The sequence below is a fragment of the Homalodisca vitripennis genome, unplaced genomic scaffold, assembly GCF_021130785.1.
Source record: "Homalodisca vitripennis isolate AUS2020 unplaced genomic scaffold, UT_GWSS_2.1 ScUCBcl_843;HRSCAF=3674, whole genome shotgun sequence".
In the NCBI taxonomy this organism is placed as follows: Eukaryota; Metazoa; Arthropoda; class Insecta; order Hemiptera; family Cicadellidae; genus Homalodisca; species Homalodisca vitripennis.
The window spans coordinates 32,865-104,953 of NW_025776958.1; the positions used below are offsets into that span (position 1 = coordinate 32,865).

The 72,089-nt window shown below is 35.6% G+C and overlaps 7 protein-coding genes across 7 annotated transcripts; 3 read left to right on the forward strand and 4 right to left on the reverse strand.

Annotated features, from left to right (window-relative positions):
* Positions 1-7,020: 7,020 nt before the first annotated feature.
* LOC124371032 lies at positions 7,021-9,426 on the reverse strand. Its single transcript, XM_046829341.1, has 2 exons — positions 8,939-9,426; positions 7,021-7,362 (listed from the first exon to the last, which is right to left on the reverse strand). The coding sequence occupies exons 1-2, from the start codon at positions 9,108-9,110 to the stop codon at positions 7,202-7,204; spliced, it is 333 nt and encodes a 110-aa protein (XP_046685297.1). The 5' UTR covers positions 9,111-9,426; the 3' UTR covers positions 7,021-7,201.
* A 1,328-nt stretch (positions 9,427-10,754) lies between these two features.
* On the forward strand, positions 10,755-12,714 carry LOC124371031. The gene has a single exon (XM_046829340.1). The coding sequence runs from the start codon at positions 11,646-11,648 to the stop codon at positions 12,375-12,377; it is 732 nt and encodes a 243-aa protein (XP_046685296.1). The 5' UTR covers positions 10,755-11,645; the 3' UTR covers positions 12,378-12,714.
* A 2,409-nt stretch (positions 12,715-15,123) lies between these two features.
* On the forward strand, positions 15,124-17,470 carry LOC124371033 (protein ALP1-like). Its single transcript, XM_046829342.1, has 2 exons — positions 15,124-15,416; positions 16,412-17,470. Exons 1-2 carry the CDS (start codon positions 15,124-15,126, stop codon positions 17,295-17,297), a joined length of 1,179 nt encoding a protein of 392 aa, XP_046685298.1. The 3' UTR covers positions 17,298-17,470.
* LOC124371034 lies at positions 15,410-18,290 on the reverse strand. Its single transcript, XM_046829343.1, has 2 exons — positions 17,813-18,290; positions 15,410-16,269 (listed from the first exon to the last, which is right to left on the reverse strand). The coding sequence occupies exons 1-2, from the start codon at positions 18,024-18,026 to the stop codon at positions 15,572-15,574; spliced, it is 912 nt and encodes a 303-aa protein (XP_046685299.1). The 5' UTR covers positions 18,027-18,290; the 3' UTR covers positions 15,410-15,571.
* A 9,224-nt stretch (positions 18,291-27,514) lies between these two features.
* Positions 27,515-30,575, reverse strand: LOC124371035. The gene is made up of 2 exons (XM_046829344.1): positions 30,151-30,575; positions 27,515-29,721 (listed from the first exon to the last, which is right to left on the reverse strand). The coding sequence occupies exons 1-2, from the start codon at positions 30,315-30,317 to the stop codon at positions 29,034-29,036; spliced, it is 855 nt and encodes a 284-aa protein (XP_046685300.1). The 5' UTR covers positions 30,318-30,575; the 3' UTR covers positions 27,515-29,033.
* Positions 30,576-54,262: 23,687 nt separating this feature from the next.
* Positions 54,263-56,567, forward strand: LOC124371029 (E3 SUMO-protein ligase ZBED1-like). Its single transcript, XM_046829337.1, has one exon. The coding sequence runs from the start codon at positions 54,633-54,635 to the stop codon at positions 56,565-56,567; it is 1,935 nt and encodes a 644-aa protein (XP_046685293.1). The 5' UTR covers positions 54,263-54,632.
* Positions 56,568-56,609: 42 nt separating this feature from the next.
* Positions 56,610-63,042, reverse strand: LOC124371030 (transcription factor Adf-1-like). Its single transcript, XM_046829338.1, has 3 exons — positions 62,677-63,042; positions 58,633-59,121; positions 56,610-56,614 (listed from the first exon to the last, which is right to left on the reverse strand). Exons 1-3 carry the CDS (start codon positions 62,810-62,812, stop codon positions 56,610-56,612), a joined length of 630 nt encoding a protein of 209 aa, XP_046685294.1. The 5' UTR covers positions 62,813-63,042.
* Between the last annotated feature and the right edge of the window lie 9,047 nt (positions 63,043-72,089).

Consider the following 72,089-nt stretch of genomic DNA (forward strand, 5'->3'; position numbering starts at 1 on the left):
TGATGACTCAGACGCTGACCCGGACTTTGAGCCGTACCCGTCAACATCGGGACAAGGTAGGCCTAGGCCTAATGGTAATTTCCACCTCCCTCCAACCCCCAACTTGTATGAATCGTCATCGGAAGATGAGGCCCCACAACATAGCCAGAATGCTAGAGGTGGTCCAAGACCAAGAATGAGAGTTGGTCGTGCTCCTGTTCGAGGAAGAGGTGGGGGCAGATGTCGACCCGACCCAGAACCAGAAAGTAGTAGTTGGGATGAGCTAGCAGAAGAAATTGATCGTGGGTTCGACCATCAATTTACTTTTGAGGAACAACCTGGCCCTAAACATTGCCCTCCGGTAAATTCCAGGCCTATAGATTATATCAATCTGTTTTTTACCGCTACATTTATTGCAACACTGGTAACAGAGACAAACCGCTATGCAACTCAATTTATGTTGGCTAATGTCTTATCTCCTCAAAGTCGCATGAAGGATTGGGTCAGGGTTACTGTAGATGAAATGAAAGGGTTTTTGGCTGTCATTATAAACATGGGCATAGTGAGAAAGCCTAACATTAGAAGTTACTGGGCTAAAAATGCGGCTCACTCTACACCTTGGTTTCGAAAAATGTTTAGCCGAAACCGATTTGAGTTAATTTTGAAATTCTTTCATGTTGTTGATGGGAACACATTGGCCAGAATTGGTGAACAAAACTATGACCCCTGCGGTAGATTCCAACCCGTCATTGAACATGCCAACCGACTTTTCAAGTTTCACTATACCCCCTATCAAAAAGTGTCCATAGACGAGTCATTAGTTGGCACGAAAAAACGAACAGGTCTTACTCAATATCTGCCCAAGAAAAAACATAATCGCTGGGGAGTAAAACTGTGGGTACTGTGTGACTCAGTTACACACTATTGTTTGTCTTTTTTTTTTGTTATAAAGGGGCACAATACGCAACTGATAGTGAACGGAGAGAAATTGAACGCAGTGGCTTGAGCCATTACGTAGTAATGAAACTACTGCAAATGGGAAACCTTCTAAACAAAGGATACCATATTTTTTGGACAATTTTTTTACCACTATTTCACTGGCCAGAGAATTATATTCAAAAATGACCTGGTTGACTGGTACAATTCGGAAAAATAGAAAGGGAGTAAGAAAACCTTTGCTTGGAAAGTATGGTGTTGGTCAAAAAAGGTATCTCAGGAAAGGACCCATATTGCAGATGGCATGGCGTGAGAAAATAAGCAATAAATCACAGTTTATTTTAGTTTCTTCTAAAAGCTTGGCAAAAACAGTTCAATTTACACGCATGAGACGGGGGAGAGTTATAATACAAAGAAAGCCAGACATAGTTCATGAATACAACATGGGTATGGGTGGTATAGACGGTACCGACCAGATGTTATACACATACTTGGATGAAAGACGTAATATGAAAACATGGAAAAAAGTAATCTTCAACATTTTTGGTCGTATGGTAGTCAACGCCTACATCTTATATAAATTGAACACGACAGAAAATGTACTAAGTCGGTTTGAATTTACAGTTTCAATTGTCGACGACTTAGCGCTCCCGTGTGATGATGACCAGGACCAATGTAGAAGCTGAAATGGAGAGAGCTGATGGTCCAAGGAGACGGGGTTTACAAAAATTTCCAAATGGTAAGGAAAAAAGTTGTACTGTATGTAGCGGCCGCAACAATCCTGAAGGGAAACGCCGGAGAACACGGAACATGTGTCTGAACTGTGAAGCCGGTGTTCACCCTGAATGTTTCATGAAACATAACTGCCCATAAAAACCTGAAGGATAAAACTGTAAATATGTAAATAAGTGTTTTTTCGTGTGTTAATTTTTGTGTATGTTTTTGTATCTCATTTTATGATTCAGTGCTTATTTCCACTTCATTGGCCAGACATTTGGCTTCACCAAAACATATACAGGGTGTATATTATGTCTGGAAACACCCAAATATATCCTTTAATAATTTAAATATAAATTTGAAACCTCTTACAATCGTGATAGAGATTGGGCATCTACTTTTTGGAACAATGTTTTGTTATGTCACACCAACGGGGGACGTCCTGCCAAGGGTATCGTGAATATTCTTAATGGAATCCTATACCTTGTGATACATAATTTTAAAGGTAATAGCTTACTGAATTGAATGCCACAAACCGCATCTCAAAGGAATTATTCTATCAGAAAATAGAGCATTTTTAGTATTGAAAATTTACTGATGTTCAAAATGTAATTTTAACATGGTTCTTGCCACAAAATGTGTTACACTAATTTTTTAGCATTTTTTAAATGTTCATTTTAAATTTGTTCAATTTAAATGTTCAGAAACATAATTTGAATTTAATTATATTGTTTAGCAGGCTAATCTTCATTTGAAACATTTAAGTAATCCTCAACAAATTCTTTAAGCTTACCTTGAACTAGACTACGATCGCGACCACGGGCTAGACCACGCCCACGGGCTCGACCGCGCCCACGAGCTGACTGCGACCACGGACAGCACCGTGGACAGGTCTTCGTCCTCTTCCAAGAACTTCTTGAGGATTCTCACTAATTGGATCTGAAGACAAAATAATTAAATTCAACTGTTGAAATGTTTTCAACGATTTAATTAATTAAAATTTGTAGACGGAAACATAATTTCGTATGGTCGAATTACCTAAGTTTGGTCATCTTTTATAGAGAATATTGGATATCCTTCATATCCTCCAGCCGGGCATTCCTGGATACTGATGTCATTAGCTCCACAAATCATTCTTGTACTATTTAAGACATAGTTCGACTGAAAATCTTTTAGTATTCATGTGAAAATTCTTATTTATCTTTTTGATGCCAGCAAGTAAGTTAAACATTCTTAATGTCGCGTATCAGTTTTGCTCGCTAGCAAAAAAATGTTATGTAGAAGTTGATATATATATATATATATATATGAAAAGTGCATGGGCTAATTTAAGGAGCATAGCTAATCTCTTTCACTTTACGCGATTATGCATTGAACTGAGGTGTTACCTTCTGGAGCGCGTCTGCGTCGTCTAGGTCCCGCAATCGGTTCCACGGGATCCTCAAGTAAAGGAGGTATTCCGATTGGCGAAGGAGGTGGTGGGTGAGCCACACCATCATCTGGATCATCATCATCATTGGAGTTGACAACGGCGTCCATTACAACATGGCTTGCTCGCTGCAGAAACTGGAGAACTGTATATTCCCCAGTAATGTAAAATTCCGTTCCTTCCGCAATTTTTGGATTTTGTGTAAGGTACGCTGGAGGCGTTGCTCGAGGTTGCCCCCAAGGAAGCTAGAATACAAAGTAGGGTTCATGCGCATCTCCCCCCTCCCCGAAGTTACAAACATATATATTATGGATAAAGACACTTTATTTATATACAGTATAATTAAATTAAAACCAAGACTTAAAACATGGCCGAAACACTTACTAGTAAACACGTTTGCAGTAATCGTTTTAGTTAATTTTAATACATCCTTTCTGTTGTTTATTTTCTTCTTTATTCTATAAGTCATTCTTGTTAAATTTAATGTACGCTTTGTATCACTACGAATGCGTTGCACTGGCTGAAAACAAAAACTTTATAAAGTAATCTATTTGTTAACTTATTATACATTTATCAACTGAAATAGTAAATATTACGTACTCTGATTGAAACACTAATTGAAATACTTCAAAATTATTAAAAACATAATTGTGTAACATTTAAAAAAAGCAATATTAATATCCTACTAGTATTTACGTATTTATGTTTTACAACTTGCTATTAAATAATAAATAACGTGTAACAATTACCTGATATTTACTGAAGTTTAGCCAGTTTTTTACTGTTCTGTCGCCCGTCATCTGAATCAGTACATATGTACCTTTTCAAAGTTTTTTGTCTTATTCTCAGATTTCATTCTTATGAATGTTTTTGTACGGACGTAACACGAAATAGCGAATTCGTCGATATCCGGGTACTTTAACGAAAGCATTTTCTTTAAGTTTGCCATCACATTGTCACCCTTATTTAGGCTATCACCATGGTAAGTATTAAAGTCTTTTTCCATGTTACAAACTATTTGAAGCCAATTATCTGATGGTTCCATTAGTGACCCCCTGAATATTGTAGAGAGCCAATATTGCTTGTCTGTAATGTTTTGACTTGAAAGATGACTATAAATATACGATGTGATCAATTTTATTCTTTTTCACCCTAAACGCTATGTACCCTGCAAGCATTTTCAGTAAATCAGGATTTCTTGACAAGCATCGCTGCTCAATACATCTGTGTCTAAATTAAATTTGGAATTTAGTGTTTCTATTAACTCATCCTCTTGTACTTTATCACCTTCAATTTGATCTTGTGATATGTTCTCTGCAGATGAGACATTTGTGTTTTCACCCTGTAGGTTGTCAATCAAATCAGCACTTAACGTCGCTGAGTCTTCTTCCAAAACAGTTCCCGTGCTTTGTTAATGGAACAGGACAACGGCTTAAAAGTAATGATTTTATTCTATTACTAACTGCTGTTGGAAGTGGGTGATCATAGAATTTTCCGAGGCCTCTAATAAGAAAAAGTAGGACTCACAGTCTTGATTACATCTTGATGGCATAAGATACGTGTAACCTTCTTTATTCATTTCATTATATAAGCCCCTTAAACTGCTAATAGAAATAAGAAAACCTTTCTGAAATGGTAACAACCCAGCCTCCTTGTTTTTGTCTTATCTCTCTTAGCACTTTTCCTCTTGGGTGTATTTTTGTTATTATCAACCGATTGGGTGGTTAATTCCATATTTTTTCCTGTGTTCAGTGCTTTATTAGTTCCGGTATTGTTTGTTTCAGCACAATTTGGTTGGGATTTTGTTTTAACAACTCTCATTGACTTACACAATTGATGTAGGTTTTCAAGAGCTTGATCTTGTTCTGTTAGGTTTATGCTATAACCGCATTTTAATTTATTCGTGGGGTCGTACGGCTGCCTAGAGTTCAATACGTCAAATCTATCATTGACCGTTTTGATGAAAGAGACAACGGGGTCATTCCCATGCAAATTGTACTCTATAGCTTTAGCTACAGTGTTAGAAAGTAACTCATCTGCCTTTCTAACATTTTGTCTTTCTGATCCTTTTAGCAAAAGATGGTTTAGTGAAACTTTATATGCAAATTTCAGATCTCCGTCTTTTTGCAGTTCCATCAGTTTAAAAAATATCTGTGGCAAAACCAATTTCCCATCAGAAAGCAAATATCCATCATCTAGCAAATGGTTACTTAGAAGTTTTAAAAGGTGAGGAACATCAAAGAAACACCATATAGTTCTGTTTGGGGCAAAGGGGTTCTTTATGTTAGAACAATTTGTACTTATTTTTAACTGACTTCCAAGTTTTTGGTTTGTAGACCCCATGTCACAAACAAAAGCTCGGACTTGGAAACCTATAGCCTCAACGGTACCAACAATTTAAAAAAAAGTTCCTCATCAACTGGCCTATCAAAATCATAGTATATAGGCTGTTTCCATTTTCCAACTAACGCTCGACAGACAACAACTTGTACTCCTGAATGAGGGCCTAACATTTTATCTTGTACCGAATCGTAACATATTTCTGGCTCAACCTTCATTTCATCAAATGAAAGCACTACGTCCTTTTCAAAGTCCGTACATACTTTAATTTTTGATTTTAAAATGCCTCAGCTTAAATCTATCAGGCCTGGTTTAACAGTTATTTGGCTAAGTCTTTTAATAGTACTTTCACTTGGCAAAGGAATTTTAACTATATCCTTACCCAACGTATTCGAAAAGCTGTCTTAGATATATATCTGAGAGTGACTGCTTTGGATATATCTTCAGATTTTTAGTTAGTGCATTTCCCCTTCAAAATTACTTGCTTCTGTGAGTCAGAGAAGAAAGTTTCATATTGGTTTATTTTAAATTTTAGTGAGTTAATTTCTTCCACAGCAAACGCTAGTTTAGACTTGAGAGTGGTGGTTTCTTCTGTGAATTGTTTAATTTCTTTTTTACCTTCATCTACTTCTGGAATGTTTTGTAACGGCTCAGTGATATTCACTTCTAAAAGACTCTCTAAAGACAATTCACAAGATTCTGAATTTACACTAGTTGTGTGTAAAATTTCGTTCACAGATTTTTTAATTTCACGCTTGCTAGCTCGTATATTTCTATCAGTTTCAGAAAGCAATTTGAATTGTGGCACGGCATTACTTTTTAAAGTTCTTTTAGACTTCAAACCAAGTAACTCTGCTCGTAAGTCTCGTTCAAAATTTTCTTTACAAAAATGAGCAGAACATACCCTAGCACTATCAATATTAAACTTATGCGCTCTCTTACATGCTTGGAGCCACTGTTGTCGCAGTACTTTATCCTTTGGGAAACGGAAAAAAGAAAGCCCATGATCTTGACTGGTTCGTGCACCCAGCAACGCATGTATTCACTTTGTTACGCACAGAACACTAACAACAACTACAACCTAACCACAACTCAGTATTGGCGAAGCAGACGTCAGGTAGAGAGAGTGCGGGCGGCTAGCCAGCTGAGCACCTGTGACGTCACCGGCGTGGCTGTCTACTGCGCACACAGCGCCAGAACCCTACCTTGCATTCTAGCTTCCTTGGTTTGGTAGCTGCTGCCACTGGTGACTTGAGTGGGCAAAAAAATGCAGGGGGAGGGTTTATAGCGTTCTACTGCCAAGGCTTGCTGCATAACTTCCGTAAATTTCATCCGAACCCACAATTTTTTGTCAACAGGAAGGTTTTTTAACATAGGCAAAAAGGATAGTAGAAAGTGCTTATCAGCTTCTTCTTCTTCATCCGTTGGCTTGCTTGCATTTGTCAAATGTTTAAGTACGGCCATTTCAAAGGGAGTCTGTCGATATTTTTTGTTGATACGGTTAGGCGCTGCTTGGTTGGGCGCTACTTGGTTAGGTGTTGCTGGTTCTGAAGCAACTACCTCAGTCAAATCTTCGTTGTTTTCTTCAGTAGCCGCATTTTCGTTTTCCAATGTCGGGTTGCTCATCAGGAACATTGGTGGTTGTCCTGCAAGAAAATAGCTCTTCACCATTGAGTTCAGGATAAAAGTTAAACTCTCAAATTTTTTACCTACAACAAGTTAAACCTGTTAAAAAAAACAAGTTGAAAAAGGTTAGGTTAGGTTAGGTTAACAGATTTGCTAATATTTTCTTATTAATTCTTACCTCCTGTCAGTGTTGTTCGCAGTGAGGAACAGCAGTTGATCGAAGTACACATACTTTTTCTTCTTCTTTTGGCTACTGCCACTAGGTAATTTCAAGTTTTTCATCTCCCTCGCAAAACAATCTCGTAGTGATCTCCATTTTTTTTGCAATTCCTTTACTGTAATAAAGACAGTTTATGCAATTATATACTTTATCAAGGATACATGTTAGTAATGTAAATTACATTAACCAACCAGAAAAGTCCAAAAAGTTAGATTTGTTTCGTTTCAGGTGGGGGGGGGGGTTGGGTTTTATGTTCAAGTCCCCAATAATAAACTTGAACAACTAACACAGTGTCTTATTACTGTGAGATAAAATATATATCTACAGATTTTGTTATTTTGTTTCAGGTTTATTGCTACAGGAAACACGTTCAGATCTCTCACGTTTGAATACCGAATTGGTAGATCGACTATAAGTAAACTCATCAGAGAAACTTGCACGGTTTTATGGGCTACTATGAAAGAAAAGTTTATGAAACTGCCAAATACCGAAGAATGGGAAGAAATTGCCAATGGCTTCAATACTCGTGCAAATTTTCCAAACTGCATGGGAGCCTTGGACGGAAAAACATATCCGAATAGTGAATCCTCAAGGAAGTGGCTCGGAGTATTTCAACTACAAACAATTTTTTTCTGTTGTGTGTTGCTTGCTTTGGTTGATTCAAACTATTGTTTTACTGCAATTGATATTGGTAGTTACGGAAAAAATAGTGATTCTAATATTTTTAGACAGTCTGCCTTGCACAATCTGCTAGTTAAGGGAAAACTTAGTATACCAAATGATCAAAGATTGCCTGATTCTGAAGATGACACCCCAATGCCTTTCGTCATTGTAGCAGATGAAGCTTTCTCAATGACTCAACATGTTCTTAGGCCATATGCTAAAAGAAATCTAACCACACAAAAAAATATTGTTTAACTATCGGCTTTCACGAGCTCGTCGATTTGTTGAATGCACTTTCGGTTTACTTGCTAACAAATGGCGAGTTTTTCATGGTGCTATTTGTTTGGACTCAGAATTTGTTGTAGAGGTTGTTTCAAGCCGCATGTGTTTTACACAACTTTGTACGTGTAAGAGACGGTTTTCAGTTTGAAGACACCCTGTCTTGTCCTTTAGAAGACATACCCGTGTTGGGCACTGGCGGCGCCCCTTTGACTGCAAAAGCAATCCGCGATAGATTCGCCAATTATTTCACATCCCCCGCTGGAAGCGTTCCTTGGCAATTTGACATGATTTAAATAACTTACTCTTAAGTATGCCATTAATAATATAGGAAAGTTTTGTAAATGAGCTTGATAAAAGTGTACATTACTGCTTTATAAACTGAAACTCCCTTAGATATGAACACATCATATTTATATTATTTTTTATTTATAATATTCAATGCTGTTCAGTTTCATGTAATGTGTGCATAACATTGATAGTTTTTAGTAATTGTTGTGCTAAAATTATAGTAATTTCTGTAAAACCTTACAGTCCTACATTTTATTTTGTACGCTACAGGGAGCGATTACGATTTTTCACGGAAGACTGGAGTAAATTTTTTTAAGCAGTTAAATATTCTCTCTACTTGCACAATTACTGGAAAATGTGGTTAGGTTAGTTTTTCAGTCATTGCTTATTTTTTGTAAATGGTCTTGTTTTTATGAAAATAAATTCATTATTATTTCAAGTACTAAAATTTTACTCACCTTCTTTATTTTTTTCCTCATTAGTCATCTGCTCCCAGTTCGAAAGCACTATCCTGGCCACCTCAATCCATAGCTTAGATTTTAAATCACGGTTACTGTAGTCCTTTAATTTAAGATCCCAAAGTGGAGGACGGATGCTCACCTCGTTAATAAATAGTTCGGTGTCAAACATTTTAACTAATAGAATTATTACAACAAAGAAGACACTTGTCAAAGAGGTCACAAATAGAGTGAGGTGACTGAAATGGTATAGGAAGTAAGAAGAGTGGGGAGGGACAAGTTGCGACAGGAACGGCGAGTGTGGCCACCTTCATTTGATAACATAAGCTGCGTTTTCGTCGCAGCGACCGAAAAACGCTACATGTTGCGTTCGAATCGCTGCCGTCGTCGCAGGACGGCCAGTGTGGCCGGCTCCCATTTAACTCCATTCTAAACAGAGATTCTCCTATCGTTGCGATTCTGACGCAGCGACAAAAACGGTGAGTGTGGCCGTAGCCTAATAGGTATGTCCTCGACAAGCTGTGGAAGGAGGTGGGACAGGAAAATAACTGTTCAGGTACGTATCAAAATAATTGTTTTATTAAGCATAACCTACGGTCACAATTATAACAGTAACAGTTTTAATTTCTTTTCATTTGTTATTTCAGTGCACTATGCAGTTACTGTTTTTTAAAATAACTGCTACAAGTAGTAATGTTAAAGACATAATTATACCTAATAGTTTGGAAAATGGATAGGATTTTCTTTAAAATAAATTGTAAAAGTTTCCCGAATAAGAAGAGCCTCAGACGACTGACGACCTCTTTGCCGTGGTCTTCTTGGAATTTGAATGTTCTTTGGTTGATCAGTTTCGACTTCTGTTAGATGTCTCTCAAAGCCCTCTCTGTCAATTATGGTGTTTTGTAGAATGCAAACCGCTTTAACCAAACAATCAGCAGTGTAATGACTTGTTTTCAATACATTTTGACAGTAATCGCCATTTTGAGTTGAGAATGCCGAACGTGCATTCAATACTTTTACGAGCCCTGGAATGTCTTTTATTAAAAAGGCATTTTTCTATGTTTAGATTTTCTGAGCTGTAAGGTGTGAGTACATGCGCTGATAAGGGGAATGCCTCATCGGCTAGAAAAACAAAAGGCATGTTTACATCAGTTCCAGGTAAACAATTATTAGCCGGGATATTGATTTGTTTGCTCTTCAACAAGTGGTAAAAATCAGATGAATTGAATGTAGCTCCATCACTCTGCTTTCCAAATCCTCCGACATCGATGACAAGGAATCTGTATTTGGCATCACAGATTGCTAGTAAAAACTATTGAATAGTACTTTTTGTAGTTAAAAAAATAATGTACCTGAGTGTGGTGGGCACATTATACGCACATGTTTGCCATCTATACAGCCTATACAATTAGGGAAGTTCCATAATTCCTTAAACTCAGCGCTTGCCTGGACGAATTTTTCTTCTGTTGGAGTAGGCATGTGTATAGGCTGCAATACATTCCACAAAACACAAGCTGTTTCTTTTACAATCTTGCTAACTGTTGACGCCCCAACTCTAAAGGCAAAGGATATGCTTTTGAATGAAGCTCCTGTTGCTAGGTACCTGAAAAATGAAACCAAATTAATATTGAAAAATCTATAGATATTGAAAAAAATTTTTAGGCTTAATAATTTAACAGCGACAGGTTTTAATTTTAAAAATAGTAATATACAGAAAAATTCCTTTTTATAGAAACATTTTGGTATTTAATTTGTTGTTTTTTGTACAATTGCAGATAATTCGGTGCTGCTTACCAGAATACAAGCAACGTCTGGTTTTTGGGTTGCGTCAATTACCATAGGAATTTCACGAAAATGTTTTGTATTTTTTCGTTTCAGATCATTTTATGATGGATTCCATCAAAAACCCAATTGTTGTCACGTACTTTCGTACGTACATCGAACGGACCTTTCGTTCAGTCTACAGGCCGAATGGGTTAACCGATTAGGACGCAATTTTCGAGTTTTACATCGGAGGAACCAGCTGATGGGATTTCAATCGAAAAAATTTCAGATTTGGCCCTATTATGGGTTCGAGAAGCCCTCTTCCGGTTTTTTGGGGAAAAATTATTATACGGACATAGTAACCCGTATAAAACCCAAATTTTGGATAAGTATCCTACGTGTATATATACACGTCCTTTGGTAGTCGAACTATGGAGTTTTTGTACAACATAGGGCCGTAGGCGTATTTTGTGATTTTAGGGGGCTTTACCTTTCTTTTAGGGTAGGCCAAATAGGTTGACTGATTGGGACCCTATTTTTAGTTTTTACATCGGAGTAATAATATATTAAGGTAGCAACCCGTATAAAACCCAAATTTCGGATATGTGTACTGCGTGTATATCTACACGTCTTTGGGTAGTCGAACTATGGAAGTTTCTGTAAAGTCATTTCTGTAAAGGTTAAATTCAACAATGTATTAAACGCCAATATGTTTGTAATTTTAAAATAAACTAAGTATACGATCTGAGATTCGCGTAATAGGCTGAACGAAGAAAACAGGACCATGTGGTTGGATTAGAGTCAATCATTTCAAATTATCAATCATGCACACCTAATCATAGATTCCGCATACACAATGTAATAAATTTTTTATATTTCAGTGAAAGATGCACAACAGAAGTGGAAGTCCCTGAGAGACTACTACAGAAAAGAAATTCGAAAAATGCAAGAGGAGCGATCGGGATCCAGTGCTGACACCATTTACAAGTCGAATTGGCCCTATTTTATGTTATTGGATTTTTTGAGATCTCAGTTCAAGACGAGACCTACTTCAGGTAACTTAAAAGAGAAAATCAAACCTAACAAGTGCTTGGACTCAGCAGCTACGGAAGGCGTTCCTATGGCAAGCGACGAAAACTTTGATTTTGAAAATAGTCAAATTGAGGAGTCCTATGCATCTAATCAGCCTCCAAACGATACAGAGGCTACTGAGATGAGAACTGATAGAGACATGAATGATGACTTAGTACATCCCAACACCTTCAAGAAAAGTGCTATAAAAAAGGACAGTTTAACTAAGTTAGTCCAAATTGAAGAAAAAAAATGGGCTATACTAGAAGAAAAACGTGGAAGTAGGCATACAATCATCGAAAAACCTGATGAAGATTTGCAATTTTTTGAAAGCCTTCTCCCCCACATAAAACATATCAATGGTGTGGATAAATTACGTTTTAGAAATGAAGTTCAAAACTTAGTAATAAAATACGCGTATCCAACTAACACAAATCAGCATTCTGTATCATCTGAGAGCACCAATCTACATTCTCGATCATCTACAAGCCGATCTGTGTATCACTCTGAAACATCTACGCCCTTACCACAGCAAGATGAGGGTAGTAATTCTATCTTGGATTTGGATTCTTGGAATTCTGCTAATAGTTATTCTCCATATTAACAGCATAACTATTTTCCTACATCACAAAGTGAAATAACAAGCTATTTGTAATGTGTTTAAAGTAATAATAAATAATGTTATTTAAATTCAAATGATCAATTACTTCCTTTGGTTTAACATTTTTGAAACTAAGTCAAAGTCAAACAATCATAACCACAAGTTAAACATGGTTCTTACCTTAATGTTATCACTAACTTCTCTGCAGGTTCTATTGGCTGTTGAATGAAATTTGTGTATTTCGAGGCCATATGGGGACTTATGAGATTCAAAATATATTCAAAAGTACTATAATCCATTCGAGTGTATTGAAAAAAACGATCAGGGTATTTCTTCAGTTGCGGAAATAAGTTATGGTATTCACCCAATCTATGTCGTTCCTTATTTACCGGGTGTACAGCGTAGTTTCTAGTTGTACTTGATAGTTGTAACACTTTTAATGCACTGTTTTCAAACAAAAACTCGTCTTCACTGTCCGACATCATTCTTGTGACTGCAACGCCGCTTGACGTCGGAACTCGACGCCCCACTATACGATTGTGAAGCGTCGCTTGCATCTTTGGTCTAAAAACGCGGTCCTTGACTCGCCGCTTGACTCTTGACTCGACGCTCCACTATGTTTTCGGCCTAAGTCAAACAATAGAGGTACCTATGTTATTTACGTATGTGATGTTGGTGTTGAGTGACGCCACTATATGACGTTCCAACCGCAAGATGTATGAAAAATAAGTAGTCAATTGAATTGTGTTTCTTACTTATGCCTATGATAATATGTAAATAGAAAATTTACATATTACAACTATGTTGGTTATAAAATTATTAATTGCATAGTATGTTATTTACTTAATTTTGGAGAAGCAGTGAGGAATTTACTAATCGGAAGTACGTTATTTAATTACTTTCAAGAGCACATATACGGAGTATCCCCGAACTTCCCACCAATATTTTCAGGTATTATTCCTGGACCAAAGACAAACTAAAAATATAATATTCAAACTTTCACAAACTAAAGATGTTTGTAAAATGTATAAATCTAATTTTTTACCTCCTTTTGACCGAAACTGTTAGGTATTAGTATCAAATAATCAAGAATAAAAGGTCAATAACAAAAGTCATGTATAACAAAATATCTAATATCACATTGCCAGTTTCAGGCCAACTTACTCTCTCTCACATTCGACCACGTTCATGAATTCAAGGTAGTCTTCAAGATGCCATTTGCGCACTTTCTTTGAACTCGCAGATCCTGTGGGACGTTTTTTGGCTCTTTTGCGCCTCATATATGTATCCCGGATATTTTTCCATCGGTTTTTACACTCTTCAGCTGAAAAAAAAATGTTTCATTAAATTTTACGAATTTTTTCAGGTATTTAGCAGTTGGAGAAAGCTTCGCTTCTTTGTCATTTGCATTCCGAATATCAGCAAGTTATATAAGTCGTATTATCAAAGAAGTATTAGAAGTATGCAGTGCAAGACTTCCAGCTGAATTCATGCCAACTCCTACTACTCAAGACCTCCTCTTACTGTCGAAGGCCTTTGAAGAATTATGGAATTTTCCCAATTGTATATTGGCAGTAGATGGAAAACATGTACGGATTTCTTGTCCAGCAAGTAGTGGATCCCAATTTTTTAATTACAAAGAGTACTTTTCAATAGTTTTGCTAGCTTTTGTAGATGCTAATTATAAGTTTGTTATGGTTGACATTGGTTCCTACGGACGCGAAGGAGACAGTGGTATTTTAGAAAAATCTAACTTAGGGGGGCTAATCAGAAATGAACAGTTCTATCCTCCACCAAGGACTGTAGGTACAAAAGAGCTTCCTTATGTTATAGTAGGTGATGAAGCCTTTAAACTTTCAATGCATTTAATGAAACCTTTCACAAGACCAGAAGCTCGTACTAATAAAAGAAAAGCTGTTTTCAACTACAGACTGTCTCGTGCAAGAAGAGTATCGGAAAATTCCTTTGCATTACTGTCTCAAGTTTTTCGTGTTTTTTTATACCCCAATAGCAGTCAACCCAGGGGTCACAGACAAGTTAATATTGACTGCCTGTTGCCTGCACAATATGCTACGCGATGCGTACCTTGAATAAAATGGCCAGTGTTATTTTGAGCTCTCCAACTCGGAACCATTACCATCACAAAATATGATTCCTTTGCGTGCTGGAGGTGGCTTTGGTAACCTTGAAGGTTTTGACATAAGAGACCGTTTTTGTGACTACTTTAATAGCAAAAGTGGATCCGTACATTGGCAAATGACACACGTCAACAAGACAGACGAACAATTAAAGAGGAAAAGAAAACCCTATTAAAGGGATGTAACTTTTGTGTTCATAAACATAAGTCAAATGTACTTTATACTTACTGTAAATAAATAAGCAAATATAATACTTTACCTGGTAATTTCATTTTCATGCCAATTTCACTCCACACGTTATCTCTGACGTTTGCATCCTTGTACAGGTGGTGTTTTGCGTTAAAAAGACAAGGGTGTTCACGCACTAGTTCGATGAGTCTTGAGTCTTCCATAATTGATGAACAATGCACACCAAAACAGTAAAAAACAGCTTCAGTCGTCGCGGCTGTTACGACTAGACTGCTCGTGTGAGCAGTCCAGCCGTACGGCTCGAGCCGCCGCATTAGGCCCGGCCTCCACTTGCGATTTGTTGTCGCGCGATTGTTTTGTCGCAGTCGCAAAACTTAATTGAGGTGCATCCACTTGCGACAGAATCGTTGTAGATTTTGATCATGGATGACATCGAAGCAAGTGTTGTGATCGCGCTTTTACTTCGTGCTAGACGTAAACGGCGAAAACATAATTACTGGGTTCACCCAATAACAAGTCAGCGATTACTAAAAGGGCAGTTTCACAAGTTATTTGAAGATTTGAGTGAACATCCTATAAAATTCTTTCAGTATTACCGAATGACGAAAAATAGTTTTGATGAACTTTTGAGAATAATTGGTCCATCAATTACATATAAAAACACAAAATGGAGATTGTCTATACCACCAGAAGAACGTCTATCAGTGACTTTGAGGTGAGTAATAATTACAGAAAATCAAATTATCTTATTTGTTTATCTATTAAAAACTCTTTATTAAATCAAAACATTTTAAAAAACACAAGTACAAATTAATAAAAATCAAATGTTATAGGAATAACTAAGGGTTAGTAGTTTACCCATTAAAAGAGTTACGATAAATCAAAAAGATCACTTCCACTTGCAGAGGGTGATGACAAAACACTTCCTGCAAAATCGTTGTAAAAATTCTGCATTGGCCCAGTATTTTGTGGATACACAGGTTGGTTAGAATTATGTCCGTAAGCAGAATGGCTATGCTGTGGCTGTTGTGTATGTTGGGAAGAGCTGATGTAACCAGGGCGTGGATTAATGTTTCGAGCTTGCCTCATGACGTTTAAAATTTCTATCTTAGCATAATGCTTTTGCTCTTCATTTAATTTTCCTAACATTGGAACCAACATTAAAGCGAAGTGTTTATCTTCATTACCCTCGTCACTTTGTCTTGCTTTCAAAATGTTCAATAAAGATGTCTCATATGAGTTTGCATTTTGTTTCTTACTATTTTTACGCCTTTCACGCTCGGTCTGTGCATTAATGCCAAGTGAGCATCTTGCAGTAGAATTACCTTCTTGAATGTCATCAGATGTATCATGTGGTTGCTCTGGTTCATATCCATCCGTTTCATTGAGGGAGATATTACTAATAGTTTCTCTTCCTTTTACAAAGGGAACCAAAAACAGCAACGCATCAAAATGGATATACTTTCTTCTTTTTGTTGCTCCTTGGCCTGATGTGGTTTTTCGTTGTGCTGCAATTTCCCTCAAAAAGCAGTCCTTTAAATTCTTCCACTTTTTTTGAACGTCTGTACCTGGAATACAAATTTAGTATTAACCCCCCTAGAATAATTAAAAATTATATTTTATTGATTTCAAATGTAAAACCTATGCCATAACTTCATCATAACACTTTTGATATAGTACCTCCTTATTTTCAGAATTTATTATTTTCAGGTACCTTGCCACTGGGAACAGCTTCATTTCGTTACACTTTGAATATTTATTGGGTGCCAGCACAATTGGTCACATCATTAAAGATACTTGCTCAAAATTGTGGACATGTTTACAACCAATACACATGCCTACCAAATCAGAGGAAGATTGGAAGGAGATAGCAAAACAATTTTACTTGCGAACGAACTTCCCAAATTGCATTGGTGCCATTGACGGCAAACATATAAGAATTCAGAAGCCAAATCACTCTGGATCTCTTTTTTACAATTATAAAAATTACTTTTCGATTGTGTTACTTGCTGTAGTAGACGCAGACTATTGTTTTACAGCAATCGATGTAGGATCTTACGGTAGTAACAGTGATTCAAATATTCTGAAAAACTCCGCACTAGGTGCAAAGTTGATTGATGGCAAACTGAACATCCCTCAAGCTCAAACTCTTCCTAATGACGAAAATGGAAAACCTATGCCATTTGTTATAGTTGGAGATGAAGCATTTGCTACATCAAGAAATATAGTGAGGCCTTATCCCAGGAAGAATTTATCCATGAAACAAAGAGTATACAACTACAGAATGTGCCGTGCTCGAAGAATGGTGGAATGCACGTTTGGTATTTTAGCCAACAAATGGCGAATTTTCCATCGGCCATTGAATGTCCAAACGAACTTAGCGGATGACATTATTAAATCATCCTGCGTTCTCAACAACTTTGTAAGAAGAAAAGATGGTATTCGAGTTGAAGATGAATGCTATGAGTGTCCGCTGGTATGTATACAACAAGTCGGTGTACGGGGTACCTCTTCAGGTATCGAAGCAAGAGACTACTTGGCAGATTACTTCATTTCACCTCAAGGCTCATTACCTTGGCAATACGACCATGTTTAAATCAATAAGAAGAAGTTGGCATAATAATACATGGAAGTGATTTACAGAAGAAACCTCTGTTTAAAAAATTGTTTAATACATGTTAAGAGTAACTAAAGTTTAATAATTTCATTATTAATCATTTATACAACCATATCTTGTTAGCCAAAACTACATTTTGGTTTAAATAAATTGCTAATAAAACTATGAACGATGTTTTATTTACAGAAACCTATTAGGTAGACCCTATTAAAATGAAATATTGAAAAAATGTTTCTTGTGAAATAATAATAAAAAAATAAACAAAACTGTTGGGAATAAATTAAAAAAGCATACAATATTTTAATAGACGATAATATAATAGATTTATAAGATAATACAATATCAAAGACGAAAATAAATTGATAATCGGGAACATATAGAACTGCAATGAATCCGATAAGATATAAATTATAAGTTAGTGTAGGCTACATTTTTTAGATATCCTGTAGGTGGTATTTTTAGCCAATTAATGCTATCATATTTAAATCACTCACCTTTATGTTTCTTTTCTTTTGATGTAAGGTCATTCCAGTTTTCTATCACTTTACCACACACTTCAGTCCACAGTTTTTCTTTTATATTTCGGTCACTGTACTCTTTTAATTGTTTATTATAAAGAGCCGGTCTCTTTTCTACTTCACTAATTAGCAAATCAGTATCAATGACTGATAATACTAATTTACTAGTAGAGGTTTCACTGTCAGACATATTTATTTAGTTAACAAACAGCCACCGCTCGACAGTACTCAGTCAAAAATGCGACTAAATAATCGCCAGTGGATGCATGTCGATGCCTGTCCGTGTGACTCATTTTATTTCCGCGACAGTCGCGTCGCGGTCAAAATAGGTCCAGTTGCGTTTTTTAAATCGCAGTCGCATTTCTGTCGCATGTGGATGCGCCTGCATTTAAAACAATAGGTTCTATTTTTGCGACTAAACAATCGCGCGACAACAAATCGCAAGTGGAGGCCGGGCCTTACAGTCGCTTCTGTCGCGCGGCGCTAGTCGCGTCATAGGAATGGGTTTCGTTTACTTACATGCGATGCGGTATGAGTCATAGTCGCGCGGCTCGAGCCGTGCGGCTGGAGCCGCGACAGTCGTCGCTTAGGAATGCCACCTTAAGGCACCTCCTAGCCGCGGCGCGGCACCCCCTTCGGGCGGCCCTGGTTTCTATACCTAACACATTGTAAAATTAGTACTAAATTGCCTACTGTGTTGGCACCTTTAGCAAAAAACATGTAACGTGAAACTACCATTACCTCTATTAGTAGAACATTCATTAATTGAAGAACACGTATTTAAACCCGAATAAACCTTTCATTAACTATGTTTAAGTGACAAAGCTCTTGTGAAGCAGTTGTCATGTAATGTTAAGAGACCAATTTGATTACCTCATGAGTGAGTTCTAGATTTAATAAATTGTAATATATGTGCTAAATTGCCTACTGTGTTGGCACTTTTAGCAAAAACATGTAACGTAGAATTACTAATAACTATTAGTAGAACATTCTTAAATGGAACAATATGTATTTTAACCCGAATAAACCTTTCATTAACTATGTTTAAGTGACAAAGCTCTTGTGAAGCAGTTGTCATGAAATATTGTCCGATCATTTTGATTACCACACGCGTGGTTTCTATATCTAATACACTGTATAATTATTACAATATTATTAGTAGATCATTGTGTAATAGATGGTCATATATTACAGCTCAAACAAACTGGTTATTAACTATGTTTAAGTGACAAAGCTCTTGTGAAGCAGTTGTCATGAAATGTGAGATAATTTTGATTACTTCATGCGTGGTTTCTATATCTAACACATTGTAAAATTTGTACTAAATTGCCTACTGTGTTGGCACCTTTAGCAAAAACATGTAACGTAGAATTACTACAAATTACCTGTATTAGTAGAACACTCATTCTATCATTGAATAGGTTTTTGTTGAAAGGGTGTAAGTCAACAAATTAAAACTTTCGGGAAATAAAAAAAACCTTATGTATTTTTTATTTGGTAAAAATAAATTCCAAAAAAACATTTTCTTGAAGTTAACCTATTGTTCAATATACTTCACAAATTTTACATAAATTGGAATTACTCATTTAATACAATTAAATCCTAAAGTTTGTAAAAAATTTCCTTTTAACAAAAATATAAAAGTAAATGTGGAAATATGGTTAAAAAACTTTAAAAATAAATGTTTTGAGATTAAAATATATAATATTTTTAATGAACCATACATCAAGTATTTAATACAATTTGATCAAGATACAAATGTTCCAATGTAAAAAAATGGTACAATGAGAAAACATGAAAGCAGCTAGTTTTCATTGTCGCTGTACTCAGGTTCAAAATCACTGTCAGCAAGTTCAGCATCTGTTGTAGGCCAGTTTTTTATTACCTCATGGTAATCTTTGTACTGATCAGGGATGTACTCACTCATCTTCACAATATCCAGGATTTTAGCTTTTTTTATGGGTACTTTTCCTGATGGATATGCTGGAACAGTTGGTGGTTGAACAACTGCCTGAGACTTAGACATAAAAAAGTGGAAGGAGAAATCAAACTGTTTGTAGAAGAAAATGCTTTGATGTACCCTTTTCTTTGGGTTTTATAAACAAACTGAAATAAGGTACTTATTTGGAAGTACGCCTTGTCTTTTTTTTGGGACATTTTTCCCCTTTGTCTCATGTGAAATACAAGATTTTTTTTAGTGGACTTTGGCCCAATTTTTGAAGTACAAAATAGAAGATAAAATTTCACAAACTTTAAACTTATCAAATCTTGAAATACTGGATTTTATGTGTCTGAAACCTCGTTTAGGATGTATATGCGATCAGATGCCTTAAGACACTTTGATATTGTACCAAATTCTCGATCGCACGACATAAAACTATGACCTCGTACGGGAAAGTACTGTGTCACTTTCTTGAATTTTCCAGAATCGGTTAGAAAAAGGCAAAGTCTAGATAAGGTCTGATTTTTGTTTTGGCCACTGCAATTATCACAAAAAAGCCTCAATTCTGTATAATTTCCTTCTGTTACCGTATTCAAATACTTATAGGGGACATTGGGGTAATGCGCCACCCTAAGACATTTTAATTTTTTATAATTTTAACTCGAGTTGAAACTACGATCTCATTACTGGAAAAGCTAACATACATTTATAGGTACGCCAATCAATATACAACGCTACTGAAAAGTTTTATAAGTTTAGAATAAAGGTAAAACCCAGTTTATGCAAAGTGGCGGAATTGCCCCATATAGTGGGGTAATTTCGCCATGGCCATCGGGTAATTCCGTCAGACTTGAAAAATAATTGAGGATATGTGTAAAATAACAAACATTAACATTTTATTTTAAACTAAAGTTTATTATGTGTACAACACATGTCCTAAATGTTTTAACTATCTTATAGACTATTTTATGAAAAATAATACAGTCTATTTGAGTCACAAGCGTGATAAACAAATGAAAACTTTAAGGTTATGAGTTAAAGAGCAAAAGTGTAAAATAAAACAACATGGAAAATCTAAATAATCTAAGAGCAAAAATCACAAACCTAATTTTCTGCACTGTCTTTGCCACTGCATTCGGAATGAGCCCATTTAGAACACAGGACACATCCTGTACCATAGTTCATTGCTTCCAAACTCCCCACAAACGAGGCACATCTCTGTGCTGTCTCCTAACCAGTCAAAGGCATCGTCATCTTCATTATCATCACATAGGTCTTTCACGTCAAAATCTTCAGATGACGACTCGTCGAAATCAAGTTCCCTTTTGCTACTTTTATTTAATTTAGGCCTACCTTTAATATCAAAAGTTTTGCCTCTTTTAACGAGTTTATTTTCACATTCTTTGATTTTTTCTTATTTTTGTTGTTTTTACAGACTGTATTATTTTTCTTGGTCAAGTTATTTTCCTGTTTCAGATCTTTTTTTTTCTTTTGCTATTTCAAGAACTATTTTCATTGGCGTGGCTGTCAAAATTATTGAATGTTGCTTCTTATTCTTCATAACCTTCTTATTTTCTTTCTTTGGCTCTGGGATTGGGGACGAAGCTACTTTTGAGGGCCCTGAACGAGGGTTTTCATATAGGTCAAAAGAGGAAGTATTTACTGTCTTGGAGCTTTTAGCATCATCATTAGAGGGGTATTATCATTCCTGATATTCATTTCTAGCGATTCATGGTTTCATTAGCAGCGGCATTAAAAGTGTCACTAGGTTTTTCAGTTAGGCAACTTGCAGTAGAAGTAGGAGTCTCAACAGATCCCTCTTCTCTATCCTCGATGACCTAGTGATAAGACCTTTATTTACGATCCAATTAGGTTATCGTTAAGTGGTGATATATTAATTTAACCAAGGAATTGCGTACCACAGCTTTATATGAGTCTTTTAAACTAATGTCACACAAAGGCAATAAAATATGATTTAAATGCTCTTTATTATGAATTAAGATTTCAGGGCTCCGAGAAATTATGGCTATCTTTAAAATAAAAGAAAAAAACTACTCAATAATCTCTGCGAGACATTACGACGGTTTTATAATGACTTTGTACGATAAATTTTAAAAATAGATGAAAACAAATGAAAGATTTAAATCCGGTTATATGACTCATAAATTAATCGGAATAATGCTGGCTAGAGGAGAAATAATTAACCCGTGAGGAGTCCCGTATATTCCACTTAAGTAGTAGGTCACCTGTATAGCTGCCATCTAACATTGCGTTTTTTATTGCTATTTGCTCTCTATTGCTTTTAAATCTTAACGTGCACTTATAATGCAATTTGTACCTGTTTCCTGATAAGTTAATTTGTATTTTACAAGTGTCAGGCAATTTAAAAAAATTAATAACAAAAATAATTACTAACTACTGGATTTTTTTAATTTTATTAATTTATCCCCATTTACTTACACATGCAGAAGGTTGAAATAATTTTTTTCAGTTACTAAGGAAATGTTTTTTATTACTTAAGACATTCTAAATTAAATTGATAATGTAAAAATAATGCATGTGAAGTGGAAACTAATACAAGAAACAAAAACTTAGATCTAGTTCCCTTCTGCTGCACAGTTGTGGCACCAATAGCTTGTTTTGGCAGTGTGCTCCTTGCATACGGATCTCTCACAAGCTGAGCATTTGTATGGAGTAAACCTGTTTTTCCTGACAGGGCAGTAGTGACACCTTGGTTTTCGTCCCTCGACAACTGAAAAAAAATACAAACAGATATATATACATATATATATATATATATTTTTATATGTAGGATCGGATCAAAGAATTTATTGTGTTCACAATCAAGAAGTATTAGAGTTTTTTGTAAGACCAAGGTGTTTTTATCGGTAAAATATTAAATGTATACAGTTTTAGTTACTGGTAAAAAAGATCAATCCCTACCTGGTGGGGGGTTTGGCTCAGGAAGTTCTACACCGGCGACAGCCCTGATGCTGGTCCTCAACGGGAGTGATAGGGTCTGAATAGAAGCTCTATGTAGAATATGCGGCTTTACTAGGTCCCTCGCAAGGCTCGTTATGAAAGTCCTCCTCTGCATGGTGTCTTTTGTATTCAGGTTGTAGATAATCTGACCATTTATAGTTGCCAGATTCAGGAGTCCACAAAAAATCGTCAAAGGCCACCTGTTACTAATACGTTTTACAGAGTAGTCCTTTTTCTTTCTGTCTACAACATCGATCCCACCTTTGGTCATGTTATAAAAAGTAATGACCTCTGGTTTGTTAGCCTCAGAATCGGGATCAATAGAGTCATCATCATGAAATGTCGACAACATCAAAACATTTTTCCCTTTTTTCGGGACATAAGAGACTAATGTGGCTCTATTCGGGTCCACAGCCAAAAGCAAACATGCTGCTGCCTACTGGTCTACCGTTGACATCTTTAAATGAATCTGGGATCTCTCGCTTATTTTTTTTATAGTCCCTACTATAGTGGTTCTATGATGCATGAACAACTCATTGGCAAGGGGAACAGAGGTATAGTAATTATCCATCGTAATGTTCCTTCCTGTTCTGTCGATAGGTTCCATTAGTCTCAAAACCACGCTACTTGCTGAGTTGTCATACGCATAAGGGCCCGGGGGCTGTTTGCCCGGATAAATTTCCATGTTCAACACATAGAATGTTCGAGCGTCCGACATTGCATAAATTTTTATACCATACTTGTCTGGTTTATTGCTCAGGTATTGTCTGAACTTACATCTTCTCCGAAATGCCTCCAGCATCTCATCAATAGTAACGTACTCTCCTGGAGTGTAGTGTTCCTTACACAAACTGACAAAAGTTTCGAATACATCCCTAAATGCAGCCAAGTTGTCAATTTTTTTACGTTCCTCCCTGGTTCTATTGTCATCAAATCTGATTGCTCTTACAAGCTGATGGAATCTTTTTTGAGACATGACTGCTTTGAAAAAGTCAGGGGCAGTTCCATCATTGACCCACATTTCACTAGTGTTTAGGTGGTTTCCTTTTTTTACTCCTAACATATAAAGAACCCCAAAAAATGATAGCAATTCATCAACATTAGTATTAGGACAATCTTGTTTGTCACGAGCATAGTTTGAGGAGATATCATCCAACTCGTCATTGGTAAAGTTGACAATGTTCTGAATCATTTGATCTGGGAAGAAATGTTTCCATGAATCAAAGATAGTTCTACTGTTCTTAGCAGCGCCTTTTACACCTGGCAATTTTTTTATAATATTCTGTTGAGAAGTTTTCGTTCTTCTAGCATCAGATTTATGAATGTACCATTTTGTGAAATTATCCTTACCTACATACACTGGACCGGGATGTTGTCTCCTACTCTGCACTTGAGATAGGTCCAGGCTCCCTTACTGGCTGAGCTACAGGTTCGTGCACCGCTATGTCCATAGCAGACGTTGATGGAGCATCCAGATTTGTAAAGGTTACATTTGCATCCTCTAGATCCCCGTCACTTTCACCAGACTGTTCAGTGTTCGAATCGTGGAGTGAATGCTCTGAAGGAGCATCTTATTCACTATCACTACCAAGATTAGGAAAAGTCTCTTCATCCTCTTCAATCCAACTAAGAATAAGATGATCTTGAATCTTAGACATCTTGAAGTTTTCCAATGCTAAACTGCATAACACCACACTAAGTGACACTTGAAATTAATTCTACGCTAAAATGTTTCACTTAGACACTCAAATAACAATAAAAGACTAAAAACTTTGTTCATAAGAAACGCGAACTAAGCATACAAAACGCTAACGCGATCAGTCCCGTGTATAGATGTCGCCTAACTAATGCGCCAACGTGAATGGTCCCGTGTCGAGATGGCAACTAACAGAGTATGCGGCGCGCGCTTCCACCCCTCCCCCTCCACTGCCTACGCATGAATCATATCACAACCACAGTGAAAACACGTGTTATATAGCCTATGAGGCACTTGCTAAGATTCAGGAGGCTAAATTAGAAAATAAAAAAAATTTCTTCAGAGCTACTATTTTGTTAGATGGCATCTAACAAGGGGACCCCTCACGGGTTAAGAATAGAAACTTTGCCAATATTTAATTCTTAAAATGCCTGCTACCATTACTGTAACGAGGGTAGTTCAGTACCATAATTAATTGTTAAACCTATTTTCCGGTAATGGTGAGGAACCACGTGGTGATCCCAACACCAAACCAAATTATATTCCACCCAAAGGCCCGGATTGGTCATTATGCTGGGACACTCCTCTAGCCAGCTTTGATTTAGAATTCCTGATTAATATTACCTTGTAATTAAAACCCCCTAAAAATTAAAACATACATTGACCCTCGATGCCTGAACCATGCTGCCCGCATTTCCCGATCCCCACAACCCCACGATCCCCCGTCTAACCTGCCTAGCCCGCCATAATTTATTGGAACCTAAACTTTAACTAAAATATATTTATCGAGACCTTATTAAATTTACGTCTAACTCACGGATACCCGTCCAGTCTCCAACGTCCGTCAGCGTACCCGTCGTCCTCCACCACAAAAATGCGTACTCGACCAAACCCGTTCACCGATAATCGGCCTGATTGTGCCCGTTCTGATCCTCGGTCAAAGGTCGCCCGATTAGCTCCTGCACACTGACCGACCCGATCACCGTGGCGGTTACATGCCACAGACCCATATTCATAACTAGTGCAATATACCGCTTCATTTCAGCTTAAAAAATATCTACCCATTTTTTGATCTTGCTGTGTTGGGTTATTGTACCAGAATTTCTTTTTTTACTTAAGTTAGCATTGGCATAATCATTAGTTTCCTTTACGAAGAAGTTTCAAATTATATCAGTAAAAAATAAAAATAAATACTGGGGAGGTAGACTATTTCTGGGTGGTAAATTTTTTGGTCCAGTTTGCCTAGGTACAAAATCTGAATCTATATCAATAGGTGGTTCAGTTGGATAGGTGCGTAGCCAATTTCCATTTGGTGGATTAGGCATATTACCTGCAGGTGATTGTGGTGGAGTAGGCCTATGCCTGGGAAGTGTCACATTTGAAGTAGTAGAGGCTGGATTTTCATTGTCAGAATCACTGTAATTGAATGGGTCCCTCGAACAACGTTGTGACTGACAAAAGTGAAATTTTTCAGGCAGTGAAAAAAACTTTCTGGTCGGGATATTTTCTGTGGAGATGAAGTTATTTTGATGTAAAACTATTCATTGTACAAAATAACAGCTATATAACAAATATCAACTTTAAATGTATTGCGTAACTTGAGTTGTAAGTGTATTTACATCCAAATTTTATGGAACAACGTTGTAACTAACGTCAGTTACACCGTTGTTCTTCGGACAAGTCACAGTTTAAAATATGGGCTTTGAAAAGATGACACTAGAGTTCAGTTAAACAGTAGTTTATTGTTATGTAATACTTAAGTAAGACGCAATTGATTTGTATTTATAAAAAAGGACTTTACAATAGTCATTGTTCATTTTACTAAAATATTCAATCATGTAACATTTTAAATTTTATTCATGTAAACTTTTGCACTATATTGCTCATTCCACTGCAATATTCTCGTAAAGTGGAACATACTCTTGAGGTATGTACCTGCACATATCCAGTAAGTCTTTTTTCTTAGCAGCTTTGATTGGTAAGGTGCCTTCATATAACCGTGGGAATTGTTTAACTACAACGGGAGGATGTCTACGCACCTCCTTCCTTGAAGGCTTCTTCTTCTGTGAATGCTCGTCTATGATGTAGTTACATCACCTCGTTCTCTGATTATTTTGGATAATACATGACCATACCACGGCTGTAAGACATTGTGAGCCGTCCTGCCGCGCAAAGTAGTTGGGTCGTCTGCAGTAATTTGATACCAAACATGGTTTATTATATTGAACTTATTTGTCACCAAGCTATTCAACACCAAAGTCCTCAGTGTTCATAAGACAAACAGTAAAAGGGTGATTTGAATTTGCATGAGCTATTATTTCAACCCACTGGAAGGAGACATAAACGTGCTTGCCTTTTTTCCCTTTTCTATCAAAGCGAAATCTCGATCGCATGGGAGGAAGCTATGACTTGTAGTCATGAATTTTTGTTCAACGGTAGTAAAGAAATGGTCACCAGGTGCTGCATTACACGGATCAATCTCCAGTTATTGTTTTGGCCGATGCAGCGGTCTGACCAAAGCTTCAGTGTACGGGTTTGGCCTGGTTTGAGCTTTTGAAAGTTGAGTTCAATATACTTTAAGATACATGATACTATTTCCGCTGATCTCTGTTTGTCTACAGTTTCATTCCATAAAAACATACAAGCTTCATTCTTGCCCATGTTGTGTACTGCTAAATTGTAGCATGAGAGCTGTTGTTGATAAAATACATTGTTCTGTGTGAGATTAGGGCAAAACAAAATAAATGTCACGGTATAAGTGAAGTTTTACATTGTTCTCTGGATGCTGAATGCGAAAAAGTTCCCACATTTTTGTAACATTCAATGACGGATCCAAACATTTTGATTGGCTGTCTCTCCGTGAAAAGTGATTTTCCATATATGGAAATGAGAGAATATGCTGTTTTATAAGCTCTTTGGTCTCTTCAGAAACATGTCCAAGTTTACCATGGGACCCACGGCAATCAGATAAGGGCTTATTGAATTTGATTTTGTCTACAAGCATCTGGATATGACGAGGAGTGATTTGAAAAATGTGGCACATTGTTTTTTGACAAATCGAGACGTCAGAACCAGAGGGTTCTATCTGCATTTTAACAAATTTTACAGTAGAGCGTTTTAAAGTTTAAGACCTTCTGCAGGGCAACTTTATATTGTACTGAAAGAAATTCTAGGTTATAAATAATCAACAGTTTGTTAGTGTTTACAAAAACCCCAGTTTATTGAAATATTAGTAAAATACAATTTTTTAGGCATTTTTAAACAAAACAAAACGTGCAGATGGAACCTTTTGTCCCTGAGTACAAATCAATATTTAAAGTCCAAAAGGTCCTTAATTCAAAACTGTATTTAAATAGTCTACATCAACTGTAGGCATCCATTTCATCATAGATTTTATGTCTTTAATCTTGTCTGAAGGTAATTTCTTCCTGTCTCGCACTACGTTTGCTCCCCAGAGAATTCTCGGCAGAGTAGTTGTTGCTCGTCCTGTAGATCTGTTCGACTTATTTTTTTTCACCAAGTTAATGCAGTTCCAAGGTTCCAAAGGATCATGGCTGGTTTTAAACTTTACTGATAGTAAATTAGATTGGCAAAATTGAAGTTGGCACACTTTAGTATAAGGGCAATCTTGATACGCAAGGTTCTTGCTTTGTGCTTGGAAGTCGAAGAAGTCATTTGTCAACATTTGGATTACTGAATAAGGTGACTTTTTATTAGATGCGATGATTACTCTTAAAAGAGAAACAGGGGACCAAACCTCAGTTACTTTGAGTGCCTTTTCAATGTTGGAATGCACATTATCTACTTCCTGTATGCATGAATGGCCTGGAGTAGAATATTTCATTGTTACTCGTTCAATGTGTTTATTTTTTGCCATAAATAAAGAAATGGCATATGAAATGACAGAGTTTCTGTTTTGGGGAACACAACTGTCACTCCACAAAATATAATCTTTAACATCTGGAAACGCTGAACTTATTTTTTCCATTATTTTTACCACTGCACTGGCAATATCATTCCCAGAACGACCACAAAGCGCTTCATGCCAAAATGCGCAATAGCCTTTTTTGTCTTTTGAGCAATGTGCAGTTAAGTTGTATACGTTCAACTTTCTTTTGTAAAAAAAACAGCTTACGTTAGCCCTAGGTAGCGCTATAACATTTTGTAAGTCAAAACATACAACGACTTCATTACTCTCTCGGTCTTTTTTTCTTTCATTTCTCATAAATGTTTTATTGAACATATGATCATCATATTTGGCAGCAAGCTCTTCTGTCATTCGATTTTCTTTTAGGGACATAGAGTATTCTTCGCACAAGTCACATCTGTCGGACTTGGGTAGCAAAAAATCCAAATTATATTCATTATTGAAAATAGATCTATACATTGATATGGATAGAGGTTTCACCTTAAGTTCCTTGCAATGTTCAAGGTACATGTCAAACATTCTACTGATATTTAAGTCAGGGCTAAGATATTCTTTTGCTGTTTTTGCCCTGCAGTAATGGGACTCGACTTTTGCAAAAGATTCAATATGTTTCCTAAGAATATCTTTATCAGCTTTTTGCGTCCTGTCTTTAGTTTTTTTTTCCTCTTTCGTCCGATTTCGGTACTTCACTTGATTTGTCCTTATTATTGTGAACATTGTAAATGGTCTTCTGACTCACTAAAATAGTTTGGAGAAAAAACTGTTTACAAACTCTAATCTTTTCGTTGTTTATATGTAAAAAATATGAAAAGGAATTCTTTTTCTGGGGATTATTTTTCACCTTTGTTCTTACTGACATTTTGCACTCTGTATTTCTTAGTATGAAATGATATTTTTCATTTTGGTCTATTTTATAATAGCTCAGCATAACAGCTTCACGCTCATCTTTGCTTACTTTATTACTACATTTAAATTTACATTTGCAGTCTAAGTGTTGAAGGTTCTTTTGAGGAACAATCTTACCACATGAGCTGGTGTATGATCTACCCGTTTGTCGCCTCTCCTTCCTAACATTTTTCTTCCAATTCTTCGGATTCCGCTGTCTTTTTCTAGTTTTTTTCTTTTCCTTCATCGGCGTTAGTTCATCAGAAGTGGAGTCTTTTTCTGATTCTGTTTCACTGTAAGGAACTAGAGATCGATTTATTTTTCCACTTTGGTTCACTGTTGGGCTAACATCACAAACAGAACTATAGCTTCCTTCATTTTCCAGAGCTGGATCGGTATTGTTCGTTTGGGCTTCACTGGAAGTTTTATCCGTGTCGTCTGCATCAAACAACCTGAAAATAAACAAACGATGTTAGAACATAAAGCCAAAAGTCAACGATAAAGCTTTTTTAAAAGGCCAAAGCATAAAAACATCATGTTTTACATAATAAGTTTACAGTAGTTTTTAGTTATTCTCTGCAAGATGGAGACATACTAGGCCTACGCCATGGTTAAAACTTCAAGTTAAGTAACATGAATATTTTATGATGACTAACTTTTGTTTATAACCGTCAAATCATTGTTAAAATATAACAGTTAACCCACTAACTGGCAGTTGAAATGCGCCCGAATGTCATAGATTTTTAAAGCGATTTTGCAAGGGTTGACTATAAAATCCGTCAAAAATAGTCAATTACTGCAAAGCTACCTATATTTGAAATTAAAATGACCACAGATATAATCTAAACAAATCTAAAATAAACAAATATATATATTCATACCTTTTACAAAGTCTTCGTCGTTTTGGGTTTGGTGAAAGAATACAATCCTCTTCGCTGTTACTGTCGTCAGGTGAAGGTATATATTCATCATCACTATTGATGTTTTCTATTGACAAACTATCATTTAAACTGTCATCAATCCATTTATTTATGATATCACCATCCATTTTAATATGTTTACAAACACACAATGAAATTACTTTTAACACATTAACACGACAACATAACCTTACCAGCAGTGAAACAATACTATTCCCAGCTGATGCAGATAGAACTGTCTGGTTCTCAAGTTTGCCAACTTATGCAGATGGAACTAAATTTCCCTGCTTGTAAAATATTAACTGTTCATAATTACACAAAGATTGTGTTATATATTAGTACAAAAAGGCTTAATGTACACATTAATACAATAAAATGAAAAAATCAAAAAATTGCAGATGGAAACCCTCTGGTTCTGACGTCTCGAAATGCGAATGTTACTATCTGTTCTGGGGAGATAATACTCAACAGTACAATGCCTCTTGGAAATATCTTCACTCACCGTATGGCGATTGATATCAACTATTGAGTTGGCGAGGAATGCAGTCTGGCTGTTGTAACTCAATCCATGAAAGTTCTTGAAGTGTTGTAGGATTTCCTCATGATTAAGTTGAACACATTGGAACTTGCAGCTGCATTGTCTACCCTGTAAGCAAACAAAGTGTATTAATATAGGTGACTTTTCAATTTATTATTTTGTTATAACTGTTTAACATTTAAATTTTAGTAAAAGCTCCTACGCTCATAGGCTCATATGAGCTTCCAAAGCTCATACTCCTACGTCTGATCTTTGGAAAAAACTACGTTCAGTTTGCAGCAGGCCCTCTCCACCTTCCATAATTGGTCTAGAACGTCGCGGTGATATAGTGACAGATCCTCAAACAGTTGCCAACTTGTTTTCGGCTCACTTTGAGCAAGTTTCCAAGACATCGTCGTATTGCCTCGACTTTCAACATTTTAAAGCTACTCAGGAAAGGTTGCCTTTTAATTTAAATCGAAATAACGACTCCCCTTTAAACCTTCCCTTTACCATAAACGAACTCGATTTGTCCCTTAACACATTCAGTGCGGTAAAATCGTCAGTGCAACCACCAAATAACGAAATTTTATTTATTCAAAAGAACTTACCTTATATGTGTGGAAGAGCAGTGGGAGACCCCAAAAGGCGATCCTGGCAGGATTTGTTAACAATATCGAGAATTTATGTGGCCGGTCACCGGTGATAACGAAAGAGTTCCAAATTTTACATTGTTTATTTTCGTCTAATGTGAACATAACAAATTGTCTAATGTGTCATTCACTAATGATTAGCAGAAGCTTTTCCTTATTGCCCTCAGGAAGCACAAAAAAATTCCGGTCACCGGTGACCGGTGCGCTTGGCACAATGTTCAAATGCGCACTTTTTGAAAAACACACTTCACTGTCACATGTTTACAAAAATATGTATTGGTTTAGTTTTTGTATTTTTATTTACAACTAAGGTAAAGCGAGGAGAGATTGCGCACAATTCAAAATATCTAAATAAAACGAAAATTTTTAGTTGAATATACAATTTTTTTAGTGTTATATTTACATTGTATGGTTGTCTATTCTCTGTAATTTTTCCAGAATTTATATTATGTTAATAACGAAATAATAAAAAAAATCGTAAAATGTGTTTTTGCGTAATCTCTCCTCGTAGGGTAGGTGAGTTTGCGCACATGGGTAGGAGAGATTGTTTATGGGAATAACTACTGCAATTCACACTTTAAACATATTTAATTAATGTAAACTAATGAAACCTTCAAACTTGATGTAAGAAATTGAAAAATTAAACATTTTAACTTGGGCACATTTTAAAAACATTATTACATAATAGAGCATTAAAATCATTTTTTTTGACGTTTTTCACGGCGTCCACAGTCAATGCACTTTCCTTCATAAATTGTACAGCTCTCGTGCATCCATCTTCCACAGACCATGCACTTGATCCAGTCAGATGTCGAAGTAGTCTCCTGATATAGTTCAAGACACTCTGTACACTCATCATCTTCATTATCGCTGACATGATCGGAAAGAAGTTCAATGTCTGCGTCATCTTCCTCAGATGTAGAAGATTGCTCAAACATCAACCGTTTCTTTGTTTTAAGTCCTTTTTTTTGTATCTTGCAAGATTTTGGTTGTTCTTTCCATGCAGGTTTCTTATTTTCATCTGGTCGCTTTTTCTTGTTTGATGCTAACTCTTTTTTTATCTTGATTTTTGGTTATGTTATTTGGATCTGTAACATTCATGGCACTTTGCTTCCTTTTTGATTTTGAAGGCTCCAAACTTTTAGGAATCGGTGAAAGTTTTTGTAAAACTTTTGTTGGAGTTTCTACAGATGCGGCTGAACATTGTCTTGAGGTTGATGGTTGACAGATTGGAGGGATTAAATGATTTGATTGAGATGATTGGATTGAAATAGGTGGTTCAGTGTTTTCAGATACTGGATTATTAACTGATGTCAAGGTTGGTTGGAGTGTTGTGGGATCAGGAACAATCTGGTTTACATCTTGGTCACAATGTAAAAGATATGCATAGTCTGGTATCACATCAATATTTAGAGGATGGATTCCTGTGGCACGAAACGCAGCAACTCCAAGTTGAACAGTGGCAGCACGAGGCCAAGATAAATTCAATAGATGGCCAAAATCGTCCCTTGAAATTTTGCCAGTACCACAACGAGATGTGACTAATTTGTTACAAGCATCTTTAAAATAAGTTTTCAAAGGCTTGAATACTACACGATCTAGGGGTTGTAGGTAGTGTGTAGTATGACTAGGCAGACATAAGATAATGATGTCATTATCATAAGCCTTTTGCAACATATTGGGACAGTTCATGTGTGAGGCATGGCCATCTAAAATTAGCAAATGCTTTCCAGGAGACTTTCTTGGGATGAAGTGTTCAGAAATCCATTCCATGAACAGTTCACTATTTATGTACGCACTTTCTCTTCTCATTTTTAAAACAGTTCCAGGGGGAGCATCTTTGATATATTGTGGTTTAGCGTAAACTCCCTTAAAAATACAAAAAGGTGGTAGGAACTGTCCCTCTGCATTGCAGCAGGCCATAATAGTTACAGTTTCTCCCTTTTCAGCACTTGTAACGACGTGAACGTCTTTGCTTCCTTTTTGGGCAATAACTTTTCCAGGCTCATTATTAAGCTGCACTCCTATTTCGTCGCAGTTCCAAATACAGTTGGGCTTATCTAAAAGGTTGTTTTCTTTTAAGGTGGAAGTGAGAAGATTGAAATAACTTTTTACTTCTTCCCTATTCATTCCTTCTGTTCTTGCTCTACTAATGCCTTGAGCTTTTCTCACACTTAAATTAGGATGTCGCCGCATGAATGACGAAAACCAAACTTTTCCAGCGGTTTTATGGTCTTTGTTGAAGGTGTGTTTAATACCCAATGTTTCTGCTAAATTGTAAGCTAACATTCTAACATTCTTTTGTGTAGGTGCAAACCCTACAGATTGAAGTTTTATTATGTGCAAAGCCAATTTTTTCTCGGCTTCCAATCCTAGTTGGCCATCTGGACCCAAATTCCGTTTTGCAAAATCATTCTTCTTCATTCGATGTCTTAATGTAGACTCTGGTATTTTAAACCTCTTGCTTGCTGCTCTTATTGATAATGATCCATTCTTTATTGCTGATACAGCTGATGATAGATCATCTTCTGTCCAGGATCCTTTGTTTGTTTTCCTCTTGTACACGTTAGGCATGTTAGCCTGTAAAAAATAAATAAATAATAGTCATCTTGGTAAATAATATGTTTTAATTTTTTTTTTAAGTTGTTTTATTAATGGTAATATGCAATTCATATTAATAAAATAAATAAAGATTCATAATATACATTTAATGAATTTCTAACGAATATGTAGATTCACAAATAGTTAATATTAATTATGAAATCCATGCGCAATGTCTCCTACCATTACATTAAATGGAATAAATGCGCAATCTCTCCTCAACATGAAATGCGCGTACTGTCCTAAATCGGTAGGAGAGATTGCGCAGGCTTAAACTAAGATGGCCGAAGCGAGATTTGACCAACCACTATCTGTACAGTTTGCCTATGTCATTACCTCTCTAGAAAAAATGGTAAATACCGAATAATGTATCGTAGCATCGTACTGATTAAATTTCATGCATCCTGCAGACAAAATTCAGCCACTTACCTTTGAAATGAAAGTTGTAGGTTTAATATATATCACTAATAAACAGACTTAGCGTCTTGAACTTTTGACAGAACACTCAACTAATGAAGCGGATCGAGGCACTGAGGGACGCTGCGCGCGCACCCAACTCCAACCAGCTGGAACAAAGAGGGCGCAATCTCTCCTACCGCGCAATCTCTCCTCGCTTTACCTTATGTACAACCCAACCACCATCCAGATGCGGTTGTTTTACTTACAAACCGTTATGAAATACGTCAAAACATGGGCCAATGTACAAACCCGGTTTTCCTGGGCATGTGTCACAAAAGTAATGTGTTTTTTTTGTCGGTACCATTTGCCCAGCATGTTCTACATGTTTTTCGAATTATTCTGTTGTGTTGGTTGCGAACTGCATTTTTTACTATTTTATGTGCACTTTGCGGTCTTCTTTCGGGAGGGGTCATAGCGTTTGGTCTTGGATTTGTAGTAACAAGGCCCTTTATTACTTCGAGCCTGAAGTCGTACAATGACATTTTTCCTGGTACATATTGTGAAGGTACAAAGCATCTATAAGCAGCATTTGCATGACATGTATAAAAATCTGTTGATTAGATCTATCAACTCCACTCATGTGACAGTTGTACTTAACAATAGGGAGTGGTTTTTTCTTTCTCGATGCCTTTTTTGTTAATGAAAGTTACCATTTCATTCTCAAATTCCGTAGATAGATAGGTTACAACTCGTTTATCTTTCCGCTTACCAATCATCACTCCATTACTGTACCGTGCAATGGTCTCACTCTCGCCGTCTTCACTTCTTGTGGCGTGTGCTTCCTGTCTATGCGTAAAGTTCCGGTACAATATGTCTTATTGGCCAACTGCTTAGCAGCTAAAACGTAGCTGTTTATAAAAATTATTCATAAAGACAGCGTGCCCATTACGAAGTCTTTCTTCAAGTAAAGGTGCGTCCGCACTAGGAAAACGTTCGAGATGAACATGTTCGTCGAACGTTCGCCGAACAAATATTATTCAGCGAACTAGAAAAATTTGTCCGCTGAACATTTATTGTAGTAGTCTGTCGAACAAAATTGATGTTCGCTCGGAATTCATTCAGTGAAGATGGATGCGCGTACTCGTCGGCATTTACTTGCATGTTCTGTTATATCTGCTGCATATTATATTATCAGCTATCAACGTCGGCGTCGATGGTGGCAGAGACAGTTATTGAGAAGACGATATGAATATAGCGGTCAAGACTTGAGAGCGGACTTGACAGATGGCTGCCTCTTCCCCAACTTTACTCGGATGTCGAACTTTGAAATGCTAGTAACGTTAATAGGCCCAGAAATTTCAAAACAGAATACGAATTTCCGTGAACCAATAAGTGTGAAAGATCGGTTAGCAGTTACATTGAGGTTTTTGGCGAGCGGGGACTCTTATCATTCCCTAATGTATTTGTTTAAAATATCCAAACAAAGTATATAAAATATTGTTCCGGAAGTATGTACAGCATTAGTGAGAGCATTATCTTCTTATGTTAAGGGGGGTCGGCCCCAAATTGGGTTAACACGTTCGCTACCGATATGTTAAATAAAAAACATATATATATAAACCAGCTGTCCCATATATGCGCCGTACGGTTTTTACTCCTGGACCAGCGTCCCACATATGAGCCGCTCGGGCCCGCTGATACAGACCGACGGCGCATATTTGGGACAGTGTTCTATTGTTACTAATAATATCCTGACAAATCACTGGTCTATTTTAACGGTTTAATATTTTTCGTATCGGTCTCTGGGGGTGTCTGGCGCAAATATGGGACGGTTGGTCTCTGGATAAGTCAAAGTCAATGACCTGTATTTACGGTATATATTTCACTGGTCTCAACAGTATTAGTTTGTGAAATGCTCGTCCGGCCGCGCCACTGCAGCAGAGCACGTGGTTCACTAAGTTTGAGGTTATGTTCAGTGAATGAGGTTACGTTCTGTGAGTAAGTTTACGTACTGTATAAGCTTCTATCTGATTTTTTATGAACATGGAGCCAAATAGAAAACGAAGGCGTGTGTGTACCAACAGTGAGATTGACCGTGAGTTAATTGATAGTGACAGTGACACTGAAATAAGTTCTTTATTTTCATCAGATGGTAACAGTGAGTACATTCCAACCTCTAACAGTAGTGATGATTCTAGTAGTGAAGTAGACCGCAATGAAGTTGTTACTGAAGTAGAGGCACATGAATATGTGCAGAATCAAAATAATTTTACCGATGATGTTAATGTACAGTTCGTTGCCAATGAAGTCCACAATGATCATATCAGTATTAATGGTTGTTGGACTGACACGAACAAAGTCCCACTAATTCATGATTTTGTGGGTGAAGAAAAAGTGAATATACAAACAACTGATCCAGTTGAAGTGTTTGGCAATATTTTTGACACCGCCCTGTTAGAAAAAATTGTCACATGGACAAACACCAGAGCTGGAATCATGCGAGGGACACCTCTTTCCAAACATGCTCATCTAAACTTTTGGGAAAATGTTTCTGTTGAAGAATTGAAAAAATTTTTAGGTTTGTGTATGTTGATGGGTAATGTAAACCTTCCATCTATAAAACACTATTGGTCCAAGGACGGCTTATATGAGCATCCTATCTTTGGCCGGACCATGTCCCGCAATCGTTTTGAATGTATTTTAAGATGTTTGTGTTTTTATGATCCAAACATAGACTCCACAGACAATAGGATGCATAAAATTGAGAATGTCCTCAATGATATCTTAGCAAACTCTGTTAGGGTTTACAGCCCTGGGAAGTCACTTTCTCTAGATGAGGCTATGGTCCTCTTCAGAGGCCGACTGTCGTTTCGGCAGTATATAAAAAACAAATCACACAAGTACGGTATAAAACTGTACGAACTGACAACATCTGATGGATTCATTTTAAATATCATCATCTACTTAGGAAAGGGGACACTTATTGACAAAGAAAAGGGCCACGCCTTTGAAGTTGTGAGAAAGTTAATGCAGAACTACCTCGGCAAAGGCCACATAATCTTTCTCGACAATTTCTACAACAGCGTGGACCTGGCCGAGTACCTCATGACCAACCAGACTAACATGTGTGGTACTCTACAGTCAAATAGAGTTGGGAATCCGCAAGTTGTGGTGCAAACAAAACTGAAAAAGGGGGAGTGTGTGAGCCGTCAAAGAGGTGACGTTACCGTCATGAAATGGCGAGATAAAAGAAATGTTTTGACTATTTCAACTTCAAATGGCCCCGAGATGGAGGAAACAAGAACAAAAAGGGGAGAAGTGATCCAAAAGCCCAGCATGGTTGTTCGCTACAACAAGGGTATGAGTGGGATTGATCGCAGTGATCAAATGATCTCTTATTATTCCACTCCTAGAAAGTCTCTTCGGTGGTACATAAAAATATTTTTCCACCTGCTAGATGTATCACTGTGGAACAGCACATTTATTTTTTCCAAATTGACAACGAAGACAACCTATCTGAATTTCAGAGACATTATTATAAAACAATACATTCATGTAGAACCCATTCCACGGAAACCTCGCCCCATCCGCTCTTCACAGACGACTCATGCTCCTGTCAAGCTGGAAAAGCGACTGAGGTGCCATGTCTGCCGAGAAGCACACAATACAATGAAGCAAACCTTTTATGCCTGCTCTATTTGCAAGGACTCTAAAGACAAACCATTTGGCCTTTGCATGCCAACTTGTTTCAATCTATGGCATGAGAAGTAGGCCCAAACATCCAATTTATCTCAAGTACACTTTTGTTTGAATTTATTTGTAATCTTTGTAATGTAAAAGTTTGATTTATATGTCTTATAAAATATGTAAAATAAACTTGTTCATGGAATAGGTGTGTTTTTTTGTTAAAAATTATCCTTGAATCTAAAGTATTTCAACAAATAAATAGTGGCTCATATTTGGGACACTCGGTCTATGATACCATTTTGATGCTATAGACCGACCGGCTCATATATGCGCCGTAATAAAATAATGCTAAAAACCGCAAAAACAGAAATATACATCAAATATATATATAATTAGGGTTATTACAAAGTATAATAACCTATTTAAACAAAATCTTACCATCGGTCTGTGATGAAGGGCACACCAATATTAACTTGGTCTGTGTGTAAAGATCGTATTTCTGACGTCGGTCTCTCGTAATAACCCGGCCGGTGCATATATGCGCCGCTCGGTAGCGAACGTGTTAAAAAATTCAAATTTTTTTATATATTTTTTTTTTATTCCAAATTTTGTTAGCTTTAAGAACATACTTCACTTTTTAATTTCTGTCAATTATTAAACGCGCTATGAATATTTTTCAAAATGCATGTCATCGCATTTTTTTCGTCCCAGGAGAGCATGAGGCGTTCCTTTATTTGTTATAGTACTGTTATGCTGATAATCTATGACCCTAAGGCCCATACTCACCTACCAGTGTCTGTTATGGATGAAATAAAACCCATTTTCAGAGATTTGTCTAATGAAGAACTCCATAGGAAATGCCTTCATGGTGGGACACAGAATTCTAGCGAATCGCTAAATAGTGTGATATGGTCGAGAGTACCAAAAACAACTTTTGTAATGAAAAGTACCTTGGAACTAGGTGTGCATGAGGCTGTGGCAACTTTTAACAGGGGCAACATAGTGAAGTGCCAAGTGTTGGAAAAGTTTGGTATTAATCCTGGCTCTAGATGTGTGCAAGAGATTAAACAGCAAGATCTACGCCGAATTCAAAAAGCTGAAAAAGCGCAACAAGAAATAGAGAAAAGGTGCAGAAAACAACTTTCTATTGCAAAGAAAAGGCTAGAGGGTAGATATGAAGAGTTAGAGGACCCAGACAACCCCACTTATGGGGCAGGAATGCACTAGAGGTTGGCCTAATTTTAATTATCATATATTTTTTGCTTAGAACACGTTTTTCCGAAAATCTAGTTTTTTAACACAAAGGTACATTTATCTAAAAAACTATTGAAGATATCTGAACAATTTTTTTTATATTTTGTTTATTAGGTCTTCCTTTACATTTTGTATGAAGCAAATTCCTTATTTTTAAATCCTATATTTAAAAAAAAAATATTTTATAAAAAAAAAATCCTGGAAAAAAAGTAGTTTGGAAAAAAAATTTTTAATATCCAAAATATATATATTTTTTGAAGTTATCCATACAAACTATGCAAAAATGTCCAAAGTTTCTAGTAACACAAAAATTATGTACCTATCTTTTATACTTTTTGAGAAAAATGTACCTTAAGTAGAGGAATTTAACATGGGCTAGATAGGCCTGGCTGACCCCCCAACTTGGACCCCCCAACAAGGACGCCAACTTGTGCTGAAGAATGGGTTGCGGTTGCCGATGAATACCGAAGTAAGTGGCAATTTGACCATTGTCTAGGTGCTCTTGACGGCAAACACGTCGTGTTGCAGTCACCAGCGTATAGTGGAACAGAGTTTTACAACTACAAAGGACAATTTAGTATAGTGCTAATGGCACTTGTGGATGCTAATTACTTGTTTTTGTACGTGGACGTGGGATGTAAAAGAAGGTTATCTGATGGAGGGGTTTTTAAAAATTGTGAGGCTGTGGAAGAAGTTAGAACACAAAGAAGCCGGTTTACCTCTTGATAAACCTTTACCTGGTAGGGTTTTTGCGCTACCGTACGTAATTGTTGCCGACGACGCTTTCGCACTTCATGGAAATGTATTGAAACCCTACCCAGGGCCACAAAGAAAAGGCAGCAAAAAGAGAATATTCAATTATCGAACATCAAGAGCACGCAGATGTTCCGAAAACTCTTTTGGCATTTTAAGTTCAGTGTTCAGAATGTTGAGAAAACCTATGTTTCTTGGTCTTAACAATGCTACAAAGGTAGTTAGTGCTTGTGTTTACTTACACAACTTCTTGCGTTTAAGCAAATCTTCATCAAAAGTGTATGCCCCTCCAGGAGCTTTGGACTGTGCACTACCGGATGGAAGTGTTGTGCCTGGGGAATGGAGAAATGATCAGAGAGAACTGGCATCGTTTTATCCCCTTCCTAGAATTGGGCGCAGACCAAGTGAACACGCGCAAGCCATCAGAAACGAGTATGCAACTTTTTTTGTGTCTGATAAAGGAAGTGTTCCGTGGCAAAAAGACTATGATTAAAACCAAGACTTACCAAGAGTAGTTTATATTCTTCTTTTCTGTAAGTTTTTATAAGTAAAGTTTATAAATGAACTACTTATTATTTAGGTATTGCCCTGGAAATTGTTTGATATTGTTTTATATTCTTTTATAACTCATTAAACACCATGCATACAAAAGGAATATTAATTTTACTGCTTATTGCCTTAACATATATGTCACAATATTTATTGATTTTTTTATGTTAGTGATGACCTGGGGTGAATTTTAAATAATATTCTGGAATTTGAACCTACACCTATCTGTCTAAGGGTTGGCACATTAACAATAAGTCAGTTCGTTAACATTGTATTGACTTGCTTTCTCCACAGTGTTAATATAGATGAAACACACTATGTACATGGCGTATAAAAACATTAGGAAATCTACTTAAAAAACATGGAAACAACATTTTAGTTCTGGCGAAATTGCTTAATAAGTTATTGATTGTTGGGGATGAAAAAATATTAAAAACAACATTACTTTGTAAATAAAATCAAACTTTTATTACAAACAATAAGCCATAAACGGTGTTATAATAATACAGGGTGCGGCAGTCAATCCCGCATTTTTGAAATAGGTGTAAAAAATAAACGGACGTAGATATCAAAATTATATTCATAAAATAGTTTTCTACATTAAAAAGCATTTAAGAAACATTGAAAATAATCACTGTTTGTAAATAACATCAGCAAGATGGCGGCCTTCCCGAGTACGGCATTCGCGCAGGCGATTTGCGAAGCTGTTCTTAACATCACGAAGCATAGGCTGAGGAATTCTCTCAATTTCTAGCCGGATTCTTGCCTTCAGTTCACCAACAGTATGAGGTCTTTCTTCGTATACTTTACTTTTTAGGTAACCCCACAAGAAAAAATCACACGCAGTGAGGTCTGGTGAACGGGGCGGCCACGGAATCGGGCCATTGCGGGAAATCACTCGGTTTGGGAAAACTCCGTTAAGAACATTCATGCTCACGCGGGCTGTGTGACTTGTTGCTCCATCTTGTTGAAACAATGTTTCTTCATTCACTTCATGTTGCCGAAGCTGAGGAATGAAGAATGTCCTTAACATTGTCGAATAGCGCTCAGCATTCACGGTAACAGATTGCTCTCTTTCGTTTTCAAAAAAATAAGGGCCTATGATACCCGACGAGGACATTGCGCACCAAACTGTTACCTTAGATGAATGGAGAGGTCTTTGATGTAATTGTTGCGGGTTCTGGTCACTCCAATACCTAAAGTTCTGTTTGTTCACATATCCCGATAAATGAAAATGCGCCTCGTCACTCATCCAGAGGTTGTGAACAAGCTCACCATTTTATTCAATCATTTCCAAAAAATGGTTACAGAAACGCAGTCGAGCATCAAAGTCATTCTCATTCAAAGCGTTAACCACTTGAATTTTGTAAGGATGGTGATGTAAATCTAACCTCAAAATTCTTCTGACGGTTCTGTCAGAAATTCCAAGTGCCGTACTCTGTCGACGCGCTGATCTCCGAGGGCTTCTTCCCACAGCAATTCGAACGCGTTCAATATTCTCTGGCGTTCGCACTGATCTCGCACTGCCACCTCTTTTCCTTGTCGTTTCACCAATATTTTCAAAGTTTTCGACCCACAACTTAATTGCGTTTACCGAAGGCACTGGTCTATTGCGATTAATTTGAAAATGCGCTCGGAAACGACGCATAGCGGCTACATAGCTACCACTTTGATAAAAAGCTTTCACGGCAAACGAACGTTGTTGCTTAGTCCACGGCTCCATGTCTACTGAAATGCTATGAATAGGAGAACACAATGGTGACCTTGGCTGCTCGGCCCCCACCACTCCTACGCTCCTGGAGTGGATGAATTATTTATGTTTTGAAAAATGATTTTGGTATATTAAATCACACATAATAGGACAACCAGTACATACCAATTAAATTGTTTTCACCGTTTACAAAGGCTGTGCAAGTGATATGAAGTTCATTTTTTACACAAAAACACTAAAGAAGATGCATTATTTAAATCAAAATTTATGTTTCAATAGCCATAATAGCTATAATATATAGCTTAAAAATATAAAATGCAACATATTTAGGCAAAGGGATAATAAAAATAGCCTTAGGTAAATATTATATTTATTTATAACAATAACTTTATTTATATTTTGCTCACTTACATTACTATTGAAATACAATAAAAAGGTCCTACAATATTTGTTTATTACATTAGTATTATATTTTTTAGTTTTTCAAAGATGAAATCATACATTTATATAAAGCAACTGAGTTTAGTGTAAAATTATAAATGTAAGTGTAAATGTACTATACTTGTCTACGACAATTTTTTTAAATCTTGAAAAGAAATGTCAAAACTATACTGTTGTCGATTGTTGATCATAGGCATGTTTAAAACTTTCACTATGTCACCTCGCTCAACCACACAAATATCCTCTTCAGTGGGAAAAACAAACATTTTTTCCCCTGATTTCTTTAGAAATTTCACTTCTAACAATTCATCACTGATGTCAAGAACTACACCAATGTAATGTTTTATTAACTGTTTCTTTATGAACTTGACAATGACATAATCATTGTCCTTGATGGTTTGTTCATCATCATCACTGTAGACATCAGAATATCTCACTCGAGATGAAGAACTGGAACTAAGGGCTGTTTCACAGATGTTAAGGACTCAACATAACTTTGTTCATAAAATAAAATATAAATTTATAACTCTACAAAAATATAACTAATTGAGTACTTTAAAAATAATATAATGTACTCCACTCTCTCATACAGACACAGGCAGAAACATAAACACATACATGCATTGCTCATATAAGCACACACTCACACCACATAGTTGGCAAAGGATACAACCAGTAAATAGTTTGATTTCACCAATTCCGTAGTGAATACATGTTGCACCCGGTATACATTTTAAACAAGACAGACAATCTTCTTGCTTGTAGAAATCTTGAATCTTTAGCCCAGGTTACTTCATGAATCTTAGTTGTTCCTTTAAAAGGTTTCAAGTCAGAGGGTATTGTCTTATCCAATTCATCAATAACACTTTCATTGAAGGTTAAGACTTTAACTCCTTTGCAAGTTTGTTTTAACTTTTGGATCAAAGTTTCATAACATGGAATGTCTTCACCCCTGGCTACTAAGGCATCAGCTGTTCTTTTAATGTAGCCACCAACACCATCTGGTGCCCCCTTACCATGTCCACTCTCGGAATAATGCCACATAAGACTTTCAACTCCGAATTTCTTTTGGAGGTTGTTGCCAATAAAGAAAAACATTACCTTATTTCTATATTGAGTGCTGGGTCCATCACTCAAAAAGTGTATGCTAGTCAAATTTGGAACTAGCGCTTTTATTTCCGGTATAAGTCTATCTAAGTGTGCAACAATCGCTGCAGGATCATGTCGGTTGTTTTCAGATACTGTCACAAAGCCTTTCTTTTCTATTTTATCTTTTGATGAACGATAATACAAAACTGATGTATGTAAGGTTACTTGAGGCTTAGATCCTCCAAAATGTGCAGACTGTATCTCTGCAGCATATTTACAATTGTAATTTTCAGAGAAGTCCATGTGAAGGAGAGCATGACCATAGTCTAATTTTTTTTTATTTCATCAACAGCATGATATTGGTGATTGATGTTGGCAACATGCTGCATGTATCTGGGTAGGCATTCAATTAACTCTTTCATTAATTTGCGTTTTGTACATTTAATGTTTTCTTTGATATTTTTTTTACTATTTTCTCTTTACCCTTTAGTAATACTGGCACATTTTTCAAAATCCATTTGTCATAGCACACAACCTCATCTAGGTTGTGTGTTTCAGTATTGAATATAACTTTTTTGCTTCTACAAATTTGACACTTCCTTTCTAGACATTTTTCTTGCTTTTCATCAACAAAGCATGGAGTTTTTCCTTTACATGAGTCACATACTCCAGTGATACAATCATCTTGTAAAACTTCTTTACTGCAACAAATGGTTTTAATAATTTCATTTGGAGAGTTTTCTGATATAATCTCCAACATTCTTAGCTTCCTAACAATGTAATTAGTGTTCACATGAGTTTTACACAGACATGTTTCTCGATCTTGAACATTGGGAATGACTACATAAAATGGCCGAAGTCTGCAAAACGTTGTGTAGCTTAGATCTTTGTGCTCTGGGTTCTCTTCAATAAAACTCTTATGCAAATTTATTAAACTATCATTTAATAATCTTTTTTTGTTTCTTAACCTTATGCTTTGTTAAAGTATCTTTCTTTCCTGGACTCATACGACTGTTTTTGTCACATTCTAGAAATTCAATAACTGCTTTTTTAGCTTTGTGTGATTTGCTTTGTACAATTTTCTCATGACTGTATCTCAATTTCTTAGTTCCTGTAATTTTTTTTAACTGTGACATAAACTTATATTTTTTTACAATTTTTCCGGTCAATACTGTAAGGTAGGTCTTTTTAATTTTCTTGGATTGCTCGCCTTTAAAATTTTCTTCAATTTGTCGCCGAATAACTTCTCCAAAGAGCAACTGTTTTTTTATTTTATTTTTATTTCCAACTATCAGCTTAGCAACACATTTTCGAGGTGTATCAAGAGATGGAGCATCTGTTTCTTTCATTCTTTGTATTCTCTTTTTATACTTCATAACTCTTTTTTCTAATACTTCACATTTTTCTTGAAGTTTCTCCATATCTTTTTTCATTTTTTCTCTATTTTTTCTAGCTATTTTTTTCCCACTGCTCACTCTACTAGTAGATGGTCCAGCCTGAGGCATATCATTACATTCAGGACTATTTGGAGGGGTGTTTTTATCTAAAAAGTGATCCACTTCTTCAAGTCTTTTTTTCTCCCTTCTGTATTTCTTAGACCTCTGTCTCCAGTCTCGCCGAAGAGCCCTCTGTTCCCTTTTACTTAAGGTAGAAATTCCAACCACATTTCCACTTTCTTTTCTTTTATGCCATCTTTCCCTTTCAGTTTTTTTCACTTCTTCGTGTAAAGCATGATTCAATTTAATTTTTTCCCTCGCTCTTCTCATACTTAATTTTTTTTGTTCCCTTCTTTTCTCAATAGCATCTTTATCCTTGATTTTTTTTCTAGGTGCCATTGCTACCTAAAAACATTAAAAATTTATAATATAAAATAAGACAAATAAAATATACTTCATGTGCTGTATGTGCCTTTAATGCACTTTTACTTTAAAATCTGTGCAGAGAAGTACAACAATTTGGTTTTTCAGTATATAAAAGCTATGTAAGGTAAAAATCTTATTATATTTCCTCCAATTAGGATAAATTTGAAATAAAATGATGGATAGTTGAAAAGAAAGTATGACCAGTCCTAATGAATCACCTCCGTGGACACTCTTTCCACTCCATGGACATTGAATTGTCCACGGAGGTGATGTCCACGGAGGTGATGATTGGAACTTAGATTCTACATTGGCCAATCAATTTTGAGGTTAGGATTTTAAAACTTGTTGCATGAACAGAAAACAATAAAACTAACAATAAACATTAATTTGTCATAATAATTAATGAAGACTTACCTTTCTTTATATGACCACGGAGGTGATGGAACGATCTTTACAACTTGTAAATAACTTTAGATAAACTGAAATAGAGATTCCAAAACACTATAATTCTATCTGGAAGCCAAAGGACAACCTAAATGGTAGCATTTCCCTCCAATATTAAATAGCAGCACCAGTGTTACCAACTAATCAAGTCCAAATTAATGAGATTTTACTGTGTCCATGGAGGTGATGCAAACACATGAAGACATGAAATAAAAAATAGTTGGGTACTCTTTTAATTAAATTAAAAATTATAATTAGCATGCATTTTGATACTCAATTGTTACCTCAATCAAATAAATAATGGAATGAAGGAAAATAATTGAGGTAAAGGCAAAAACTCCTGTTTAGTTTGAAAAAATAGGTATGAAGACGTACACGGAGGTGACTTTGTCTCCACAAATATTAATATAAATATGCTATGAATAATAATTTTAGGTATTACATTCATGGTACCAAATATAATACACGATTAGGTATCCAAATAAATAAAAAAAAGTGCAAATGAGTTTCTTGCACCTTTTTTATTGCCTTGGGACCAGGAATGTGCCTGTAAGTTGATAATGACCCATCTATAGCCTGTAGCAACTTACTATTTGCCAACACTCCGCCATCGGATGCTCGGCCATTGCTCCCTATGTCAACGTACGTAAAACAATAGGCATCATCGACCACACCAAGAAGTATAGTACTGAAATTTCCTTTACAATTGTAGTAATCTGACCCGGATTCATTTGGACAACGTATTTGAATATGTTTTCCATCGATGCTACCACAACATCTAGGAAAGTTCCATCGTGTTGAAAAACCGCTCATTATGTCTTCCCATCCGGCTTCCGTCATTGGCATCTACAAAAAATAAATATTGTCATGTCGTAACACATATAAAATATCAGAACATGTTTTACTTTTAACAGAAACAATTTTCATTAAGTTACACCTTTTTTTCCCCACAGGACCAACGAAACGAAGAATCCCAAGATATTGATGCTGAGAGTGACGAACATCAAACACCCCGTATCAAGAGAAAGATTACAACTGACCACCAAACTGTTATTCCTCCCAAGATTAGAACTGCATTTAAAACAAAAACAGATGAGAGAGTACAGAAAATTGAATCTTCCATTATAACACTAAAAGAGATATCAGATAAGGCATTTGAACCACGGAATGTACAGATGACAGAAAGCAATGAGTTCGATTTATTCGGCCAATTTGTTGCTTCCCAGTTGAAAAAATTGCCTGAGTCATCCGCTTTACTTGCCATGCAACACATTCAAACCCATTTGTTTGAATTAAGAATGAAAAGAAACATACAACCTGCCCAACATAATAACGTACAAAGTCCGTCCCAAAATTTATTATCTCCATCTCCAAACTACTCATCTCATTCCAATATTGAGTATTCACGTGTTGGCCCAAGTGAGGATAGTGCAGCCTCTCCCGTGTATCATAATATGGACACGTCGGCTCAAATAGTGCAGGATAACAACTTATTGTCAATGGCTATACACAGTATTTTAAATGAAGGCGAAGGGGAAGAAACCGACGACATCTAAGAAAAGTTCAAAGACATTTTCAATACCTAATTTTTGGTCTCTATGACACTAAAATTTTTTACCAATTTCCAATCTACTGCTAATCAATATTTCCTTTGACTATTGTATAATAAATTTATTATCATTGAACTTGTGTTTAAATGAAGTACACATATCCTCAAAAAACATTTTATTAATAGCTAGGAAAATATCTTACCTGCACAAATTCCTGCAATGCTTCATATATAGCAGCACAAACATCAGGAATGAATTTTGAAATAGTGCATTTTGGTACTTGATAAAAATACTGTAGGGAAGCAAAGGAATCTCCAGTAGCCAAAAATCTTAACGTAATTTGTAATTTAATTTTTGCTGGTAGGGCTACCCTCATCTTTGTATCCTTTTTCTGTATGCACTCTTTCACATGGTCTAGCAATTCGTCAAATTTATTTTTTGAGAGACGGAGGATGTTCCTAAAGCTATCTTGGTCTTCTCTCGCCAATTCATCTAATAGTTTTGATCCTCCTAGTTGCAGCCTTCTTGAAACCCATCTTCTTTCCCAGCATGACCTTTTTTTTCTTCTCTTTATATTTAATAGTAATTTATTTGCTTCTACAAAAAGCTCATCACGTAACACACTAACTGCATCTCTCACTACAGCCCTAACGTCCTCTATAACATCCGACATTCCGCATCACATGTAGCACTGCACTGACTGGAATTGAGGCTAGTTCCACTTGCAGTAGGTGTAAACCTTGACTTGCATGCAAGTACAGCTTGCATTAACTTGCACGTCCTACTTGCGCCGCGCTACATGCTAGTGTAAACGGGGCTTTACTGAGTCATGTTGAGACTTGTGTGTTTCATGTCTCCACAAGAGTAAGTTTCTTTCATGTTGAGACTTGAATGAATGTTTCATGTCTCCACAAGATTAATTTCAAACACTGGTTTGAACTGGTCTAGATGTCACCCATTGTGGTTTGTGTTTATAAAATATTAGTAATTAGCATATAATGTAATATTGATGTTTGACCTTTAATAGTTAATAAAGTGTTGTTTTTTTTTTATTCAGAATGTTAAACTTTTAAATGTTGTATAAAATATTATTTTAATGCTTGTAAAGTTATAATTAGCCATGTTTTAGGTAAAAGTATTGTAGGCCAATTTAGTTAGGCCAATAATTATTTGTGTAAAATAATACTTTAATTCATTGACTTACTAAATTTTTTAATGAAACTTAATTTTCTTTTTTATTTATACACACTTAAAAACTTAGAACACAATATTTTATTTCACCTTCATATATTTTCAGATATTTTCAAACAAATATAATACTTTTTTACACCTTAGAATTTATTTTTTCTTCATCACATAAATATTTTGTATACAATCACATTTTAGTGTCTTAAAATTTAATTTTTGACTTTGATATATGATAAAAATGTTAATACTCAAAACCCCACTCATATAATTATACCATTTGAAAGATGATTCTATCCTCTTTCCAGTGATATATACTTTTATAAGGGTAGGTGGAGAGAGATATTTGCTACAACACTTTTTGTAACTTAATGTTCCGATTTCAGAAAAATCAAATTATTTGTGTTTATGAATTATTTTTATGGTGATAGAAGATAATAAATCCCATTTTAATAGTATTATATGATTCTGCATTAAGTTTTGAACATATGAGTAAAATTTGAAGCCTCTAGCTTCATAATTGTCTATTCTACATGGAAAGACGAGAATACGTGTACGCTCACTTGGCGGCAAAATGGGCCTTGGAAACTGAATTAGCATAAAACTTCAAATGGCCCTATCTCTGAAACCCTTTGTTAGAATAAGCTACAATTTTGGATTTCTTCTTATTTATATGTATATATTATCTATGTAAACTTTTATTGAAATCAGAGAACCTTGGGTGTCAATTCTACTTTTGGCTGGATGATTTGGCGTGGAATGGCCCACAATGGTATATGATGTATCATATACTTGATCCTGTAGAATTTCTTCTTTGTTAAGATGATGCTCATTTTGATTTGTGATAGGGAGCACGCTACACCGTTTGCATTTCCAGGTGGTGTAACCAGCCTTTGAAATTTGTTTAAGGTCAGCATTTATTATTCCCACACATTTTCCATGAAACCAGTTTTTGCAAGGCCCTGTGCAAGCAATTGAGGAGTACTTGACTCCTATGCCACAGGAGCCACAAGGGTAGTTTGACATTGTGTAGAAAGTGTGTTATTGAATGTAGAATGTAGAATGTAGAAACAGTTTTTTTCAGCCAGGTTTGTCTTATTCCTGTTGTAGAGAAATTTGTTAAAAAAGTATAATATTTATAATATTTTGAGGAGTCAAAATTGTCAAAAAATGGAAATGTCAATATTGTATAAATGTAGTTGATTATTGAAATTCAAAAGTTAAAGAAATAACTGTTTTTGAGTCGAGGTTTGTCAGTCTCCTCCTGTTGTTGAAATTCAGAGGTCAGAGAAAAACTGTCAATAGCTTAAAATTGTCTGAATGGTGAAAAATAAAGATTCAGTTTTTTATATCCTGGTTTGGCTGGTTCCAGTAGTCGATAAGTTAAGGTTGTAATACATTATCAATGGTAAACTGATATTTCTTGGTACAAAATTAATATTGTTGTCTATTGCATGGTAAAAACAGCTGGTGTAGAGCTGTTAGTCAGTAGACAATTGTTTATGCAGAGACAGTTGAGGTAGGCTCTGTAGGTATGTGGGCCACTATTGCAGCGTCAGCACAGGTGTCTGTCTGTCTGCCAGCTACTTTGTGATGGTGTAGCTCAGTCGAGTGTTACAACAGTATGATACAGTTGGCAGATGTGACGTCACTGCTGGTTACAATATTTCTTAATTGCGTCATTCACTTGATAATTGAGTTCAGTCTAATTTAGAAGTAATAAATAACTCATTGAGTATTAATTTTACTTGGACGTGTTTCAAAAGATTATTATTAAGGAATTTATTCCTCAAAAGTTAGCATGATTATCTTAAAAGTTTATATTGGTTCTAATGTGCAATTCTTTGTCATGATTCTTGGATTTCTTTTCTTGTCTTCCAGGTATGTAAGAAGTTATTATGTATGATTATAATAGACTTACAGTTGATATGTTGTAGTTCTTGTAAAGTTAAGTAAGTATTTTGTTGAGTTTACCACTTAAACTTCACTATAATATGGAGCACTTTCACACTAGATGATGGGTGTCCGCCATTTTGAATTGGTTTATATTAATAGAGGTTATCCAGATATAAAATTGGAAAAAATAGTAAAACAGCCATTCTTTTTTTAAGAGGAAAAAAGGATAAAAAGTATAAACAAAAAATTTGAAATATTCATTATATATTCAGGTGCATAAAGAGTCAAATAATAAGGAACCATTAAAAATTATTGCCCAAAAATTTGTATTCTATGTTTTTATTGATTTGTAAACAGCTGGCTGATTGTTGGCCAGATCAGCTGACGGTTGTGGTTTTTTGTTGTTGTTTAGTTATTGCAGATGTTCAAGTTAACACCAGGAGTTTTATGGTCTATGTTATAGTTTGACTTTTGTAGATTTACTTGGACTAGTTGACTTTTGTGATTACTTGGTTCTTACTTGGACTGAAGGTGAGTTGTATTATTATACTAATTCAAAATACAAAATTACTATTCTAGTTGTCCCATCCGTTACAAAAAAGTTAATAAAGTTAAGTTTATTGGAGTAACAGTAATGTCACAAAATTCCTACTTTGGGAAAGTAGGAAACCCGGCCATTCTCAAAAATTATCAACCAAAAGTGAAAAAAATCAAATTTAATAAGTAACAGGGTCCCCACCCGACCGTGAAAACCGTGAAACCGGGAATAAGCCGTGAATTTCGTTCACCGTGAAAAAACCTTAAATAAGCCGTGAATTTTGTTTACATACCGTGAAAATCTCTACAACTTTTGAATAAATAAAATCAACACGGGTCGTCGTCAGACGATCATATGGGAAAGTTGACCTTCGCTATTGCAAAGTAAAAAGTAGCACGCAATGTAGGGGATAGACCACGAAGTTTGACAGGTGCTGCTATCTGAGCGATTTTACTGATAATATGGTTTATAAACAAATGAGGAAAAGGAAGGGCCGGTGGGAGATGACGCTTCCGGCTCAAATCACGTGAGGCCTGTCTTTGTCTGTCGCCAGGTTCCGGGCCTTGGCTACACTACGCGGCTGTAAACAAGGTATTCTCTGATTGAACGCGAGATTAATAACACAATTTAATTACTTGATAGATTGTCGTTTAATGTAAACACTTTTCGTATTGGAGTTTTATTGTATCAGATATAGTCTATTATTGTTTTCATAAAATAAAAAAGTATACAAGTCCTTAATCTAATGTAAGGAATTTAAATTACATTTTAACTTAATTTCATTCTATTAAATCCCTTATTTTATTTAAATATTAATGAGAAAAATGCTATTCAGTACGATATCTATATCGTTGTGTGTAATGACTGTTAACACAATGTAATAATTATAAAAAATTTTAATTTATGGTGGACAATAAATTGAATTAATTTAGGGTATTGCGTAAATAAATAGTATAATAATGTGACGGAGCAGAACCTACACGACACATATCAATTAACGCAGCGAGACCATAACTTTATAGGCCTATATAACTGTTTTAATTACCAGTAAGGTCGTTTGAGAAAACAATTTTATTTTTCATCTCTTTAGATATTAAACTGTAGTGATATGCGTTTTCCTTATCAATAATATTTTTTATGATTCCTAAGCTGCATGGATATTACGAATGTACACGGTTTAAATCTTTTATGGTGAATGTGTGTTTAAATTGTATAATGTATTAGTAAAATATTACAAATGAAACGTCATGTTATAAAAACGTTAGAAAAAAAACCATTGCATTTTTTCTAACCAGGAAACAACAAACGTCAAGTAACTTTGTAGTGTTAAGCTTTATTACTACACAACTACAAATCGAGGAAGTCGTCCAAGTATAATTTTGTCGGGTTCCATACGACTACGTTAACGCTATTAATCATTTCATGCAGATGAAAAATATATCGTACAAGGTTCATTTATTGTAATGTGGTGCAGCGATGTTATGGTAAAAATAACCTTTGTTGTCTACACTGTCAATGAGAGTGGAAGGGGAGGGGTATATCGTGTACTCCACTCCCCCATCCTCGGACAACAGCTGGTTTCATGTCTCAACATGAAAGATTTGTTTCCCCAGCTCGGCACTCCAATCTTATTCTTATTGTGAGAATTGAGTTAGATTTCATTTGGTGTGTCAGTTATTACGTCAAATATTTATTAGTTACGAACTGTATTGTGAAAATTTAATTTCTTCTGTCTTGTTGTTTGTTCTTTGTTTGTCCTTCAGAAGAAGCAGTAACCAGTACACGAGGTAAGAAAATGTTCATTCATTTAGTTTGTAGCCTCCGGTAGCAGCATTAATAGACACTTCTTTTTCTTGCAAGATAATCAGTTTTATGATCGTGATCACTGATCAGTGGCGGATTGGCCGTTGGATACAAGGAGGTTTGCAAACTTAACTATAAATAAAGCTTTTATAATTATCAAAAAGGCGAGTTCTTGTAAATTTTCGGTAGCGTAATGTAATAATTAAATTTATTTTATATTATATAAAATCTATTTATTTTAAATTATAGAATCAACCATGTTTAAATTTTAAACCAGATTCTAACAATTTAGGAAAGGATTTTGAACTAAAGAAGCCGACGGCGGCACGGAGGGTTGTCAATGCCAGCCAGCTCCATTGAGAGAGTATTAATCGTAATGGTAGGACGACAGCGATGCAACGTTTCTTTTAAAATTTATTTATAATCAGACTCATAAAACTATAACATTTTTCATATCCATGTTATAAGAACATGTACTCTGTTAAAAAATATATATATATAAATCAAGCAATATTTTTTTAAAGTAGTTTAATTATGACTAGATCACCTTTTTGATTTCATCATATGGCTGTGCCCCATTACCAATATTAAATAAAATTAATTATTTAAGCTGTAAGGATTCAGATTCACAGAACCATGGGGGGGGGCAGGAAACAGCCAAGGTATCAAATGATGCAATCCGAAACTGATCGTGATTCGTTCTCATTGCAGTAGGAATGAATAAGTATTAAATCTAACATAATAAAATGAACACTTTAAAGTATGTAATGTTTTTAAAATGTAAAATTTATTGGAAAATGTTATTTTACTAACGCTTAATGTTTATTTTTATAAATAGTATATAACCTGTAAACTATTTCCTCAATTCCACAATTTGGTACTATTCGATGTTTATAACATTTTATTTCCCATGTATTCAATTTTCATTTTTATTTTGTCACACAGATTATGATGTTCGTACAAAAAGTTGTGAAATACTGTTGCCTACCTTAAACGTAAACACTGCTGACAATCAGCATAGGTCCTGTTGCGGAGCCGGTCCCCTCCTCTTTGTGGGCTATAAATATTCGCACTCCACGCACAGCAGATACTGACTGAGAGAGTGAGCGGTAGGAGCAAACTAGTGATGTGACGAGTCGAATAGTTCTACTCGGTCAACTCGAGTCAGACTCCACTCGAGTCGACTCGAGTGACAATTCCGTTCTATTCGAGTAGAGTCAACTCGCATTTCGTATTCTATTCACTAATCACTATCCCACCCAAACCAAAGGGAACCCGAGATTGGACGACTCGGTACGAACTCGTCCGGCTCGCTCCGACTCGTTACGAACTCGTCCGACTCGCTCCGACTCGTTACGAACTCTTACGACTCGCTACGAACTCGTCCGACTCGCTCCGAACTTTTAGCGCGATCCATCTCTTGTCAGACAGAATAAGTCATTTTGTTCATAACCCTAAGTGATGTTTTGAAAGTGATCTGTAGCCATTATTAATTTTCATTCTATCTAACTATGCCTCGGTACAACAAAAAATCTGTGGTATGGGAGTTTTACAAGAAAACTACAGATAATCGAGTGCAATGTAAGTTGTGTTCATCTTCCTATAAACATTTCGGAAACACATCTAACTTAGTAACACATCTAAAGAATAAACATCCAGTTCAGTATTTGGACACCTCTGATAGACAGCCATCTCCTGGAATTTCAAGGAAGTCAAGCACGAATCTTCCAGCAGGTCCCTTGGTTGATTCCGTAAGTAATGATGCTTCTACTAGTGGAACACAAACACAAGATACCAACATATCTTGTGATAATTTTGATTCAGAACCTCCACGCAAACGCCATAAACAAATGAGACTAGTAGCACCTACCAAAATAAATCAAAAATCTGTTGATGACGCTTTGTTAGACATGATAGTTTTAGATTATCAGCCCTTACAGATAGTAGAGAATGTTGGTTTCAAAAACTACACTAAGAAACTTAACCCGGACTACACTCTTCCAAGCAGAAAACTGTTATCGACCAAATTACTCGATGAACGGTATAAGGTATGCTCAGAAGCCCTTAAACAAAAACTAGCAACAGTTGAAAATATTGCATTGACAACAGATATCTGGACGTCAGATAGTAATAGAAGTTACATGTCTTTAACATGTCATTTCATCCTTGATGCCAAGTTAAATTCTAACGTGTTATCTACCTCTGAGTTACCCTTGGATCATACATCTGATAACATAGCTAACGCTATAAGAAACATTGCAGAAGAGTGGCAAGTACATCATAAAATTGTCGCTGTTGTTACTGATAATGCCAGCAATGTTAAAAAGGCTGTCAGAGAAATTTTACATTTGCGTAATCACTACTGTGTTGCGCACACATTAAATCTTGCCGTTAAGGATTGCATATCGAAGGGCAATGATGAAAATGATCATTTAAAACATGATGAATTGATCAAAATTATCAGCAAATGTCGTTCAATTGTGACTCATTTCAACCATAGTGCTAAATCTTCCTATAAATTGATAGATATTCAAAATCAAATGGGTCTAGAAACGCTTAAATTGAAGCAAGATGTCCCAACTCGGTGGAATGCAACTTTATTTATGTTGGAACGGTTGGTCAAAGTTAAAATTCCTCTTTCAGCTACTCTGCCACTTATACAGTCACCTGTACCATCTCTAAATGCTTCTGAGTGGGATATAATTGACGACTGCATTGCTTTACTCCAGCCTATAGAAAAAATGTCAACATTTTTGTGCGGAGAAGCTTACCCTACACTATCCAGTGTTATACCATTAGTAAGAGGACTTCAAAGTGTACTAATAAAAAAGAACCCCCAAACAGATGCAGGTAAACATCTAAAATCATCACTAATTGAAGTCATTGACAAAAGACTGAATGTTTATGAAAATAACAGGACATCAGCCAAAGCAACGTTCCTGGATCCTCGTTTTAAGAAAAAGGCCTTTGGTGTTGAATCCAATGCCCAAAACGCTCAGAAGTGGGTAATTGAAGAACTGACCAAACTCCAACCCGAATCAAGACAACCTCACACACAAAGCCTACCACCACAACCTGAGCCAAGGCAATCAGAAGAGGACAATCTGTGGGAAACTTTTGAAAAAAAGGTAGCTGAATTGACCACCTTTCAAACGCCAACTTCTTCAGCAACAATATTGATAAATCAGTATATAGAACTACCGTATTTAGACAGAAAAGCGAATCCACTCCAGTTTTGGGAAGAGAGGAAGCACATTTTCCCTTCACTTTATAAACTAGCCCAAATGTATTTGTGTATTCCTGCAACTTCTGTTTCTTCTGAACGTTTGTTTTCTAAGGCTGGGATGGTTGCCAATGAACGCAGGAACAGACTACTGCCTAAAAAATTGGACAGTATTTTATTCTTAAACAGCTGGAGCAAGCCTACAGTACCAAATTCAATGTAGGATGTACCTATTCTGTTTAAACTGTGTAGTGTATAATACAGACTAACCTGTGACAAATAATTATTATATTGTATTATTATTATATTATATTTTTATCATATTATATTATTATTATATTACATTTGTATTATATTATATTATTATTATATTATATTATATTATTATAATATTATATATATATATATATATATATATATATATATATATATATATATATATATTATAATTATTCATCCAATTCATTATTACAAATATAAAAAGATACTGTTTATTTCTTAGATATATGTTTTTTACGATGTCTATATTCAATTGAAATGTTGTGCAACATACTCGTATAGTATAATATAGTAATACTTAAATATATTACACTATTGTAATCTTATGTGTTTAATTATTCATATACCATTCATAGGGAAAAGACATAATAAGATGTGTGTGTATATATATATTTTTAAATTTACATGCAATACCAAATATTACACCAAATTACATAAAAATTAAAATAGTTAGTTTTAATATAGTATTGTATTTTATAGGAATTAAATACAAGTGTGAACTAGAAGTATTTTTTATTTTTTACAAACTCCCACGTTATGTATAATACAGTGTTAACTCAGATAAATGGTTCTAAAAAATGGAATATAAAATCAAGTAATATCGCGAATCAGTTCTGTTTTACTCGCATTCAACAGTGCAGGTCAACGAATTGCAGGAGTCGGGTGAATACTGAATACAATTAATTATAGTGAATACGAGTCGGCTGGAGGTCCGCTACCCGAGGATGTGAATAGCGAATCCGAGTCGGCTGACTCGAGTCACGACTCGAGTAGGTAAAGTATTCGAATACGAGTTAAGGTTGGGACACACATAACCGCACCGCGCCCGACACGTGAGTCGGCCGAGTGTCGGTGCGGGCTCGGCTCGGTTACCGCGAGGCCACACTTGTCCGTACGCTGTCCGAGCGTAACGATCTCACTGCTTGTAAATAGAGCGTATGTCTTTTGTATTTCGGAGTGACGGATAATATTTGTGCAATTTATGAATTTGATTTAAAAAAAATTATTGCTTTATCTACCTTGAGCCAGTTAGAAGCATGTTCAGCAAATTCAAAAGTAGTGACTTAGGAATAATTGCTATGGCTCTGGAGGAAGAAGACGAAGAAAGACGAAAACAGCGACCTGTTACAAGACGAAAGTGGGTTGATAACGCTTGGAAGAGAAGGACGATAGAAGGAGAGTTTTACACATTGATGCCTCATCTCATTGATAACGAAACAAAATTTTATGAGTATTTTAGGATGTCTCTAATCACATTTCATAAACTGTTATCGAAAGTAGAAGCACATTTGCACAAAGAAGATACATTTTGGAGGCAAGCTATAACTCCAAAACATCGTTTGGCTGTGTGTTTAAGGTAAGTGTTGATTTAATGTTATAACATGAGATATTACTAATTTTGAAGCATAAATATCACTATACAATTTCTGATATTATTTATTTTCTTGTATAATATTGTGCTATTTTTAAATATTTGGGAAAACTAATAGTAGCTTATATAGGTAACTATGGAGGTGTCCACCAAGGTGAGTCTATAGGTAAAATAGTAACAAGAATAATCCATACACCTACTAAAACTACAATAAAAGTGGAAAAAGGTGAGAATACAACTCTGTGACATTTCAAACAAAATATTATTAAGGAAAACTACAAATTCAGAAAAAAAAACATTATGAAATCCATTAGTAGGTTACATTATGTTCTGAAATTTACACTTTAAATTTTAAACAATTGTATTAAGAAAATTAATATTTTTCAAAATCATAAGTTACTTCTTGGTCAGCATTACTTGTCTCATCTATGGGTGATCCACGTGTAGCTGAGGATGTCGATGAAGACGAAGAAAATGTCATGAAATGTCCCATCGAGAAATTCCCTTGGCAATTAAACTGAACTTGTTTTAATTCAATTTCCTGCACTATGTTAAATATTTTCCCTTTGGCTTCAATTAGCAGTTCAGGATTTAGTGATTTCAAGGAAGGTGCTATACCAGCTAAAAAAGCATCTACTGGATGTTTGTTCTAGTTGTTGAGGAGCCCTTTTCTCAGCTGCTTTCTCAGCTAGTATGAAGGCCATAAGCTGACTAGATGGAGATTCGTAGTGAATAGACTTTCCACTTTCTTGAAAACCTGCCATTTTCCGTTTTATCGGTTTTGGTTTAATGAACTTGTTATCTTCCAATGCAGTACTTGATGATGGTGTTTTGGCGATATTAGTGTTTTCATCTTCACTTGTTGGTTGTTCATGAGTATTTTCTTCAAGGTTTTTTTCTTCAACAAGCTCCTGCTCATTTACTTCCTCCTCATTTTGTTGTGAGAACACATTGGTGATTCCTTCTCGTTCTCCAAGAAAAGGTACCAGGAATGAAAGAATATCTTCGTATTTATACTTCCGGAATGCAACACTTGCCTGTCCAGATTTGGTCTTTCTTTTTTGTAGTGTCCTACGAAGCTGGTCTCGAATAGAGCTCCACTTTCTTTTGCATTCTTCTACTCCACCTATACCAAACAGCAAAAACATTTATATAAAATATTTATTACGACTGTTAATTTTTGACACGAAGTATTTGTATTGCTTGTTGCAGATTTCTGGCTACTGGAGATTCATTCAAGACTATTTCTTTCAGCTACAGACTGGGCAGATCAACAGTAGCAGCAATTGTTCATGACACTTGTAGAACAATAGTGAAGGTTCTCTTAAACGAAGTTATGCCAATACCTAATGAAGAAGGGTGGCATACCATAGCAAACGAATTTTGGAATGAGTGGCAGTTCCCAAACTGTATTGGTGCTTTGGATGGTAAGCACATCACAATACAAGCCCCTAAGTTATCAGGAAGTCTCTATTGGAATTATAAAAAAACTTATTCAATTGTTCTGTTGGCTCTGGTTGATCCTTGCTACAACTTTATTGTAGTAGATGTGGGTGGATATGGAAAAAACTCAGATGGAGGTATTTTCTCAAATTCAAAATTTGGTAAAGCATTGGAAAGTGAAAAACTTAATATTCCAAAGAAAAGAGCTCTTCCTGGAACAAACTTAGAACTTCCACTGGTTTGTGTTGCTGACGAAGCATTCGCTCTCAAACCGTACATGATGAGGCCATATCCAGGTAAAGGCTTGACAGATGAAAAGACTGTTTTCAACTACCGGTTAAGTAGAGCAAGAAGGGTCTCAGAAAATGCTTTCGGTATCTTGCAGCAAAAGTTCCGAATATTTACTAGAAGGATACAAGGAAACCCCGAGAACATAACAATGGCTACACTAGCTGCTTGCATATTACACAACTTTATTAGGAAAAATGAAGGTTGGAATTTGCGTGAGAGCTCTGAAAATCAATCCCATGCAGAAGAGTCTTCAGAAGGAAGACCAATAACTCTACAGAGACTGCCTCGGGTTCGTGGAAGGTCTACGGAAGAAGCATTCGCTGTGAGAGAACACCTTAAACATTTCTTTAGTTCGCCAGAAGGATCTGTGAGCTGGCAAGAACAATCTACTTCAGTCGTTTAGTTCATTGCTTAAGAAATGAATGTTAATTTCAATGTTAATTGGTACAAACAGCTAGTGCGTAAAATTTGTTAATAACAATATCATGATTATGTTTTTTCCCTATTATTCTTGTTTATTGTGTTTTCATTGCAGCAAATTTCAATAAAATACACTGCAAACAGTATATTTTGTATTACTTTAACACAAGAACGTATAGTGTGAGGCCATAGTTTGCCATGTTGCAGATCGTTTTTATAATAATGGGTAAAACATAGTAAATATCAGCGACCAAAGAAGAACATAGACTGGCAATCGGGGCGCGCGGCTGAAGCCGGTAATCACCAGAGTGGTGGGGATGGAAGTGGATGAGTCACCCACTACCGAGCGTCCGTGTGGCGGCAGGCAGGGCCGCTATTGGTGTGTGCCACTAATAGAAATTCTTTGATATCTTGTAAGAATAGGGGTGGACTTTTACAGCCCTCAAATGGAGTTTCTTTTGTATGCAGGATATGTGAAAAATTGATTAAGTCTGAAATTTTAGACAGCAGTTTTATTGCAAAGAAAAATAATTTAATTAATTCTATGACATCAAAAAGTATTGCAACACTGCATTGGTAGGGAAATTTTCACAACTGACAATCATTTTACACATCAAGATCCAGACACTAACCATTTCATATTACTTATTAAGGCAATATGTCTAAAATATTTTAAAGTCAGGCTCACCATTTTTCGAAATTGTATAACGAAAAATTACATAAACAGAGAGTTCGTAATCATTTAACGAAAGCTGTGATATTCCTTGGGTAGTAGACTTCATATTCTGTCAGTCTTGTTCTTCAGTTATTTTCACAAATAAAAAGATATCATACAAGTAATAACTCATATATATATATATATATATATATATATATATATATATATATATACGTGGTGGATTATATAATGTGTATTATTGGAAGTTTTTTTAAGAATGATCAACTAAAATATACTTCGATGGAATGGGTGTACATTTTATTTCCTTGTAAGTAAGGAATATAAACTAAATACCATAAAGATACTGTAAAAACTATACTGTAACCTGTATAGAATGTTAGAAATCATTCATTGATATATACTGTAACACCAAATAAACAGTAACATTGTAAACTGTAACATTACATAAAAAGTTAACTTACTATTTAAGTTAGACATTCAAGTTATTCCGTATTGTAAAAGGTTTAATTTAGAGGCTATTGCTTTAAATACATATCATATTTCATTTTATTATGTACTTCTTGTTTTTGAAACCCACTACAACGATTAGTTGATTTAATCAAATTTAGATATATTCCCATAATAAGTTACTAATGTTTATAGATTTGAGTATAAAAGAGGTTGAGCATTTAAACATTTAACCTATTGCAGCGTATGGAGGCGAAGCAGCGGGCACGTGTTTGCGCCGCATGAAATTTGTATCTGCTTTATACCTCGTTTCTCGACAAACTGTTTACTCCAAAAATTTATAAAAAATACTACGGTAAAATTTGGTTTATTATCTCAAACTTTCTCGCAGACGAAACTCGCCTGACCAATAAATAAAAAAAGTAGCAGCCGACTCATTATTTCATGTTCATCGCCAAAGCTCAATTTGGTTTTAATTAATTAATATTTATTTTATAGCACTTGTAATAAACTTTTAAAATATTTATCTACTACATCGTCATTGCCATAGTATTGACTACAAAATTGTGAAATTTCAAGTTTTTATCCCAACTCTAACTGTATAATCCAACGGTGTTAATGAAAAGCGGCGAATTAAAATGTATACTCGCTACTATTTTCGTACTAAGAAACTTTATTGTAAATAAATTATTTTTATTTGACCTTTAATGCAGTTAAAATAATAAAACGTACAAAATTTTCATAGAAACATTGTAAATTTGCCCATGCGAAATACCGGGATAAATTTTACCAAATAAATCCAATACATTTACATAATTCTAATTTAGTTATTTAAAATTACTTAATATACAACATAGTTTTATAATTACTTATTATTAGAACAATATAAAATACCAACTGATGTATTTTATTAGCACAATAAGAAAATATGACCAGTTTACTCTAAAAAATATTTCCAATACTTTTATCAATAAATTTGATTTTGAATTTCAATAAAATACACTACAAACAGTATATTTTGTATTACTTTAACACAAGAACGTTTAGTGTGAGGCCATAGTTTGCCATGTTGCAGATAGTTTTATAATAATGGGTAAAACATAGTAAATATTAGTAAAATATATAATATAGTCAATAGTCAAGTATTTATTGCGGAGACAAAGAGTACAATTGTATAGCAGTACTAGAGTACATGTTTATTTTCCGTACTTGAAAACTATATTGTAAATTAATTATTTTAATTTTAAGTATATTGCAGTTAAAATAATAAAAAACGTACAAAATGTCAGCGCACGATGTAGGGTTAGTATACTAAATAATTCAATTAAATAAAACGTTTGCTGAAATATTTTTACAAAGAAGAACGCAAATGTGACCAACTCTTTTTAAATTTATAATTACCCTCTCCAAGCTCCAAATTGTCAGCAATTTTCTTCCACACTTTCTCCTTGTATTCTGTATTCCGATATTTGTCATTCGACTGGTCATAAACTACAGGAAACTTCCTTATTTCTTCAATAAGTTTCTCCACATCCATGGCTGATGCCGCTCAAAAGAGATCTCTCAGACCGCACCGTGCCCGTCAAAATTCAAACCTGAACTATCGGTGACGGTGCGGCCACGGTGCGGCCACGACGGTCTGGTGTCGGTGCGGACGTGTCTGAACTTGCAGGTTAAATACTGCGCAGCAATTGTTTCACCGTGTGACGGCCAACAATCGGCCGACTCACGTGTCGGGCGCGGTGCGGTTATGTGTGTCCCAACCTTTACTCGAGTTGAAAGAGTATTCGACTCGGCACATCACTAGAGCAAACAATGTAATGCGACGAGCACGTCGAGACTTGCAACCCCCACCACCCGGCTGCTTGGGTTTGGCCTGACCTTGAACCCGGCCACATTAGCAGCGTTGCCAATCGGGTGGTAATTACCACATTTTGTGGTAATTTAAGGTCTCGGTGGTATTTCAGGTGGTAATTTTGCCCCGGTGGTAAATTGGTGGTAACTTTAAATTAATTAGGGAAAACAACGAACACTGAGAATTCCGCTTTCAGGTAACCTGATTGATTTCCCATTCAACACATTCAATCGATATAATATTACAATATGTATTCAGATTGTTGTTGTTTTTAATACTCTATGCTAAGATAGAAATTGACGGTTGGCATAGTTAGTCTATGATAACAACAACACCAGGGATATTTAGTCTATGCTGTTAGTAATAGTGTTAGTGTTCTTCTTCTCTTGAATTTTGGTTTCTATTTTCTTATTTCTTCTAGTGAAGTTATTCAGTTGAGATAAGTTGATCAGTTTAATGGATGATAAGATTTCATAGCCGTGTGAGTTGGCTTTAGTTAAGTACGTTTTTTCCAAGATACGTAAGATTTCAAGTTTTCTTTATCGTGCATTTTAATCCGTGGACCTAGAATAGTAAAGTATGTAGTGAAATTGTGTAGACTGTGGCCAAGGTAATAGGCTACAAAAATGTAGCAATATTTTTTCTTCTCTCGGACTAGCCCATTATTTTTATTGTGTTCATGTCATAACTGTTAGTAGTGCTTGGCCAATCTTTTCCCCCTTGGACCATTATTTTATAGTGCATATAACTTAAGAACGTAGATCTCTTTTTTGCAATGCTATTTTTCTTCTTGGACTATTATTTTTAGAGTGTAGATGACACTTTTGAGAGCTAGCTTTGCTGCTTTAAGTTCATACAAATCATTTGTTTTGTAAATATGATTAGGGGCCTATAGCTAGGTAACGACCTAGTCCTATTTATGCTTTGTAATACCTACTACTAGCCTATCTGCTCTGCTTCATAATTGTTTTCCCTAAGCTTAACTAAACATCACCTAACTATAGTTAGTGTTGGCCTAACTAATTTACATTTTTCCATTTACAATCCATCTAACTTTGAACTAGCTTTATTGACATGAATCTCTAATTGGACTAACTTAAGTTACTAAGATGGATAAGTTTATTATTAAAGGTAGGCCTAAGCCTAAGAAAGATGAAGATGAGAAAAAAGACAAAGATGATGAAAGTAGACAGAGCAAGTCGTTTGTAGAAAGCTCACATGGTGAATCGAGCAAAAAATCTATTTGGCCTAGTTCAATGTCTCTTGCAATCCCAATGGAGTACGAAGACTTAGGAATAGATCCAGATGATCCAGAACCATTAGGTCAAAGCTCTAGTGAGGAGGACCAGGTTAATATTGCTGCTAGTAGCAAGGAAACTGAGCTTGATACAGACCTAGCCGTACACTCAACTTCAAATACCACCCAACCAAAAACTGCTGCTAGGCCTAAAATTGTGTCTAGGTTTACCCATACTGCCACCATTAGGCCTAGTAAAAAAGAAAGAAAATTCAATTCAAACTGGTTGAATGACCCCCAGTTCAAAAACTGGCTACAAAAAAAAGTCAAAGAAAGAACCGGACAAGACATGGCATATTGTAGTGTCTGTGATGCAGTCATGGGGGCGCATAAAACAGAGATTGTGCGTCATGGAAAGTCCCTCAAGCACCTAAAATTAATCAAGGAGATAGCCACTAACAAAGACTTAAAAAAAATTGTTCAAAGAACTACAACAGATAAAAGTGTCAAACGAGCAGAATTAAAATTAGCCGGCCTAATTGCAACCAACAACCTGCCCTTTTCGCTGATGGATACATTGATTCCGCTGTGCAAATCGGTCTTTCCGGACTCAGAAATTGCTGCTAAACTGTGTATGAAACGCACTAAAACAACAACTGTGATTAAAAAAGCCTTAGGTCCCGCATTCATGGAATTGATTTACCAAAAACTAAGGGCACCAGGATCGTTTTTCTCCTTGATCATGGATGAGACAACGGATCAGGCATCGGTTAATCAATGTGCCCTCACAGTTATCTATATTGATGATGTAACTGGAACGCCAAAAACTAATTTATTTGACATGTTTGAAGTCAAATCTAGCACTGCTGATGAATTATTCACTGGTATGATGAACTCGCTGAAATCAAAAAATATACCCATTGAAAACTTAGTGGGATTTAGTTCTGACACATGTAATGTGATGGTGGGGCAGCATCATTCGGTTTTTTCACTTTTGAAAATAGAAATCCCTCACATTGCATGTGTCAAGTGTTCTTGCCACATGATCCACCTGGCGGCAAGTAAAGCATGTATGAAGTTACCAAAGACAGTGGAGGATTTGCTCCGAAATCTTGGGGCTCACTTCAGCAGAAGTTTTGGGAGACAGTCTGCCTTTGTACAGTTCCAAGAGTTTTTTTCAAGAGGAAATCCACAAAATACTATCACCAGCAGTAACAAGATGGCTGTCATTAAAATCTTGCGTTGACAGAGTGATTGAACAATTTCAACCGTTGAAGGCCTACCTGCTGACCGCTTCTGTCGAAGACCCGTCAAACACAGTGGATAGCATGTTAGCTGCTATGAACAACCAATTTATCTACTTATACTTGGAGTTTATGTCTTATGTTCTTGGTATGCTAACAGATTTTAATGTAATGTTCCAATCCGAAACACCACTTCTCCATAGATTGCGACCAGAGGTTCACAAGATGCTTCAAGATCTGTGTACAAACTACATGGACTTAAACTACATTAAAAATACACCCATCATGTCCATTGAGCATTCAAACCCCCGTCATTTCCTGCAATTAGAACAAATATATTTAGGCATTCAGGCAACAGAAACATTTAATGAATTAAAGAAAAATGCAGAAAAGAAAGATATTGAAGTTTTCTTAAAAAGTATTTTAAGCTTCTATGTGGAATTGGTCACACAAATCAAATCTAGATTTGATTTTTCTGATGAAGTTTTTGATGTCCTCAGTGTCTTGGAGCCAAAAAGTGCCCAAACCTTCAAAGTAAGGTCTTTGGCTCATGTCATTAACAGATTTCCCGTTCTGAAGAAAGTTGTTGATGTCCAAAAACTCGACAATCAGTGGAAAAGTCATGCTTTGCTAGACTTCAAAGAGCATAAACTTGATGCAAATGAGTCTGCTATGCAATATTGGAAGGCTGTATTCAGTCTAAAGACAGTCGCTGGAGATGCTATGTTTACAGAAATACAAAAAGTGTTTTAACTTACTTTTTATACTGCCATTTTCAAATTCATCTGTCGAACGAATATTCAGTGAACTGAAGCATTGCAAAACCAATGACAGAAACAAATTGAAAACAGAAACAGTCGTTTCATTGATGGGTACAAGGGAAGGAAATCCGAAATAGCGGTGGATGTGTTAAATTTGAACCTACCAAGGAAATGCTCACAAGAAATATATGGCAATAAGAAATTAGGCCTTATTATTATTATTTGGCTTTTAAAAAAAACTAAAACTGTGTTAATATAGCCAAATATATTGTGATTCATATTTTGGTCATCAAGTGATATATTGTGAAATAAATTTTGTGTGTATATTATATATATATATATTTATATATAAATAAATATTTGAACCTGAGTTATAGAGTAGGCTAAACACATCATGGTAATGCTAGCCTTCTAAGGTTTTAATTTCAAGACTATGTGTGCCTAGCACTTTGCCTGACATTAAAAAATTGTGGTTAACACATTTAAAAACAGTGATCTAGTGTAATTTTTTCCATAAAGCTACAAGTTGAGTTAAAGGAAAAAAAGTGGATTTTTTAGAACAACACATAACAGTTCATGTGATTTATCATACAAATTTATTAAACTGTACATCAGTAAACAACCTATTTTGGAGGTAGGATATCATGAAAGAGTGTTGTAAGTATTTTTGCTTAACCTTGCATGTTTGGTTTTGGTAGGCCTTTCCTAAAATAATACTTTGTAGGCCTATAGTATGTTCAAACCTAAAGCCTGTGCTTAGCTGGTTGACAGTGAGATTTTAGAAGTCATTTACATATTATATTCCTTTACTCCTTCTTTGAATCACAGCAGGATTGCATGATTAATGTCTGCTTTATCAGTTTACAAGTTTCTATTTAAAAACTTTGGCATGGATCCAAGCTCATTGAAAGTTAAATTTGTTTTTCTGAAACTAACTTTTTCATGCAAATTGTCTCTGTAAAAAAGTAAAAAGTTAATTTTTTTACAATATAAGTTATGATATTATGCTCTAAAATCAAACCATATTCAATGCAATAAAAAATCCTGCTCGTTAAGCCATTTAAGAGTGTCTAACCTAGAAAACCTGGAAAAGTCAGGGAATTTTATATGTTCAGTTTGGTAGACACCCTGCATTTACAAATATAGACTGTCATACGATGTCGATAACACACTTTAGTAGCCTAAATATACTTTTAAAGCAAGGTGGTAATTTGGGCTCATAGGTGGTATTTTTTTCAGGTACTGGTGGGAATTTTCCAAAAGTGGATTGGCAACACTGCACATTAGTTTATCCGTTCGCTACCAGGCCAAACTAGTTCGGCCTAACAATTCTACCAGGCTGAACTAGTTTATCCTAACGCTATTAGGCCAAACCAGTTCAGCCTGTAATCAATAAGGCCAAACTAGTTTATCCTAGTGTGGTCAGGAAAAACTAGAACATCCTAGTCCAAACTAGTTTGTCCTAAAATCGGGTTTGTCCGGTAACATATATATATATATATATATATATATATATATATATATATATGGAGAAGATTAATTTGTAAGTTAAATTTCTCTAGACTGACCTTTTGAAAACCTTTTTTACTTGTTCATGTGTCCAAGTTCCTCCGGAGACCTCATTTTGCAAACTCAATTATCATTACATTATTTAATGTTGAAAGATTATTTTGAACGTCAGGATGTGTAAAATAAATTGACAGTGTACGTTTTGATATTCTTTATAATTTATTATGATTCAATGTATGTGTGTGTGTGTGCGAGCACAGGATTTCTAGATTGAGTCTAGTGCAAATAAAATATTCATACTTACGTTACTTTTCAAAACCAGTATATTTTATTTTTTATCGTAAAATGCTTTTGAAAGAATAATTCAAATATTGAATTTTTATACAATGTACATTTTGTAGTAATTAACAAAAATGTCAGCAATATTCTCATAATTATAAAAAACGCTAGAAAATGAGAATGAATGGGTAATATTCTTAAAATAATTGATGAAAGGGTTGTAATGTGTTAAAAATTTTTACTAGGGGCGATTTCGTAAAATAAATATGCTAACTCTATTTAATAATTGTATATGTGTGATCTTGAACAGAGAAGCATTGTTTATTTCCGGTGCATTGTTTGATTAACGACGACTCTCTTCATCAGTCTAGTCACTGGCTTTGTCCGTGTCTTACACAGATTATGCAGTAGTCGTCGGGATTAAATTTTAGTAAAAATGCTAAAATACAAAATAAAAAAAATATCTGCTTTTTTGATTTTATAGAAATAAATAAATTCCACATATAAAATTAATCCTTTGACTTTAAATAAATTGTTACCGATTAACAATATATTGTACAGTTATGAAACACTCTTAATTTCTCATTTATTTGTTCAAATGTGAAAACTTTAACAAGAACCCAAATAAGAGACTATTTATGTTTTTGTTTATCAGAACAATTACAAAAATATTTCAAATAACTAAAAACGTCTTAAGATATAACTTATTGAAGATAAGAAGCAATATCTTCTTTGTCATTTTCAATATTTACGTTCGTTGTGGTAAAATAATAGACGCGATGTGGGATGCTTTAGCCTTTGAATCGCCTGTCTCCCTTATGTCAGTGTGTCCACTGCAGACTTCGCAACTTATAATGTAAAGTTAGGTCACCAGTTGTTTTCTCTTCATCGTCACTTATGCGTTATTTTTCTGTTGGTTAAAATTAGGTTATATTTGTGCCAGATACAATTCCTTATCTTCTAAAAGTTCAAAATATCGATACAGCACTTAACTCGAACTAGACATTTCCAGTACTCGCACACTTGTACAATGTAAGTTTAACTGACTGTAATACGGGGTTTCTTTATTTTCAGCCCAAAATGCCACTTCATTCAAAACCGAGCTCAATAAGTTTTCAACCATCGTACCTCCTTGAATTTCCTTGGGTCAAGGAACACCCTTCTATTAAAACAATGGCAATCTGTTCGTGGTGCAATAAAGGCATAAGCATCAGTGGGATGGGTAAAACGGCTTTAAAAAGCCATTCTAAGTCCGCCAAACACATTTTAACGAGAAAAACAGACAGAAAAGCCTTCCATTAAATATGTTTTTTAAAGACAATGTTGCTGACAGCATTTCTCTATCAGGAGAACCTAGTAGCAGCCGAGATCAAGGGGCTATTGGGATCCAATTAGCGCAGGCTTCTGGTACGGAAAGCTCCCTCAGACAGCCGAGTCACACAACTGTTTCGACATCACGTCCCCAATCCACAGTGAAGCAATATGTTTATTTCTGAATCCGTGACAAGATCAGAAATATTCTGGTGTTTACAAATAGTTGTTAATCATATTCCCTTTGCAGTTGCAGCTCGCTGTGCTAAAAGTTTCAAGTTTCAATTTCCTGATAGTGAGATAGCATCAAAACTAAAGTTGGATTATACCAAAGTAGGATATTTGATCGTGTTTGGTTTGGCACCACATTTCGAGAGACAAATAGAAAAGAAACTCAAAGAATGTTCTCATATTGTTCTCTGCTTCGACGAATCTTTAAATAAAGTTAGTCAACGGCAACAAATGGACGTTCATATTCGTTGGTGGGATCCAGCCAACAATCATATTGAAACAAGATATTTTACATCAATATTTTTAGGTCATACCAAAGCGGAAGATCTTCTCCGAGGAATCAAAAGCGCCATTTCGCCTGACACTTTAAATAAAATAGTTCAGGTTTCTATGGACGGACCTAACGTGAATAAAAAAATGTTCAATGATTTCGAGCAAGAACTGCTAGATTCACCAAATGGCCATGCCCTGTTAAATATTGGTAGTTGTGGTCTCCACACTATTCATGGTGCCTTTAAAACTGGCATGAAAGCAACAAAATGGGATGTTGTGGGATTCCTTAGAGCATTGTATAACTTATTTAAAAATTCACCAGCTCGTAGAGCAGATTTCACCTACTACAGCTCGTCTGATACATTCCCTTTAAAGTTTTGTGCTGTCAGATGGGTGGAGAGCGGCCGTGTGGCTCAAAGGGCCTTGTTGATACTGCCTTGCGTTAGGAAATATGTAGATGGTGTTGTTAAAAATAAAAAAGAGCCTGCATGTCGCAGTTTTGAAGTAGTCAAAGATAATTTAAATGATTAGCTTTTGGCAGCCAAATTGGCATTTTTTATGTCAATTTGTGGTCTATTTGAACCATTCCTCAGAGAATTTCAAAATGATGCCCCAATGGCTCCTTTGCTAAATAATGAGATTAGCTCATTAGCTTTGAATCTCATCGAAAAGGTTGTAAAACAGGACCATCTGGATACGGTAAGAAATCAGATAGATAAAATGGACTTATCGCCCAACAATCTTATCCCAACCAAACATTTCGATTTGGGGTTTTGCCACTAAAGATGCTCTCAGGACATGTGAACCAACATCAGATTTGGAAAAATTAAATCTTAAGAGAAAACGCAAGGGAAGCTGTACTTGCTATGGTGAAAAAAATAATCGAAAAATCACCCATAAAGTACCCTTTGTCAAAAGCCATCACCTGTCTAGATCCGAATGTAATTAAAAATAATTCGGGAGAAAAACATATTACTTCATGTTTAGAGCAATTAGTTGCGAAAAAATGGATGACTGGTATAAAGGCAGATAGTGTGAAACGACAGTACCTCAAACTGTTTCTCAAATGAGCACGTATTAAATCAGTGCAAAATGTATCAAAGACATGAAAAACGACTTGATGATTTCTTTGTAGAAATAATAAAAGTTGAAGGTGTGGAGGAGTATAAAGATTTAAAGCTTTTCATTCAACTCATTCTGACACTTTCTCACGGAAATTCTTCTGTTGAAAGAGGCTTCTCTGTCAACAAACAGTGTATAGTTGAAAACTTGAAGGAGGAGAGTTTAGTCGCGTTGAGAAAAGTTTGTGACGGCGTATCAGCAGCAGGAGGATTGGAGGCAATGGAAATCACTAATAAATTAGTTCATGCTGCCAAAAATTCCCACGCCCACTACTCGGAGCACTTGGCAAAAACAACGAGAAGAAATGAAAGACAAAATTAATTCTGAGAAAGAGAGGAAGCAAGCTGCAATAGAAAAAAAAGAATTGGAAGCACAAAAATTCCAGGTTTTGTCCGACGCCAGGAAAAGGGCAGCTGAGTTAGACGATAAGATACAGGAACTTAGCAAAAAGTGGAAATCGTAATTCACTTTTATTCTAGACATTTTTATCAATTTCTTTATTTATGTGTACAAATATAATTTTTTTTGTATAAACTGGTACCAAATAACTTTTCTTATAACAAGTTGTACATAATTTTTATACATTTAACGTTTATATGTTATTTTAATTTCAATAAAATTGCCTTTTCTTATGTACTAATTAAAATGTGAACCTGTGATTATGTGAAAATTTTTCCTGTGGAAGAAATTGATCGAAATAATAATAATAATGTGTGTTAAACAAGAAAATAATTTAATAATCACGCAAGTGTACTTCATGGACTCAAACGAGTTAGCCTTAAGCCGCGTTTACACCAAATGCTGTCAGCAAATGTTGGCCAGCTTTTGTTGGCAGCATTGCTATCAACAAATGCTGGCAGCAAATGCTGGCAGAAAATGTTGGCGAATTCCGAAACTGATCAACATGTGTTGACAACATTTTTTGCGCTTTGGTGCGTTTAGTTGCATTCTGCATTCCGAGATGTCAACACTCGAGCAACTTGCGGCGGTAG

Excerpts from the sequence above, each read along its gene's own strand:
- LOC124371030 (XM_046829338.1), bottom strand. The coding sequence starts at position 62,812 with ATGGATGTGGAGAAACTTATTGAAGAAATAAGGAAGTTTCCTGTAGTT. Across the intron at positions 59,122-62,676 it reads CAATTTGGAGCTTGGAGAGG|GTGGAGTAGAAGAATGCAAA; the intron begins GTAATTATAAAT and ends TGTTTGGTATAG.
- LOC124371034 (XM_046829343.1), bottom strand. The coding sequence starts at position 18,026 with ATGTCTGACAGTGAAACCTCTACTAGTAAATTAGTATTATCAGTCATT. Across the intron at positions 16,270-17,812 it reads AAAAGAAAAGAAACATAAAG|GTACAGACGTTCAAAAAAAG; the intron begins GTGAGTGATTTA and ends TTTGTATTCCAG.
- LOC124371029 (XM_046829337.1), top strand. The coding sequence starts at position 54,633 with ATGCCTCGGTACAACAAAAAATCTGTGGTATGGGAGTTTTACAAGAAA.
- LOC124371035 (XM_046829344.1), bottom strand. The coding sequence starts at position 30,317 with ATGGATGGTGATATCATAAATAAATGGATTGATGACAGTTTAAATGAT. Across the intron at positions 29,722-30,150 it reads CGACGAAGACTTTGTAAAAG|GTTGTTTGATGCAGACGACA; the intron begins GTATGAATATAT and ends GTTTATTTTCAG.
- LOC124371033 (XM_046829342.1), top strand. The coding sequence starts at position 15,124 with ATGGATGACATCGAAGCAAGTGTTGTGATCGCGCTTTTACTTCGTGCT. Across the intron at positions 15,417-16,411 it reads CGTCTATCAGTGACTTTGAG|GTACCTTGCCACTGGGAACA; the intron begins GTGAGTAATAAT and ends TATTATTTTCAG.
- LOC124371032 (XM_046829341.1), bottom strand. The coding sequence starts at position 9,110 with ATGTTTGACACCGAACTATTTATTAACGAGGTGAGCATCCGTCCTCCA. Across the intron at positions 7,363-8,938 it reads TGAGGAAAAAAATAAAGAAG|TAAAGGAATTGCAAAAAAAA; the intron begins GTGAGTAAAATT and ends TCTTTATTACAG.
- LOC124371031 (XM_046829340.1), top strand. The coding sequence starts at position 11,646 with ATGCAAGAGGAGCGATCGGGATCCAGTGCTGACACCATTTACAAGTCG.